Here is a 72,089-nt window from a genome sequence, read left to right on the forward strand (position 1 = left end):
ATTCAATTACTAAAATTGAAAAGTACCCATATTTTCTGTTTACTTTTGGGTCACTTCTCAAATTTTATCTTTTAACTAACTATTCTATTTTATCTAAGTTTTTGACTATATTGGTTTAACATTCCTCATAATCTTCCCTTATTAATATGTTGATATCTGGAGAATCACCAGATGGATTGTAGCTAGACATATTGTGGTGATGATTTTACCATGTATAAAAATATAAAATCATTTTGTTGTACACTTGAAAGTAATAAATACTGTATATCAATTATAATTCAGTAAAAATGGCTTCCCCCCTATACCGATATTATGAAATATCTGGGAAAATCACTTAAAGAAGTAAAAGGAATGACTTGATCATGGTAGGGTCTCATTAAAGAATTGTGAGTGAAATATTTTGTTTCTCATAAAGCAATATTCAATAATTAGTTGTTTAGTATAAGAATGGAAGGGGAAATTAAAGATTAAATGGTTCTGAGATCAATCTGCTTGGTTATAAGCTAAGAAGTTACAATATAGTTTCTTGGCTTTATGTAAATGATAAGATAGATGTGTATCCTTTCAGTTGATTTATCAACATGTTTATTTTACTTTCTTAAGAGAAATGCAGCTTTTTTCAGTGAGTCATTAAAGGCTTGTTTAACTTGCTTATTCCTCAAAGTATATATAAAAGGATTCAGCATTGGTGATATGGAAGAAATAAGCAGTGACACACCTTTGTTAATATTTCCCTCTTTTGCAGATGGTTTGACATAGATGAAGATGCAGCTGCCGTAAGAGATGGAAAGTACAATCATGTGGGAAGAACAGGTAGAAAAGGCTTTTTTTCTTTGCTGAAGAGAAGGGAATTTTAGAATTGTCCTTATGATGTATATATAGGAGAAAACTACACATATGAGAGTGATGATGAGGATCAGTACAGAACAGGCTATTACCATCTGCTCAATTAACCATGTGTCTGAGCATGAGATCTTCAGGAGAGGTGATGCATCACAGGCAAAATGATCAATGACATTAGAATCACAGAATTCCAGATGAAAACCTAAGCTGAGTGGTGGGAGGATAGTCATAAGTGCCACCATCCAGCAGCAGATGATCATTGTTTTGCACAGTTTGTTGCTCATGATTGTCATATAATGCAAGGGTTTGCAGATGGCCACATAGCGATCATATGACATGGTCGCCAAGAGAAAAAATTCAGTTACTCCAAAAAGATATGTAAAAAATAATTGAATCGCACATGCATTATAAGTAATGGTTCTGTCCCCAGTTGATATATTGTATAGGAATCTTGGAATACAGGAGGTTGTAAATGAGATTTCTAAGAAAGAGAAATTTTGGAGGAAAAAATACATGGGTGTTTTAAGGTGAGGATCTACCAATGTTAGGGTAATGATGGTCAGATTACCAGTTATACTCAAAATGTAGGTGAGAAATAGAAAAATAAAAAGCAAAACTTGCAACTGAGGATCTTCTGTCAGTCCTAGAAGAATGAATACTGTTACAGTGGTGTGGTTTCCCATTATTGACTCCTGGATTTTGCCAAACCTACTTGTAAATGTCAGAAATGTTTGAACTGCAGAATTCAATGACATCAGCCAATAATGAACACTCTCTTGCTTATTTGGCTCATACAGCATCCATGGTTTTTACTTGTTGATTTGAATGATACATTTCCTATTTTACAGTGAGCTGAGCCACCCAGTCTATTTATACATTATGACCAAAGGAAATTATTTTATAAATGTGAATTTGGAGATCCAACCAGTCCATCCTAAAGGAGATCAGTCCTGAGTATTCATTGGAAAGGCCGATGTTGAAGCTGAAACTCCAATACTTTGGCCACCTGATGTGAAGAGCTGACTCATTTGAAAAGACCCTGATGCTGGGAAAGATTGAGGGCAGGAGGAGAAGGGGATGACAGAGGATGAGATGTTTGGATGGCATCACGGACTCAATGGACATGAGCTTGGGTAAACTCTGGGAGTTGGTGATGGACAGGGAGGCCTGGCATGCTGCGGTTCATGGGGTTGCAAAGAGTTGGACATGACTGAACGACTAAACTGAAGTCAACTTTTGAATTACAGTCCAATTTTATATTTTTAGAAGTTTTTTTTTTTCTTTTTTTTTAGATTCCACATATAGTTGACAGCATAGGATGTTTTTCTTTCTCTGTTTAACTTATTTCACAAAGCTTTGAACAATGTCTTTCCCACTTTTTTCTCAGCAAGTAAATCCTGTCTTCTGCTACTATTGATCTAGTCGACTGGGTGAAGTGTCCACAGCTGACAGACCCCCATCGCAGACAGGAATATTAATTAAGGCTCAGGGTAGATAAAACTTGATGGAAGACTGATACCCTCTTGGGCAGTGCATTGTCATCTGTTGGTGACCATAACTCACAATGCGAATCTCTGTCTTTTTAAAGTCCTTTTTCACCACCAGTAGTTCCCTTTATTGGAGAAGACAATGGCACCCCACTCCAGTACCCTTGCCTGGAAAATCCCATGGACAGAGGAGCCTGGTAGTCTGCAGTCCATGGGGTCGCTAGGAGTCAGACACAACAGAGCGACTTCACTTTCACTTTTCACTTTCATGCATTGGAGAAGGAAATGGCAACCCACTCCAGTGTTCTTGCCTGGAGAATCCCAGGGACAGGGAAGCCTGGTGGGCTGCCGTCTATGGGGTTGCACAGAGTCAGACATGACTGAAGTGACTTAGCAGCAGCAGCAGCAGTTCCCTTCATATTTGATTCAGTTTTGCTTGGGTCTTAAAACAATTTCATCTTTAAAAATCAATCTTTTGCTTTTATCTGCATTCAGTCTAACGTAAGTATTAAATGTTTATTAATGATCACATATTCAAATTGACTAAAATCTGCCTTAAGAATTTAACTTTCACAAAATATTTTAATTTTGCAAAAGATCAAAAATGAATAAAATCTCTGCTATTGATGTGTGCAGGTGTGCAATGGATTTTATTTTTGTGTTTCTTTGGGGATTTTATTTCTGAATATTCAGCAAAAATCCTATTAATGGTTTCTAAGAGCCATCATTCTAGTAAAATGACTGTGGGTTATTCCTGTCAAATTCTAACATTGGTATTCATTGCAGTGTTTGGCTATTTAAATATTACATGGAAGAGAAGGATAAATTGGAAGATTGGGACTGACATAAATGCACCACTATATATGAAATAGATAATGAGCTTCTGCTTAGTTGTGTCCAACTCTTTGCGACCCTATGGACTGTAGCCTGCCAGGGTCCTCTGTCTATGGGGATTATCCAGGCAAGAATACTGGTGTGGGTTGCAATGACCTCCTCCAGGGGATCTTCCCAATCCAGGGGTCAAATCCAGATCTCCCACATTGCAGGCAGATTCTTTACCAACTGAGCCACTAGGGAAGCCCAAAAATACTGGAGTTATACTGGAGTTGGTAGACTATCTCTTCTCCAGGTTATCTTACTGATCCAAGAATTGAACTGGGGTCTTTTTCATTGCAGGAGGATTCTTTACCAGCTGAGCTACCAGGGAAGCCCAGATAAGTAGTAAGGATTTATTGTATAGCACAGGGAACTCTTCTAAATACTCTGCAATGGCCTATATGAGAAAAGGATCTTAAAAAGTGTGGATATATGTATATGTTTAGTTGATTCATTTTGCTGTACAGCAGAAACTAACACAACAATGTAAATAAACTGTACTCCAATAAAAATTTTTTTAAAAGTGAATTAAAAATTCTAACACTTTGCTTAGAGAAATCTATCATAACATTCCTCACCCACCTCCCACTTTCTGCTAGAATACACATGTACATACTGTGTATATAACTGAAGCAGCAAACATTTTCATACTTACCCTTTAAGCAGTAAATTATTTCTTGGCACCTGTTGATAGTTTATTTGAAGATACACACGCTGAACAGGAATATGCTAGAGGAAACGTGTGACTGCTAGGTTTTCTTAGGGAACCACACTCAGCTAGAAAATCCCTGAAAATGCTCAGAGCTCTCCTATACCATACAGAGCTTCCTCTGTGAGAGGTCCTGTGCCATTTTACTCTGAGAATATACGTTCTTCTCTTGCTAGCTAAAAGGAAGGAATGTCTTGTCTAAAGGGCTAGGTGTACCATGGGTGACTAAAGAATTAGAGATAATTGATCTGCTGAACTTGTTGATCAGGAAAACGTATTTGGGACCAAATATTATGGTTAGTTAATTTATGTATCCCATTCATAACAATAGTCAATAGAATCAACAAACAAAAGAGTCCTTAGAGACCCAGGTTTAAAAGTCACTAAGGGATAAAAAGTTTTGGCATCCAACCTCACACAGGTAGCAGTGAGGACAGTGCCTTTGAGAACAAAAAAATGCAACAATTGCATTAGACACACCAAGATGGTGCAAGATAATAGAAGTCAAGTGATATAATATTTGATGTTTTCCTTGCAGTAGTAGTAAGGCAATGCAATTGGCATAAGAAGACTTCTGCCACTTTCTTCAGTATCTCATGGATACTATGAAAAATATGAAGGTAGAAAGGAAAAAAGAATGACATAGAGATTGCCATCACAGATTATTTTACAAAAGTAATGTCAGAGATTTTCCAACTCAAGCAAAAGTACATAAGTAAATTTGTAAAAACTATTGTGATCTACCATTTACATGCAATCTATCTTTAATTATCCTCATACAGATATTTTATACTAATTTTTCATGACAGAATTTATGTGGTTTTAATGTTTTTAATAATAAGTACCATGAGTTTGGAAACTTCTATTGTTTATATTTCTTCTTTTTATAATAAAAATGTTGCTCTAAGTTTTTATATATCTTTATACATGTGATTGCTTATGTACACAAGACCAAAGGAGGCAGTCTTAGTTTTAGGTAGAAAAGTTTTTATATTTGCATAGTTTTTAATATATATTTCACACTAGATGTATTAAAAATATATTTGGTCTCAATCTCAGAGAAGAAATTACTAGAATGAATGTGATTGGATAGATGATCTTCATAGTTTTTTTAAAAAGTCTTAGCATCTTTGTACCAGAAAGAGTTATCTTCAACTACACAAAAATAGATGATTAATAGAGAGTTCAGTTCATAATTTTGTTTTCCTTAGTCTAATTAGACTTCCTTAGTCTAATATCTATAGAGGACCCTGGGAAGAATTGCTTCCAATAATGATTATAGGAATCAGAGAATCAAAAACTAATACTGCTATAGCAACAGACTATTGAGAGGGTGTGTGACTTTAAGAAAAAAGCCAGCAATGTGCACTTACCTCATTGAATGCTTTCTTATTTGTATACTCCAGCTACTATCACTTCTTTGCTTTTTTTTTTTTACATTTTATAAAACACACTGTTAATTTACTGTCAATATTTATTGAGAACCTACTCTATATTCTGTGCCCTGTATCTCTTCAGGTTGAGGTGACTTTGGCTGAAAATGAAAGCCTACTTTTATGCAAATTCAGGGCATATGGCATTGTGATGACTCAGCTAAATGGCATCAGAGAGACATTGTCCAGCTTTGGGGACAACAGCTTGCATTTATGGCACATGAAAAAATTTAGTCAAATGATGGGCAGATCATTCAGGTGCCTTGACTAGGAATAGTAGACATAGGGTGTATACTCCTGTGACTTGACTTTGAATTATGCATATACAACCATGGGAGTTGTAAATAAATCCATTTTTCTCAGGAAAGGTTGAAGTGAAATTCAATATTTACAGAAGTTTGTGTGCTAAACAAAATTTTCTATTAAGTGGCAAAGGAACTTAGTTCCCCATATGTGATAAAACATTGAACTGGTTCTAACGTTAGTTGTCAGGGAAGTGTGTAATTTCCTCAGTTCTGTCTCATCACAACAAAAATTTGAAGTGATGGGCCAGCATTACAGCCCTTGGACAGACCATGTCGCAATTCTAGGACAGATCAATGTTACAGCTCCGTGTTACAGCTCAGTTTAATTTAGAAAATAAAGGAAAATACATCCTTGAGGCGTTAGGGCATGCCAACCCAAAAGACATGAAGAAGAGAGAGAGAGAGAGCATGTGCATGCAAGAGAGCGAGACTGACCCAAAAGACTTGAAGAATAGAAAGAGAGTGCGTGAGAGAGAGAGAGCGCCCACGAGGGAGAGAGCGAAGGGAGAAGGAGAGAAACCTCTGGCCCTTTAGCTTCTCTTTTCATGTTTTTTTCTCCTCCCCTGGGCCTGCCCTATGTAAATTGGGCTAGCCAGGAGTGCTGTTTGTTCTACCTGATGTCCTCACTCCAGTCCTTTGGTCTTCCTTTGTTCTATTTTCGCAGGCTTTTCCCTTCCTTGTCTTTTAGCCACTGCCATTCTGGACTCTTTTTTCCTATTCTAACTACATAACATTCCCCTCTCAAGAGGTGAGAGGCCCAATTCTTTGGGATTAGGGGTGTCAAGGTCTTTCTGGTTACTTCCTGCTGAACTGGGATGGCGAGGGGCATTGGGCCTCCCCTTCTTGCTAGTCTCAGGCCTCAGAGTCCTTGTAGCGGTGTCCTTCTAAGGGTGAGTGATATTTTCTGTGGTCAGCTGTAATTCTGCATATCCTTGTTGAACTGGCATTGCATGTTGTAGCTTGTTGACTTGGGCAGAAACAAAACCGGTTAGACAATTGATAGTACATGGAGCAATCATTAGCAGCATCAATATGATGATAACAAGCACTAGTAGGGGCATTAGCCAACTCCAAATTTCTGTCACCAGGAGGATTCCCCCAAAGAGAGATTGTAGCCACCCCGAGAACTCTCCAGCTCGTTCTTTGAGGTCCAGAAGGTCTGAATGATTTTCTTGAGGACTGTGAGACTTTCTTTAACTTAGCTGGAGGTATTTACCCAGAAACAACATGTCTCATTCAAGATGGCTCAAGTTCCTCCTTGTTCAGGGATCAGAAGATTTATCTCCTGTCTGTTTTGGAGTGCAACCCCTGCCAAGCTGTGTTGGCTCTTTAGAGCTGTCCTGAGAAGTCTTATCCCCAGAACTTGATTTTGGGGGTGTTCATTAAAATGGCACTCATCTGTAGTTCTGAATAGGTATCTGAGATCTCCCAGGGCCTCATAGGTGTATTGAGTGTCCTCTTCTGTTTTCTTCCACAGCTTGACTTGTGAGTAGTGAATCCAGGAGTCATGTCCTGGTACCTTGACTGCTGTGGGGGTAGAAAGTATTACAGGGTAGGGGCCCTTCCATTGGGCTGGAGTTGAGCCTTTGGGGACCCATCTTTCCAGACTTTAATTAGGACTTGGGTACCTAGAACATATAGCAGTGACTCTTTAGAATCTTTTGAGTCCTGGTTGACACCCCACAAGCGTATATCTTGTTGGAATTGCCCAATGGCCATGGTATAAGACCAGAGGGTCTGAGCCTCTGGATCTAGGAAGAGGTCATTGACATAAACAAAAGGTCTCCCATATAGCATCTATAAGGATGAAGACCAACCTGTTTCTTAGTGGCTATATGGGTGTGGAGGACATTGGTAAAGCCTCCTTCCATCCCAGGGAAGTCTCTGGGTTATCTTTTTTGTTGCTGATTTTAAGAATTGGTTGGCTCTTTCTACTTTTCCTAAAGACAGAGGCCTCTAGCACAATGGAGATAATAAGTAATGCCTAATGCTTTAGAGACCCCTTGGGTGACCTTAGAAGTAAATGATATCCCGTTGTCACTATGTAATGACCTGGGCAGACCAAATCTCAGAATGATTTCTTGGAGCAGTTTTTTTTTTTTTTTTTTACCATCTCAGCTTTTTCAGTCCAGGTGGGAAAGTCTTCAATCCATCCTGTGAATGTATCTATCATGACTAATAGGTCATGACTTATACCTGGGTGAAGTACATCTGCCAGTCTTGTCCTGGGTAGGTCCCACATCGTTGGATAGGCTGGGCCAGCTGGGGTCTTCGAGCTCCTTTGGGGTTGTTTAATTGGGAAGTGGGACAAGAGGAGACCACTTGCCTTATAGTCATTTGGAGGCCTGTTCCTCTGAAGGACCTTTTTAGTAATCTTTGGAGGGCCTCTTCCCCTAAAAGAGTGGTGGCATGTAAAGAGTTAACCAAATTCCACTGGAGGTTCTCAGGTAGAAAAAAGAGTCCCTCCTTTTGGAACAACCCTGTATGATCTTCTTGAAAGCTCTCACTCTTAGCTTTGAGTCTCACCTTCAGTATATGAAGGAGTTTCTGGCAAATTAGTCTGTGGAACTAGGGTGTCAATCCTTATTAGGTCATTGTTCTGTAATGCTCGTCTCTTAGCTGCCTAATCAACTGCTTGGTTCCCTTGTGCCACTTCCGTGATCTCTTTTTGTTGTCCTTTACAGTGGGAGACTGAAACCTCAGTGGGTAGATGAACTGCCTCCAAGAGTCTAAGGATTTGATCACCATATTTGATTGGGGACCCTCGGGTTGTCAAGTGGCCTCTTTCTTTCCAAATAGCAGCATGTGCATGTAGCACCAGAAAGGCATACTTGAAATCAATGTAATTGGCTACTCTTTTTCCTTTTTCCAGCTCTAAAGTTCAAGTCAGGGCTATGAGCTCAGCTAATTGGGCTGAAGTACCTGGTGGCAAATGTTTAGCCTCTATGGTCTCAAAATTGGAGACTACTGTATATTTGTCTCTTCTTTTTTCCATCCAAGACAAAGCTGCTTTCATCAGTGTACCATATTTCCTCAGGATTGGTCAGAGGATCTTCCGACAATCCCTCTCAGGGTTTTGTTCAGTGGCCCAAGGTTTTTAGGCAAGAGTGAAAGGGGAGAGAGCCCTTGGGGGTAGGCAGGAGGGTGGCTGGGTTAAGAATCTCAAAAGGGTATATAGTGAGGCCTGGATTTTCCATCAGCACTAGATATCTGAGGATTTTTTGATCAGACATCCATAAATGGCCTCTCCAGTTTAGGAGTTGTTTCACTTGGTGACTAGTAAAAATAGTCAGTTTGCCTTTAAAAGAGAGTTTTAAAAGATCTTCCATCAGGACTGCAATAGCTGCAAGATTTCGAAGGCAGGGAGTGATTTCTTCCCAATAAGGGAGGACAGTCAGGGACCGCTAGAAACTGGTGGGAAAATATTTGTCCATCCCAGCAACAAGTGTTCAGGTGAATCTTTTTGTAAATGTTTTTTCCTGTAGCACCCCAAATTGTATAGGTTTGGGAGGAGAAGGCTCTGGAGTAGGAGGTCAGGACAGAGTAGGTAGCCTGTGTGTCTACCAAGAAATTCTTGGACCTACCTGCCACATCCAGTTGCACCCTTCACTCCAGTCCCATGATGGTTATCTGTGACAGGCGGGTTGGCTGGAGCAGGCCGCTTCAGTCCTGTTGAACCATCGTGAGGGAAAGCTTGGCACTTGACCTTGAGGCTCTTGGGTCCCAAGGGCAGAGTGCCACCCAGTGTCCCAGTTGTGGTATTTGTAACAAGCCATTTTAGGAGACTTGTCACAGGTGTGGAAACTCTTTGACTCAATGCCCCGCATGTCTACAGATTAGGCATTTGCTTCGTGCTTTGTCCTTCAAGGACTTGGGGTTTGCCATAGCACTTCCCTGGAGGGCTGCCAGTATCTGGCCATGCCTTGTCTCTTTCTTTTTCTCCCTCTCCTGGGCCTCCCTCTCCTGTTCTCTGTTACAAAAGTTATTGGTGGCTGGCTGGACCATCTCATCTAAAGAGGCAGCAGGGTCCTGCTGCTGTAGCTGTTATAATTTTATCTTGATGTCTGATGCACATTGGGACAGGAATTTGTCCTTTAAAGTCACCTGTCCCTTGTAGGAGTCTAAGTCCAGATTAGCAAAGTTTTGGAAGGCCTCTTTTAGCCTTTCTAGAAAGGCCATGGGTTTCTCATTGGGCTCCTGAGTTATTGCTGAGATTGGGCACAGTCCCACAAGTAACAGGCTTCCTTCTATTTCCATGGGTGGACTTCTTTAGGGGTGAGTCTTTCTGAAGCTTATCCTACCCAGTACTGTTGCAACCTGAGAGCAGGGCATCCCTGGGTCAGGGTGCAGATCCTCAGGCAAGCTGAGGCATGGCAGCCTCCTGGAGACTAAATCCTTGGGCAGGTCGAGGCATATTGACTTCCTGGGACTCCTGGACTGGCAGACCTCTAAGCAGGTTGAGGCGTGACAACCTTTCGAGGACCAGATACCTAGGCAGATCAAAGCATTTTGACCTTCTGGGGCCCAGCTCCTGCCCACCCCCTCCCTCCCCCGGACTGGTGGATCCCTGAGCACGTTGAGGCATGACAACCTCTCATAGACAAGATCCCTAGGAAGTTTGAGGCAGGTCAACTTCCTGGGATCCTGGGCTGATGGACCTCCAAGTAGGCTGAGGTGTGACAACCTCCTGGGGACTGAATCCCTAGGCAGATCGACCTCCTGGAACCCCTGGGCTGGAGTTGGGCATCCCCAAGGTCTCCAGCATGACCAGTGCTGGGTAGGATTAAGGGGTTGCAATTTTAACTTATTGCCAGTTTGTTCACCACAGATGCGAATAGATATCATGATGAAAGCAATCCAAGCCTGTGCCCAGGGACTGGGAACCTGGTGAAACAGTCATAAGCCTTATCCTCTTACTACTATAAAGGATTGTAAGTTTCTGATTTCCTCCCATAGTCCTCTATAAGAGCAGTTTAGGGTGTCTCCAATGGTAAACATTCCATTGTCATAGACCCACTTTAGGTAATAACAGAAGTAAAAACAAAGGAGTGGGTTATCTGGCCCTGTTAGGGGGATTAATGTGTTTTAATAATAAGCAGGGTGAAGCAATGTTGCCCACAAGGGGGCAGGGTCCTGGTTGTAGGAGTTAGTAATTGGCTTAAGAACAAATTGATAAGAGGCAATAAACCAGATGTTCCATAAAAGTGGAGTGGAGATGCTGGGAGGGATTGGGGGCAAGAGAAGAAGGGGACGACAGAGGATGAGATGGCTTGATGGCATCACTGACTCGATGGACGTGAGTCTGAGTGAACTCCGGGAGTTGGTGATGGACAGGGAGGCCTGGCGTGCTGCAATTCATGGAGTCGCAAAGAGTCGGACACGACTGAGCGACTGATCTGATCTGATCTGACGCTTGTAACATTAGGAGAAGGATGGTAAGGTTTTGGGCCTGAACAGCCTGCAGGGCTAACCCCCAAAGTGGCAAACATTATCCCTGGAAGCCCAATTGCCTTTGAAGGGATGCCAACAGACAGACTTCTAGCAAGCATTGTGTGCCTGTCTCCCACCCTAGCAGGTTCACTGAGAGATGCTGATGTTGCACATGTTGTAGGAAACATGGAAGATGAAGGCCTGATTATCTAGAGGGATTGGATATTATACAGTATTTCCCTCCCAAGGGCCAGCTATTTTCTGGTTGTCCCTCCAGAAGATTGTAGAGGCAACATTGTGAGCCTGGATGGGCTCAGGAAAAGAGCATGAAACAGGAGGGAAGGAGGCAGGGCACAACTTTTGAAAGAATGACATAGCACAAGGGCATGAATTTTTGCAATGAGACATCAGAGCCTGAGATTCATTAGGTCCTGAAGCTAGGCATCATGGGTTTTGGCAGGGCTCAAGTCCCGGGAGAGAGGAGCTGGAGGATGGGAGGAAAAATTAGTGGGAAAAACTTGCCAAGGAATCCCCTTCATAACCTGCCAAAAAATCTGCTAAATCCCTGACCTGTGCTCACAGTTTTCATTGGCCTGATCCTTGGCACAAAGAAGATTAAGGATAGGAGAACCCCCACTGGCTTGGGTAACAGCTATCGGGGCTCAGCAGATAATGGAGCCTTTGGGACATACTGAGAAGTAGCCTCTCCAGCGTCCCTCAATTGTATCCACTTACACTTGCCTGTTCACAGGGTAGTTCAAGGAAAGAAGAAACAAGAGGTTGTAAAGGAATTAAGATTTTGCTAGATATATGTCCTTCCAGCCACAGGAGCAAGGACTGCCTACCTTAACCGGAGGTCTTCTGGAATGTGAGACAGCTGTGTGAGCTTTCTGCTGAGTTCGCTTTTCCCTGTCCTGGTTTTCAGCATGCTGGGCTTCTTGTCACTTCCCCTGCACTGGGTTTTCTTTGCATTCAGCTTCCAATGTGGGAGCTTTTGTGGAGTTGGTCTCCTGCTGTGCTTGGCCTCCTCCTTGCAGGGGCATGCCAAGGTTGTTTCAGCCAGGTTACATCGGAGTCAGGGCACCATAGATGTCAGAGGAACATATAATTTCCTCGGTTCTGTCTCATCACAGCAAAAATTTGAAGTGACGGACCAGGATTACAGCCCCCAGACAGATCGTGTCACAGCTCTCAGACAAATCAGTGTTACAGCTCCGTTTAATTCAGAAAATAAAGGAAAATACATCCTCAAGGTGTGAGAGCATGCCGACCCAAAAGACGTGAACAGAAGAGAGAGAGAGAGTGAGAGAGAGAGAGAGAGAGAGCGAGCAGAAAGAGTGGGAGAGAGCGGGAGACAACAGGAGAGAGACCCCCGTCACTTTGGCTCCCTTTTTATATGTTTTTTCCTCCTCCCCCTGGGCCTGCCCTATGTAAATTGGGCTAGCAAGGAGTGCTTTTTGTTCTACCTGAGGTCCTCACTCCAGTCCTCGGATCTTCCTTTTTTTCTATTTTTGTAGGCTTTTCCCTTCCTTGTCTTTTAGCCACCGCCATTCTAGAATCCTTTTTCCTATTCTAACTATCTAACACAGTTATTCTGAGAAGGCAATGGCACCCAACTCCAGTACTCTTGTCTGGAAAATCACATGGGTGGAAGAGCCTGGTGGGCTGCAGTCCACGGGGTCGCTAGGAGTTGGACACGACTGATCGACTTCACTTTCACTTTTCACTTTCATTCACTGGAGAAGGAAATGGCAATCCACTCCAGTGTTCTTGCCTGGAGAATCCCAGGGATGGGGGAGCCTGGTGGGTTGCCATCTGTGAGGTCGCACAGAGCTGGACACGACTGAAGTGACTTAGCAGCAGCAGCAGCAACATAGTTGTTAGTGTGAGCTCTAGGTGGACAGAATATATAGTCTTTCCCAAATTCTCACCCTTCAAAGTGTTCAGGAGCAAAGGGGAAGATTATAGAGGGATGAGCTAATTGGATTCTTTTAGGTGGTCCATAAGTTTAGTTGGTAAAGAATCCACCTGCAATTCAGGAGATACAGGAGACACCAGGAGTTTGATTCCTGGGTCAGGAAGATCCCCTAAAGGAGGGTATGGCAACAACTGAGCAAAGCAATGAAAAAAAAGTGTAAGAGCTAACTCCCAGGAAAAATCTGGGGAGATGAAGAGAACATGAGCTGCTTAGAAAACTATCTCTCATTATTTCTTCCCAAATAATACAAAATACAAAAGTAAATTCTATACTGTTTGCATGAGAAGTCACTTCAGTCATGTCTGACTTTGTGCGGCCCTATGGACTGTAGCCTGCCAGACTCTTCATTCCATGGGATTCTCCAGGCAAGAATACTTGAGTAGGCTGCCATGACCTCCTCCAGGAGATCTTCCCAACCCAGGGATCAAACTAATCTCCTGCATTGCAGGTGGAATCTTAACTGATGAGCCACTAGGGAAGTCCCTATTTCCACACCAGAGGTGGGCAAACATTTTCTGTAAAAAGCCAGAAAGTAAACAGTTTTGGCCTTTGGGACCATGAGGTCTCTGTTAAAATTTCTCAACTTTATTGTTAAAAGCAGTCTTAGATATTAAGCAAATGAGTTGGAGTGAACATGATCCAATAAAACTTTGTTTATGAGAAGAACTGTGGATTGATTTTACCCTCAGGCTTTAATATTTTTGACACTTGCCCAGAATGTAGTCCTGACTCTTAAGTGGCTCTCCCAGTGTTCAACTGGAAGCCTGTGGTTGAGAAGATATTCATTCATAAGTTGTCTTTACTTTGGCTGGGCCAAAACTCCAAGCCCACTGACTGTTTGGCCCCTACTATCTCTGTCAAACTTTCAGCCTTACCACTGGTGAACACGGACTACACTTGCTCTGCATGTGTTCAGTTAGCCAAAGATACCGGGGGAACTTCTGTTCAGATTCCAGCTGTCCTTATTTAGATTCTAGCAGCTCTAACTGGAGGATACTAACCACTTCAGCTGGATCCTTTTTTTTTTTTTTTTTTAATGTTTTTTTAATATCAAGTATAATTGCTTTAAAATGTTGTGTTAGTTTCTACTGTACAACAGTTTGCATCAGCTATCCCCTTCCTCTTAAGCCTCTTTCCAAAACCCCTTTCCTAGCCTACTGTTCAACAGAGTACTGAGTTGAGCTCCCTGTGCTGTATAGCAGCTTCCCACGAGCTACCTATTTTACACATAGTAGGGGATACATGTTAATGCTACTGTCTCAATTTGTTCCACCACCTCTTTCCTTCATTGTGTCCACATGTTCATTCGTCACATCTGTGTCTCTAGTTCTGTCCTGCAAATAGATTCATCAGTACCATTTTTCTAGATTCCACATATGTATTAATGTGTGATATTTGTTTTTCTCCTCCTGACTTGTTTCACTCAGTGACAGAGTCTAGGTTCTTCCACACCACTAAATGACCCAATTTCATTCTTTTCCATGGTTGAGTAATATTTCATTGTATATATGTACACACGATGGTGTAATCACTGACCTAGAGCCAGACATCCTGGAACGTAAAGTCAAGTAGGCCTTAGAAAGCATCACTATGAATAAAGCTAGTGGAGGTGATGGAATTCCAGTTGAGCTATTCCAAATCCTGAAAGATGATGCTGTGAAAGTGCTGCACTCAATATGCCAGCACATTTGGAAAACTCAACAGTGGCCACAGGACTGGAAAAAGTCAGTTTTCATTCCAATCCTAAATAAAGCCAATGCCAAAGAATGCTCAAACTACCGCACAATTGCACTCATCTCACACGCTAGTAAAGTAATGCTCAAAATTCTCCAAGCCAGGCTTCAGCAATATATGAACCGTGAACTTCCTGATGTTCAAGCTGGTTTTAGAAAAGGCAGAGGAACCAGAGATCAAATTGCCAACATCCACTGGATCATAGAAAAAGCAAGAGAATTCCAGAAAAACATCTATTTCTGCTTTATTGACTATGCTAAAGCCTCTGACTGTGTGGATCACAATAAACTGTAGAAAATTCTTCAAGAGATGGGAATACCAGACCACCTGATCTGCCTCTTGAGAAATTTGTATGCAGGCCAGGAAGCAACAGTTAGAACCGGACATGGAACAACAGACTGGTTCCAAATAGGAAAAGGAGTTCGTCAACGCTGTATACTGTCACCCTGTTTATTTAACTTATATGCAGAGTAAATCATGAGAAATGCTGGACTGGAAGAAACACAAACTGGAATCAAGATTGCCGGGAGAAATATCAATAACCTCAGATATGCAAATGACACCACCCTTATGGCAGAAAGTGAAGAGGAACTCAAAAGCCTCTTGATGAAAGTGAAAGTGGAGAGTGAAAAGGTTGGCTTAAAGCTCAACATTCAAAAAACGAAGATCATGGCATCCGGTCCCACCACTTCATGGGAAATAGATGGGGAAACAGTGGAAACACTGTCAGACTTTATTTTTCTGGGCTCCAAAATCACTACAGATGGTGACTGCAGCCATGAAATTAAAAGATGCTTACTCCTTGGAAGGAAAGTTATGACCAACCTGGATAGCATATTCAAAAGCAGAGACATTACTTTGCCAACAAAGGTTCCTCTAGTCAAGGCTATGGTTTTTCCTGTGGTCATGTATGGATGTGAGAGTTGGACTGTGAAGAAGGCTGAGGGCTGAAGAATTGATGCTTTTGAACTGTGGTGTTGGAGAAGACTCTTGAGAGTCCCTTGGACTGCAAGGAGATCCAACCAGTGCATTCTGAAGGAGATCAGCCCTGGGATTTCTTTGGAAGGAATGATGCTAAAGCTGAAACTCCAGTACTTTGGCCACCTCATGCGAAGAGTTGACTCATTGGAAAAAATTCTGATGCTTGGAGGGATTGGGGGCAGGAGGAGAAGGGGACGACAGAGGATGAGATGGCTTGATGGCATCACTTACTCGATGGACGTGAGTCTCAGTGAACTCCAGGAGTTGGTGATGGACAGGGAGGCCTGGCATGCTGCGGTTCATGGGGTCGCAAGGAGTCGGACATGACTGAGCGACTGATCTGAGCTGGTCTGATCTGAACTTCTTTATTCATTCATCTTTTAATGGACATATATGTTGCCATCATGTCCTGGCTATTGTGAATAGTATGGCAATGAATAGCAGTGTACGAGTGTCTTTTTGAATTACGGTTTTCTTAGGGTATAAGCCTAGTCATGGGATTTGTTGGTAACATGGTAGTTTTGTTCATAGTTTCTTAAGAAGCATCCACACTATTCTCCACAATGGTTGTATCAACTTATATTCCCATGAACAAAGCAAAAGTTTTCCCTTTTCTCTACATTCTCTCCAGCATTTATTGCTTGTAGACTTTTTTTGATGATGACGATTTGACTGGTGTGATGTGACACCTCACTGTGGTTTCGATTTGCATTTCTCTCATAATGAGTGATGTTAAGCATCTTTTCATGCATTTGTTGGCCATCTGTGTGTTGTCTTTGAAGAAATGTCTGTCTAGGTCTTCTCTCATTTTTTGGTTGGGTTGTTTGTGTTTTGATATTGAACTGCATAAACTGCTTATGTATTTTGGAGGTCAGTACTTTGTGATGGTTCATTTGCAAATATTTTCTCCCATTCTGAGGGTTGTCTTTTCTTACTTGTGGTTTTCTTTTCTGGGCAAACACTCTAAGTTTAATTAGGTCCCGTTTGTTTGTTTTTGTTTTTGTTTTAATTACTCTAGGAGACAGGTTTAAAAGATCTTGTTGTGATTTATGTCAGAGTATTCTGCCTAAATTTTCCTCTAGGAGTTTTATAGTATCCAGTTTTACCCTTAGGTGTTTAATGCATTTAAATACTACTTTTGTGTGTGGTTGCCAATAGCCACCACGGGAGATCCCACCCATGACAAAGGTCATGCGGAAGAGACCTGACAGGCAAAGGCAGATCAGGCCTCGAGGGACCTCCTGAATCTGGTCGAGCATCTATCCCCAAACCAAAATCTGTCTACTGTTTATTATATTATGCCTTCCACCAACTCTTCTGTCATTAACAGGGGGCTATCCCCAATCACCTTTCTCTGGAAAAAAATCAACTTAGGGCTTTAGTTAATAAGTCTCCTGGGCACCCCTCTGATGGCTTTCTAGCTTGCCTGACAGGCTTATCTAGACTCTTGCAGCTACGCATGTGACTGTTCACAGCCTCCCAACCATGAGAGACACGGGAAGCCTAAAACATTCTAGAAATATAGAGACTTTCAAAGAAATATAGAGTAGTGCTTGTGTAGGATTTCATTGCTAAGCCAATGCTTGCTGCCAAGTTCCCATATCCCTTATCCATTGTGCACCTGGCAGTGCATTAGTTAACATAGTTGGAATGTAAGAAAAACAAGTAGCAGCCTTGGAATTAACCACATCAGACCTTTGAGCTAATTGGTTCTTTCTTTGTTGTAACTTACTGCACCTTAGCTCTGTTAGAATGTAACTCTGTTTAGCATTTTCTGAGGCTGACATAGATTAGAAATATAAATAAAAAGCACTTCAAGGGAAAATAAGTTTTATGGGTGAGCAGCCTTTATCAAAAGAGGGTCATAAAATGTCCACAGGCCCCCAAGGCCAGAAGATATTGTACACAACATTGTTTATGGGAAAGGTGTGCAGAAAAAATCCTGGTTTTGATAAACAGATTTAATATTTGGGCTGACTCTGTATGACTTTGCATCTTTCATTTCCCTCTTTGTATAAGTCAAGGTATAAAAGTTCCTTTTGAAAATAAAGTTGTGGGCCTTGCTCACCCATAACTTGGTCTCCCCATGTCGTTCTTTTTTTTCCTTTTCCCTCCTTTTCTCTCTCTGTTCTTCCTTCAGGATGACTCCTTGGGGCACAAGGGCTCTCTGAGTTCACTTTTTTGCCTGGGCTTCTAAGACCCGATCGAGAAGGTGCCCTGCATCTTCACTAGGGAGGGGGCGTCTTGCATCCTCACCCCACCGAGAGGGCGCCTGTGGCCTCCATGAACAGAACAAGTTCCGTGCCAGATACTTTATTGGCTTTCTGTGCTTATCAAGGGAGATCAAGCCCTGCTCTCTGCTTTGCTATCCTTTCGCCTAGGTCGTCATCCTGAGGGTACCCCTGGATCCTGCTGGCGCTAGACCCCAGCATGTGGTATTAGAGAATGTTATAATTTCATTCTTTACATGCAGTTGTTTCTCTGTTGTATATTTTGCCTCCTTTGTCCTAGATTAACATCAATATGTACATGGGCTAATGTGACATTTCTTACTTGAATTCTTTAAATATTTTCACAAATTTTTGAAATATTTTCAAAAATTCTTTAAATATTTTCACAGCATCAGTTTGATTTACTCCCACACCAAATTTATTTTTCTTCTTTCAGTTTAACTCTGGATCAATACATTGGATTGAAGTGGATGTGAAAAGAATCTAGAATTCAGCACAGGATGCAGTTTTAAACTTCTTGAGTTTATTAAATTATTTTTTAAATGATGGAAGCTTATCAAAAAGACAGAGCACAAGCTTAAAGGGTTTCTTGTTGAACACATCTAGAACAAAATGAGAATCATATGAGAAACAAAGCTATGCTTTATAACTCATAGAATAAGATAAAAATATGATGTGAAATGAATAAATATATAAAAACTACAAAAACTTTTCTTATAGTCACATGTGAACCAACAAACATAGATGTAATGATGGAATTAGAAAATCTCTATAGGTGAAAACCAATATAAAAATAATTTGATGAGGAACAACTTATTCTTCATTCTCAAATTATTGCTTACATTTAAAATAAGAAGAACCCATAGCAATACCTGGAACACCTCCTAGGTTTCAGGATGACTAATCTTCAAAAAAGTCCCAAAATGATGAATATTGGCAAGGATGTATAGAAATACAAACTTAAAAACGTTTCAAACTTGTGTTTCCAGATGGCAAAGTTGGAGGACATGGAACTCACCTCCTCAACTAGGATCACATTGAAAACACAACATATAGAATGATTCTCATTCTGAAGGTTAACTGGAGACAGGCAGGAGTCATGTACAACCAAGGTTGCAAAACAGATCCATGCAGAACTGGGTAGGAATGGAAAAGAAGCAAGACCAAACTTATAGGGAATGAGCCAGCTAAGACCCAACCCTTGGGCCTTTTGCGTCAGGAACTTGGGACCTGACCCAACTCCCAATAGGCAATGATGGCCTCTGAGCAGAAGAGAAACCCTATCTCATACCTGGCTCCAGCCCTAGCTCCTCTTCTCCAGCTCTACCTTCTACCAAGTTAAGATGAGGTTGTTAGGCTGGGCTCTGTTCCAGTATCACAAGCGGTCTTATTAAAAGGGTAAATTTTGATGCAAGACAGACACACATAATGAGAAGATGATATAAAGACAGAAACATGAAGGAAGAAGATGGCCAGGTGATAATGGAGGCAGAAACTAGAGATATGTGGTGAGGGAACACGAAAGACACCGATTGCACCAATAGCTCAGAGAGAGGCACGGAAGAGCCACTTCCTCAGCTTCCTCTTCTTCAGTAGAAACTGATATCTTGATTTGTGAATTCTAGCATCCAGAACTGTTAGACAATGTATTTCTGTTGTCTTATTCTACCATTGTGTTATATTGCTATGAAAGCAAACTAATGAGTGTGAAGGTGCCAAGTCTCTCCAGTCGTATCTGACTCTGTGTGACCCCATCGACTGTAGCCCACTAGGGTTCTTTGTCTATGGGATTCTCCAGGCAAGAATACTGGAGTGGGTTGCCATGCCTTCCTCCAGGGAGCAACCTAATAAAGCATCTAAAAAGAGAACTTCAAAGTACATGTAGCAAAAAAAAAATAACATAATAAGTGAAAAATTAAAAAAAAATCTACATTTACAGTTGGAAAATTAAGTACTACTCACTCAGTAGCAGATAGAAATACTAGACAGATAGTCAATAAGGATATAAAATGTCCCAATAACCCATCAACCAACTGAAACTAAATGTCATTAGCAGAATGTGCTATATAATAACAGGATACATGGTAAGGTCTCTGGGCAGGTCTGACATGAATGCAGGAATTCATGAGAGAGTTAGAGAAGAGCAGACCTTAATAACATATATAAGCATATGCATATTTCAAGATGAACCCTGAACCAGAGACCCATGGCTCAAACAACAACAGCAACAAAGAAAAACCGTTTTAGCAAAGGTTTAAATTACTAAACTGAATGTTCAGCCATACAACATAAGACAAGACTAAGCTTGTAGTTTGAGTCTCAAATAATTTATTGCTAGCTTAAAAAAAATCATTCACATTTTCCAGGTGAATAAAATAGAATTCAGAGTTTATGTAGTATAATATTCAAAACATGAGGATAGAATCCAAAACCACAGACTATATAAAGAATGGGTAAAATGTGACCTATTCAAAAAAAAAAAATCATTTACTGAAGTGACATCTTGCAGGTGCCAAGTCCTGAGGACTCAGATATTGATAGAATTACACAGAGATTTTAAATCAATCTATACAACTGTGCTATGAGATAAAGGAAGATCAGGAAAATCAAAGATTTCTCAGAATAGAAAGAGAAAACATGTAGTATTAAAAGGAAAATGTTAGAAATGAAAAAATGCTGTATGTTTCTGAAGAAAGTCACACTTTGGGCTTAATTATTGGATAAAGATTTCAGAAGAAAAAGGTGATACATTGAAAATTACAACAATAGAAACTGTATAATCCTTATAAAAGGGCGAAGTGAACTTTTTAATTTACAAAGATACTGGGGCCAATGGTCAGTGTTGAAGTCTATCATATGTGTAACTTGGATACAAGAGGAAGAGAAGGTGAGAATGGGACAGAAAAAAGGTAAGAATAATTTATGGCTGGAAATTTTCCAAAATGTTAGGATAGAAGTAAATTTATATATTTAAGAAGTTTAATCAACTCATAAAAGTGATGTTCAAAGAAAATTACACACAGACATATTAAAATCAAAGCACTAGGGACTTCCCTGGTGGTTCAATGGTTAAGACTCTGAGCTGTCAGGGCAGGGGCCATGGGCTTGATCCCTGGTCAGGGAACTAAGATCTCACATGCCCTGGAGTGTGACCAAATGATTAAAATTTAGCTTTTCCCAGGTGGCGCTAGTGGTAAAAAACCCACCTGCCTATGCAGGAGACATAAGAGATGTGGGTTCTATCCCTGGGTCAGGAAGATCCCCTGGAGAAGGAAATGGCAATCCACTCCAATATTCTTGCCTGGAGAGTCCCCATGGACAGTGGAGCCTGGTGGGCTACCGTCTAAATAGAGTTGAAAAGAGTCGGACACAACTGAAGCGACTTAGCATGCACATACAGAGGCTATTAACCAGATTTAGAACATTGGGCTTCCCTGGTGGCTCAGATGGTAAAGAATCTGCCCACAATGTGGGAGACCTGGGTTCGATCCCTGGGTTAGGAAGATCCCCTGGAGAAGGGAACAGCTACCCACTCTGGTATTCTTGCCTGGAGAATTTCATGGACAGAGGAGCCTGGCAGGCTACAGTCCATGGGGTTGCAAAGAGTAGGACACAACTGAGTGACTTTCACTTTTCATAGAGAAAGCATTTAAAAATGTTTCTATAAAACAAACTGAAATAAAAATACATGAACATGAATAAATATAAAATATATGTAAACATAAATATAAAAATGTGTATTAAAATGTAAATGAAATAGAATAAGATCATAAATAAATATAGAACTAAAAAGGCCCACGAGAAACAACCTAAATGTCCACTAACAGATGAATGGATAAAGAAGATGTAGCATATATATCCAATTAGATTTTAGTCATAAAAAATGAAATAATGCCATATGCAGCAACACGGATGTAGATGGAGATTATCATACTAAGTGAAGTAAGTCAGAAAGAGAAAGACAAATACCATATGATAGCACTTATATGTGGAATTAAAAATATAACACCTATGAACTTATCTCCCATATAAAAACAGACATACACAGAGAGCAGACATGGTTTTCAAGTGGGGAGAAGAGTGGGAGAAGGATAGTACAAGAGTCTGGGATTAGCAGACACAAACTAGTATATACATAGAATGGATAAACAACAAGGTCCTATTTATAGCACAGGGAACTATATCCTATGATAAACCATAATGGAAAAAAAATATGAAAAAGTTTGCATATGTGTGTATAACTGAACCACTTTACAGCAGAAATTAATACAACAGTAAATCACCTATACTTCAGTTTTTTAAAAAGGCCCATGAAATGTATAAACAGAAGAATCATAAAGATCTGGAAGGTATATCTGAAAACTATCAACAGTACATTTTCACTTTGCCTTTTCTTTGGATAAAATATTTTTTCTCTATTATTATGTGAATTGTTTACACTGACATTTAATTGTGCTTCCCTGATAGTTCAGTTGGTAGAGAATTCGCCTGCAATTCAGGAGACCCCAGTTCGATTCCTGGGTAGGGAAGATCCGCTGGAGAAGGGATAGGCTACCCACTCCAGTATTCTTGGGCTTCCCCTGAGGCTCAGTTATCTCAGCTGGTAAAGAATCCGCCTGCAATGCAGGAGACCTGGGCTTGATCCCTGGGTTGGGAAGATACCCTGGAGAAGGGAAAGGCTACCCGCTCCAGCATTCTGGCCTGGAGAATTCTCTGGACTGTATAGTCCATGGGGAGCAAAGAGTCTGATACAACTGAGTGACTTTGACTTTCACTTTCAACCATTGGTGATAGTTTAGTTGCTAAGTCGTGTCTGACTCTTGCAACACTATGGACAGAGGAGCCTGGCAGGCTATAGTCCTTGGGATTCTGTAGGCAAGAATACTTGTGTGGGTTGCCATTTCCTTCTCCAGGGGATTCACCCAGCCCAGGAATCGAATCTGGGTCTCCTGCATTGTAGGCGGATTCTTTACCAAATGAGCTTTAAGGGAAGCCCACATTCAACCATTAATTACAAATATTACAAGTTTAATAAACTGGAAACATTGTCATTATCATCTTAAGATGCTTCACAAAATTTTAAAATAAAATAACAGATGTTTACCTTTTGTCTTATAATCTGATACTAATTATTGCATACCTGGCCTCCTCTGATGCTAATGTTATTTACAGGCACCTCTCTGAGGACATTTTCCCCAGGCCTGTGTTCTCTTATCTGTCACCGAAGTCTATTACACAAGAGACTCATTAGTAACATTTAAGACACGTTTGCTTTGTTTCACTTAATTGAAAATTGGGTCAATTTTTTTAAAGGGTAATTCTGTCAGTTTAGAAATATGTTCCTCTGCCAGAAATATCAGAATATCAACTTTCCCAAGAACAGAGAGAGATCCCTACCTAGCCATTTAAACTACTGTTAGCTCTGCAGTTCCAGAGTAAAGACTTCAGGGATTCAGTGGGAGGCAGGCCTTCTGTTGAGAAAAATCTTCATCTTGTGTGGGTGGAGGACAACTTACTGAAAACTCATCAGCAGCAGAGCCCTCTGTGAGTAGGAGTCTCTGCTCCTAAGAATGGGCAGAGACCACCCTCCTCTCTGTCCACCATAAGACCTTCCTGGGTGACTTCTTTTTTCACCCTTTGCAACTTTGGGGTTCAGGGAACATCAGAGGTTATGACTATCAAAGAAATATTTTAAAATCATTTCCTGTCCCTTTTCTGAATTCTAGAATGATGCTTTCCTCTGAGGTAAGTATCTCTACCGAAATAACTCATATGATTTGTCATTTTAATATTTTATGAAAGGTTTCAACAACTACTTATAAAGTGCGGCCTCTTAATATGTTTGGCAAATATAGGGCAACCATTGATAAGCTATTTTTATGTATCAATATGGTGAAGTTCATCTAAATACAAAGGAAGTTTAGAGAAATGCACCTACATGTTCTCTGCCATAAGCTCTCCCTCATTTTAAACAAAATCTGTGTGTAATATACGTGAATTGAGTGACTTATTTGCTTACAAGTCAGTGACTCCATCCCCTAATAGTCTTTCATATTGTAATGAAAATTCAGTATTTTAACATCTATATCAGTATAAGTGTCAATTAGTTTCGTTGAAGTGTTAAGAAGGTGAAATACCAAGGACTGAAAAAAATAGTGATAAATTTGGAATAAAAGATTAGTCTCTTTCCTCAGGACACACAGGTTAGCTCCTTGAGAGAGTCAGATAGCTGGAGTTGGGGTAATAGCACTAAGTGGAGGCATCTAGACTGCAGAGAGAATTCATTCTTTTCCAACCACTGGAAATGCTGTGTTGTTTCTGTATGACCTTTAAGCTCCTGTTGAGGTGGGGAGGCTAACTTTTAGGCAAAACTTTTTCTTTTTTTTTCTGTTTTTCTATAAACACTTTAGGCTAAATGGGAGTAGGTACCAAGCAAGAGCTTAAATTTACCTTTATTAATGATAAGAACGGGAATTCTGTAAGGCAACCAAGTGAAACTCCAGGTAACCATTTAAGTGAAGCCTCTGTGTCAAATGCCTTTTGATTCAGTAACATAGGAAAGTGATGAGGTATCTAGATAACAACTGAAGGATAGAAAACATTTCATTTAGCTGTTATGGAAGTAATCAGAGTGTGTGTGTCTGTGGGTGTGTGTGTGCATGTGCGTGTGTTATGTGCTCAGTCTTGTTGGACTTTTTGTTACCCCATAGAATGTAGCTGCCAGATTCTTCTATCAGTGGAATTTTCCAGGCAAGAATACTGGAGTGGTTGCCATTTCCTACCCCAGGAAATCTTCCTGACCCAGGGATCACACCTGCTTCTCTTGAGTCTCTTTCATTGGAGGCAGATTCTTTACCAATGAGCCACCTGGGAAGCCCTGAGTAATCAGAGAATGCAACATATATAATATTTTTTGATCAAAAAAAATTTTAAATAACCTTTTTTTGGTCTAGGACTAGGTATATCAGGTAGCATTTTGTGTACTGCCAGAAAGTAAATAATTATTTTATTTATTTTATTATTATTTTTTTTAATTTAATAAGTTTATTAATTAATTATTAATAATTATTTTAATATCTTAAAGATCTCATTTTTAAAATGAAGTGGAATTGACAACAGAGATTATATATGGCATATATAATGACTGTACATTTTAATATCATTTATACTTCAATGAAGCTAAAACACAGAAGAATTCAATTGACTGTTTTTAGGAAAAAATTGGGGAACCATCTTGGGATTACATACTTCTGTTAAAAAATGGACCAAAAAGAGAACGGAAATTTCACTAACTGATAAACTGCTTATTCTGAGTCACAACTGTACATATAAAATTTATTAATTTTACAACAAATATATTTATTGAGCTCTTGACAAACTTTAAATAGGGCTTGTGTCCGACTCTGTGAGACCCCACAGACAGCAGCCCACCAGGTTCCTCCGTCCCTGGGATTTTGCAGGCAAGAACACTAGAGTGGGTTGCCATTTTCTTCTTCAATGCATGAAACTGAAAAGTGAAAGTGAAGTTGCTCAGTCGTGTCGGACTCTTTGCGACCCCATGGACTGCAGCCTACCAGGCTCCTCCATCCATGGGATTTTCCGGGCAAGAATACTGGAGTGGGGTGCCATTGCTGCTGCTGCTGCTGCTGCTGCTGCTAAGTCACTTCAGTTGTGTCCGACTCTGTGTGACCCCATAGAGAGCAGCCCACCAGGCTCCGCCATCCCTGGGATTCTCCAGGCAATAACAGTGGAGTGGATTGCCATTTCCTTCTCCAGTGCGTGAAACTGAAAAGTGAAAGTGAAGTCGCTCAGTCGTGTCCAACTCACAGCGACTACACGACTGCAGCCCACCAGGCTCCTCCGTCCATGGGATTTTCCAGGCAAGAGTACTGGAGTAGGGTGCCATTGCCTTTTCCTAAATAGGGCTAGCTGCTGTGGATTCTCAATGAACAAGACATAATCCAATATCAATAAAGTTACAGTCACATATTTAGTGGTAACAAAGACTTAAGCATAGTGATCTAGAGGGGCAAAAAAGAGAGTCAAATAACTTACACAATGAATTTTCAAGATTTTTTTTTTTTTTCTTGCAGGAAGTGATTCTAAGCCAAAAGTTGAAAAACCTACAAGTTCCATATCAGTCTAGTGAAGGAAAGAGTAGGGGTGGGAAGCTGGTAATGAACAGAGTCATATCATGAAACAGACTCCACTCAAACTTGTAGATGCTCTTTTGGTGTGTAAAGTGAATGTTCCCCTGTGGTGAAAGCACTTTGAAGATCTGTTTCATAGGTAACATTTCTTTCTAAAGGAGGACTTCCTCATCACAAGAGTGTACTATTAGGGGGTCAAAATCTCCAATTTTGGAGTCTTATTAGTTGGGTCTTATTAGTTGACATTATAAGTTTGGCTTTTAGGTATAGACAGGATCCATGCAATTCAGATATTGCTGATTAATATTAATCCACAGCTTTAACTGTCAAAATTCATTTCAAATGATATCCTATATACTTATAGATAGAATAAAATGGACATCAGCCAAAATACAGCTAAAGAAGAACAAACGATTGGAAGAGAGGATGTATTATTCCAGACAAATAATCCATGTAAAGACTTGCCTCAGCCTACTGCCTGGCATATGGAAAGTGCTCAATGATTGCTGGTGCTTTACCCATTTTCTTTCTTTTTTATTCCTGTTTTGTCAGTTTTTCATTATGAAATAACTTTTTACTTACAGAAGAACTGAAAATATAGCACAGACAGTTCCCAGATATCCTTCACCCATCTCTCCCTAATAGTAGCAGTTTGCATAATCTTAATGGAATTATTAATACTGAGGAATTAACACTGTATACAAATACTAATAACTAATAACTTACAGATGTAAGGATGGGTCCAGGTCGTGGGCAGACAGCAAAGATTCCACCATCTCCACAGCAAGTCCCTCACTCTCTAGGTGCCCAGACCAGGGCTGTAGCAATGGAGCCACATGCTAGATCCCTATCGGAGAAACTGATGCCTGGGGACTGAGCATGTACAACCTGCTGGCCAACCTCATTGCTCACTGAGAGTCCCTAGAGGCATTGGAAAGAGAAGCTTTGTGGCTCTGGCTTGAAGGGTCTGAGTGGAGAGGAGGATTAATTGAAAAAATAAAATAATAATATTAAAATAATTAAATCAAATATAAATTTGATTTGGATTTTCCCACTTTATCCACTAATGTCAATTTTCTGTTGCACGATTCAAGTTACTACTTGAAACAGAGTTGTCATGTGTCCTTGGTCTCCTCCAACCTGTGTTTCATCCTGTCTCCCATGTCTTTCATGACTTTGGAAGTACAATCAATTGAGGTTAAATTCTTCAGGGTTTTTTCACTGATACTAATTTACTCAATATTGAGGCAGGTAATTTGTTTATGTAGTACTTATCAAACATTGTGTTCTATTACAGTGAAATGCAGGGAAAGTCAGACACTGATGTAGAAGCTTCAAGATAAATAGCAAAACTGGAAAGCAATGTGGGTTATTTGCATGATAATCCTGATATCAAAAATAAAATGAAATAACTCTTTTTTCATTAGATTAACAACAAACATTCAAATACTGCACACTTGGCCTCCAGGCTCTGTATAAAATATCAGTCTCAGCCATTGATTTGCATTTAACAGGGACCCACACTTTAAGCAGCTTGCAAGCTCACTTGAACCTGTGAGTAGTGAAGAATTATTTGGAGCAAAAGGTCATTAGAAAACCCACAAAATCATATCATATGGATGATCCTTTCTAATTATATAGCTAAATACATTTCAGACAATAGAGCACAGAGTTTAGATTAATTGAAAAATAGAGATTAGAGAGCATATGGGGGGGGTATGAAAATATGGACTCTAGTGCAAACTTATTCCAGAAAAACATGATCTGGAGGATTTCTGTAATGCACATCAAAAAAACCTGAAAATTCCAAAGTTTTGGCAGGTCACTGACACATCAAAGAGGAAAATGACTATTCATTGACTTGATTGGATTTTATTTTAACCAGTGGCCATGGCCTCATGATTTCATATAGGTTTTCTCAGTTCAATGTCACTTGAATTTCTGAGGAGTTTGAGGAGAAGCACAAGTCAGCAGTGAGAAACTGTACATTATCTACATTCATACTCCTGGGACTGACAGATGATCCTCCAATGCAGGTTCTGATTTTTATGTTTCTGTTTGTTTCCTATACATTGAGTATACTGGGAACCTGACCATCCTTATACTCACTTTAGTAGATTCTCGCCTTAAAACTGCCATGTAGTTTTTCCTTAAATGCTTATTCTTTTTCAAAATCTTATTAATTACAGCCTCATTCCCAGATTCTTATACAGCTTATCAACTGGGGACAAGACTATTTCCTATAATGCTTGTGCTGCTCAATTACTTTTTGTCATTCTTTTCGAAGCAAAAATATTTTTTCTCCTGGCAATCATATCCTATGATGGCTATGTGGCCATCTGCAAACCCTTACATTATGCAGCCATCATGGGCAGCAGAGTCTGTGGAAGATTTGTTTGTTGCTGTTGGATAGCAGGTTGTCTGGTTATATTCCCACCACTTTGCCTGAGCTTAAATCTGGAATTCTGTGACTATCATGTCATTGATCATTTTGTCTGTGATGCTTCTCCTGTGCTAAAGATGTCTTGTTCAGACACATGGTTCATAGAACAGAAGGCTGTTGTCCTTGCTGTGTTGACTGACATCTTGACATTTCTGTGTGTAGTTATATCTTATATGCACATCACCAGGACCATCATAAACCTCCCTTCTACCCAGCAAAAGATGAAGGCCTTTTCTACCCGTTCTTCTCACATGATTGTGGTTTATATCACCTGTGGCAGTTGTATTTTCATCTATGTCAAACCTTCAGCAAAGGATGAAGTGACAATTAATAAGTGTGTGTCAGTGATTACTACTTCAGTTGCCCCCATGTTAAACCCATTCATTTATACACTGAGGAACAAGCAAGTGAAACAAGCTTTTACAGATTTAATCAACAGAATTTCATTGATGTCAAAGAAGTAAAGCAATGTTGAAGAAAAGCATAAATATATAAACTTAAAAAGAGCAGTGGGCCTTAAGGTCACAATCTTCATTTCTTAACTATACTCTGGTCTATTGTCTAGAAATAGTAACATGCTTTTATAGTTATTGCTGAATCTTGGACCCCAAATAATCTTTTCAAAGCTTGCTGAAATAAGCATGGTAGGTCATTTCAACCCTTGTTGAAAATAACCTTTCTTCAAGATGATGAATCATATCAAGAGAACATGAAAATAGATTTTTAGGAATATGGGCTGTCCTAAACTCTATCTTGGTTCTGATCAACTATTAAATCTTATGTGAAAAAAATACTGAATTCTTGAATTGATAGGAAAATAATAGAGTGATAGTATTCATTGTTTTTTTCTAGTACAGACATTCAAAAGACGTAAATATGATTTCAATCACTCTTAAGCAGGAATTAATTATTGAAAACAATAATGAGTTAATTTGAGCAAAAAGGAATGGGTTTTAACACAGAAGGGGAAAATATATGAGTTTAGAAACCTGGAGATTCACATATACCCTGTAAAAGAAACATGAAAGCCCGAAGATTTAAAGTTTAGATTCACTAAATTCTCTCTAAAGTGAAAAGCACTGCCTCTACATTAATTCATTATCAAGGTAGCAATGATCTGATAAACTCTGCTGAGGCAATAAAGTAATCTTTATGTTGATAAAGAAAGTCTAATGCTGAATACATAATACAATGCAAGTCATAAATATGGCTAAATTAAACCAACAAGAGCCAATAAATCTCAGCAAAATACAGTTCTAGACTTAAAGAGAATTAAACAAGCAAAATACAAGGAAGCCTTGGGCTATACAAGAAATCCAATATGAAGGCATATTGTCCTCTCAAAGATCATCTTTAACATTGAAAAAACAGAAGGTATAATCTTCACTATTTCTCAAAGATCATCTTTAACATTGAAAAAATGGAAGGTATAATCTTCACTATTTCTCAAAGAAAGATGTCCTACATTTGGTTATTTTTTACCTTACTAAATTTTGCATTTCTCACCAAAAACTTCAATCGTCCAGACTGGAATGTTTTTGACTTTCATTTATAGACCTGTGTTCTAGGTGTCTCCTCTTACAAAGATTTCCTTCCCTGCACCCTTTCCTAGCTGTCTGTTTGGAGTCCCTCACATGTGCACCTATCACATTCTGCAGTTATTTACTATGAAATAACAAATCATTCCCAGATCAGTGGTTTTAAACTTGAGTTTCTGTGTCACTGGGTGTTTCTGCCAATTTTAGCAGACATCAGCTGATCTAGGCTGGGTTCATAGGATTGTCGTTAAGGATGCCCAAGTCTTCTTATCTAGTTAGGCTTCATTCACAATTTTAGTAGTTTAATGACTCCTTACTAAGATAACTGAGATCTCTTCTAGATGGTGCTTTATTCTCTAGATAGTATTTTGGGAAGATCATGGGGCTCCAAGGAAGAGAATAGAATCATGCAACAATCCAGAGTCTTAGACTCAATGTCTCTACCACATTCTATTCACCAGACTAGTCACAGGACCAAACAAGATTCAAGGGAGAGAAATGGAATGCACAAGTTTAAAAGGGTTCCAGTTGAATACATCTAGGAATGAATACATAAAATCCAGTTGAATTGACAATCACATGATAAATAAAGCAGTGTTTTATTTTTCATAGAATAAGATAAAAATGCTTGATGTAAAAGTGAATGAATATATAAAGGAAAACTAGTTCATAGTCATGTATGAACTAAAAAGCATAGACATAACGATAGAGTTAGAAAATCTCAATAGATGTGAAAGCTAACAGGTAAATGCTTGATGAGGAACAAGATAGTTATATATGTATATATTCTTATATATATTCACTATCAAATTACTACTGTAACATTAATCCTATCAATCAATCTCTTTTGGCCTCATAATAAAATTTAAGTGTATGAGAATCTTTCTGATATTTCCAGTAGCAAATCATACAATTTACCTAATTTCTTGCCCTATCCCACCAGTATAATGATTCTGGACACTATCAAGATATAATACACCGTAATGATAAACAGGTCAGTCTACAGCATCAGGCAACTAATTTATGTCTCCTTTTTTTCTTTTCATCAAACTTATCTAGTTGTACGTTTCACAAAAGGCTATGCTTAAATTCCCTGTGGAAATTCCCATGTGCTAGTCCTTCTCTCCTTAATGATGTCTCTATTTGAACTCTCTCCAGTCTCCTCTTTCTTTTTTCCTGAATTTTTATTTGGAGACCATTTCTACCAGCAATCCATGTCTAATACTTCAAAATGGAGTTAATCTTTCCTGTAACTCTTCCCACTGTAACCTATGATTATCTTCAGTTCAGTTCAGTCGCTCAGTCATGTCCAACTCTTCGCGACCCCATGAATAACAGCACACCAGGCCTCCCTGTCCATCACCAGCTCGCGGAGTTCACTCAGACTCACGTCCATCGAGTCAGTGATGCCATCAAGCCATCTCATCCTCTGTCGTCCCCTTCTCCTCCTGCCCCCAATCCCTCCAGCATTAGAGTCTTTTCCAATGAGTCAACTCTTCACATGAGGTGGCCAAAGTACTGGAGTTTCAGCTTTCCCATCATTCCTTCCAAAGAAATCCCAGGGCTGATCTCCTTCAGAATGCACTGGTTGGATCTCCTTGCAGTCCAAGGGACTCTCAAGAGTCTTCCTTGCAGTCCAAGGGACTCTCAAGAGTCTTCTCCAAAACCATAGTTCAAAAGCATCAATTCTTCGGTGCTCAGCCTTCTTCACAGTCCAACTCTCACATCCATACATGACCACAGGAAAAACCATAGCCTTGACTAGACGGACCTTTGTTGGCAAAGTAATGTCTCTGCTTTTCAATATGTTATCTAGGTTGGTCATAATTTTCCTTCCCAAGGAGTAAGTGTCTTTTAATTTCATGGGTGCAGTCACCATCTGCAGTGATTTTGGAGCCCCAAAAAATAAAGTCTGACACTGTTTCCACTGTTTCCCCATCTATTTCCCATGAAGTGATGGGACCGGATGCCATGATCTTTATTTTCTGAATGTTGAGCTTTAAGCCAAGTTTTTCATTCTCCACTTTCACTTTCATCAAGAGGCTTTTTAGTTCCTCTTCACTTTCTGCCCTAAGGGTGGTGTCATCTGCATATCTGAGGTTATTGATATTTCTCCTGGCAATCTAGATTCCAGCTTGTGTTTCTTTACATTCTAGGAATCAGTGAACTAAAATGGACTGAAATGGGTGAATTTAACTCAGATGCCCATTATATCTACTACTGTGGGCAGGAATCCCTCAGAAGAAATGGAGTAGCCATCATTGTCAACAGAAGAGTCTGTAATGCAGTACTTGGATGCAATCTCAAAAACGACAGAATGATCTCTGTTCATTTCCAAGGCAAACCATTCAATATCACAGTAATCCAAGTCTATGCCCCAACCAGTAACACTGAAGAAGCTGAAGTTGAATGGTTCTATGAAGACCTACAAGACCCTTTAGAAGATGTCCTTTTCATTACAGGTGACTGGAATGCAAAAGTAGGAAGTCAAGAAACACCTGGAGTAACAGGCAAATTTGGCCTTGGAATATGGAATAAAGCAGGGCAAAGACTAATAGAGTTTTGCCAAGAAAATGCACTGGTCATAGCAAACATCCTCTTTCAACAACACAAGAGATGACTGTACACATGGACATCCCCAGATGCTCAACACCGAAATCAGATTGATTATATTCTTTGCAGCCAAAGATGGAGAAGCTCTATACAGTCAACAAAACAAGACCAGGAGCTGACTGTGGCTCAGATCATGAACTCCTTATTATCAAATTCAGACTTAAATTGAAGAAAGTAGGGAAAACCACTAGACCATTCAGGTATGACCTAAATCAAATCCCTTATGATTACACAGTGAAAGTGAGAAACAGATTTAAGGGCCTAGATCTGATAGAGAGAGTGCCTGATGAACTATAGATGGAGATTCATGACATTGTACAGGAGACAGGGATCAAGACCATCCCCACAGAAAATAAATGCAAAAAAGCAAAATGGCTGTCTGGGGAGGCCTTACAAATAGCTGTGAAAAGAAGAGAAGCAAAAAGCAAAGGAGAAAAGGAAAGATATAAGCACCTGAATGCAGAGTCACAAAGAATAGCAAGAATAGATAAGAAAGCCTTCCTCAGTGATCAATGCAAAGAAAGAGGAAAACAACAAAATGGGAAGCACTAGAGATCTCTTCAAGAAAATCAGAGATACCAAGGGGACATTTCATGCAAAGATGGGCTCGATAAAGGACAGAAATGTTATGGACCTAACAGAAGCAGAAGATATTAAGAAGAGGTGGCAAGAATACACAGAAGAACTGTACAAAAAAGATCTTCACTACCCAGATAATCACGATGGTGTGATCACTGACCTAGAGGCAGACATCCTGGAATGTGAAGTCAAGTGGGCCTTAGAAAGCATCACTATGAACAAAGCTAGTGGAAGTGATGGAATTCCAGTTGAGCTATTTCAAATCCTGAAAGATGATGCTCTGAAAGTGCTGCACTCAATATGCCAGCAAATTTGGAAAACTCAGCAGTGGCCACAGGACTGGAAAAGGTCAGTTTTCATTCCAATCCCAAAGAAAGGTAATGCCAAAGAATGCTCAAACTACCGCACAATTGCATTCATCTCACATGCTAGTAAAGTAATGCTCAAAATTCTCCAAGCCAAGCTTCAGCAATAAGCGAACCGTGAACTGCTTGATGTTCAAGCTGGTTTTAGAAAAGGCAGAAGAACCAGAGATAAAATTGCCAACATCTGCTGGATCATGGAAAAAGCAAGAGAGTTCCAGAAAAACATCTATTACTGCTTTATTGACTATGCCAAAGCCTTTCATTGTGTGGATCACAATAAAATGGAAAATTCTGAAAGAGATGGGAATACCAGACCACCTGACCTGCCTCTTGAGAAATCCTTATGCAGGTCAGGAAGCAACAGTTAGAACAGAACACGGAACAACAGACTTGTTCCAAATAGGAAAAGGAGTATGTCAAGGCTGTATATTATCACCCTGCTTATTTAACTTATATATGATTATCTTACAGCAGCTTATATGACTAGATTTCCAGCCTTGTTGGTAAATTTAATTTTAAGCATTATGTCCTCATCAGCATCTTATTGCCAAGGGCACAGTCACTGTTCATCCAAAGTTTATAGAAATAATCAAAGAGTGAATTTTATTTTTGCCTTTATAGACCAAGAACAAGTTATAATTTTAAAACTATTTTAAATAATGTAAGTCAACATAACTTTAATAATTAAATAACAAAACTGTTTTAAATAGCATTTAGAAAGAAGATTTTTTTTTCTATTAAAGTTAGTCAGGAAAAAAAAAAAAAACTGCACTGACATTTGAGACTAAATTTAATGTTATGGAAACATGACCCCAAATCCCCGTATTGCTTTCCTATGGACTAAAAAGTAAAAGTTTACTTTTTAAAAGTAAACTTCCTGTGCTTTTTGCAGTTTCTAGAATTAGACTGCCTGAATTCTTATTCCACTTTGCTCCTTTTAGTCTCAGTTTACTAAATAACCTCTAGTTCAAAAAAATGTTTTAAGCATTCATTCTATAATCCACACAGAGACTTTGGCAGAAAGCAAATTAAAGCCTCAACCTCTAACTCTTTCTCTTTTTAATGTTCCTCTCTGTTCTCATATTCTTTTATTTGACCCCCAAATTACTCAGAAGTTATGTTAATGCATCTGAGTGCTAAGCAATGGCCACTGTGACAAATGGATTTTCTTTTCTGCATTCTCCATGAAGCAGGAGAATTTTGGTGACTGGGTATGTGCAATGTTCTGTTAACAGGTAATTAATGCCAGAGTTACCAACTCTGCAGTTCTGCATAGAATGTACTAGGTGTTCAACATTTCTTTCTCAGCCACAATTTATTTATTAATAGCATGGGAAGATATTTCCATTTGTAAATATCACAAGCTTTCTTACTTTCCTCCATGCTGAGGTAGAAAAGGATTTCCCATGGAGAACATCATTAGTTATATAAATGGCTTTCACTTATTTGCTATAAATTACACCCATAAAAAAACTGAATGTGTTTTTTTTTGTGTGTGTGTGTTTTGTTAATTTAGGTAAGTTTTTCCATTGAGACCAAAACAACTGACAGCATCTATCTTCTACATTTAGGAAAGTACCTATAGGTGTATTGGTACCATCAAAAGAAAGAAGTACTGGTCCAGGCTCGGGAGAAATACTCATCTGATATTCTGACACCCTTTTAGATAAGATCCCATAGAAAGTGACACTTCTGAAACAAAGCTAGAAAATTCATAAGCCCTTGAGATTTCACTGTGGCAACGAAACTCAAAGCAGTATCCAATTTTTAAAACTCTCCCATTCTAATTAACTCATCACATCCACAATTCTCTTCTGTCATATCTAGATGTTAATGAATGTTGATGAAGTGTTTTAATTCAGGTGTATTTCCTATTTAACAGAAAATTGATATTTCCTGTTTACTTCCATGATTACTTACATGTAATAGCTCAGTAATCACTGATGACAACATTGCAGATATCTGGTATTCTAATGAAGAATAAAATAGTTATATCTTGGTATAAATATTGATTAGTGACAGTGACACTATCAAACACATCACTTCTGATTGTCCCTTCAATTATTCTGTTCGAGTGAGTACACATTAATTATTCAAGACAGATTTCTTGAAAACTTATTATGTGATTGGTACAAATCTACTCCTGAACTTAAAAATACTAAACAGGAATGAACCCATGTCTCAATTGATGGGTGTAATAAATACCTCCAGTGAGTCTAATCCCTTCACATGTTAATTTTCTAGAAAAAAATAATATCAGACAGGATTATTTTCTTTTCTTGAGATATCCAAATTAATTATTGCTTTATCTTTAAACATAAATCTGATATTTTATAGATATGAAGTAAATAGAATGGGAAGGAAGAGAAAAACTGATATTACCAAAAAAGAAAATACTTACTCTTATGAAAGACAATCATACCTTTAGTTGAATATGAAATTCTTCTAGTCCCAAGATGAAACTGAATGTATAAGTGAAGTCAGTACATTCATAAGTAACTCTTTCATGAACCCATCCACATTCTCACAACATTTTGGGGAACAGAGATGATTATCTGAGTTTTCAGTTGATTTAGCAGACATGGATGCTCTTTAGGCTTCCCTGGTGGCTCAGACAGTAAAGCATCTGCCTGCAATGCAGGAGATCCCGGTTCAGTACCTGGATTGGGAAGAGCCTCTGGAAAAGGGAATATCTACCCACTCCAATATTCTTGCCTAGAGAATTCTAGGACAGAGGAGCCTGATAGGCTTCAGTCCATGGGGTCACAAAGCATCAGACACGACTGAGTCACTAACACTGACTAACACTGGACACTCTTCAGAGATCCTATTCCAATTTAAGTCTAGGAAAAAAACTTACATCACAATCCTGAAAGAAAAACACATTTATTTTAAATTTCTGAGAAATGTAAGATTATTTTTAGAAGATTTTGAAAGAGATAATTTCTGAATTCTCTGGACAAAGAAAGATTTTTCACAATGAAGTAAAACGAATGTTTTATTGTCCCAATATCTTATAGATGAGCAGAGGTCCTCTGTGTAAATAAATAAAGGGCCCTTGTGACCAAAGTTTTAACATGACTAATGAATATAATATGAACTGAATATTGGCAGAAGCTAACAGTGGCATCACTGGAAACCATGTCCTTGGAGATAATAAGATGCAACAACCTTACTGGACATATTCCAAGAGCATAACAATTGTCTGATGGAAAGACATAATTCTGGCTCCTCTTCAACTCTTAGAAAAATGTGTAAGTATACATGAAAGTAATATACATAGTTACAAGTCAAAAAAGTGACTATTTTCCATGTTAATGAGTACAGACTTGCATTGTAATTTTTCTTCATAGTATAGTATTCGCACTAAAGGGAAAAGATAAGGTTTAAAAAGGTTAGAAATACTACACAAATTAAATATTGAGAAAAACATTTTATAATCTTGGAACTGAAGCAGGAGAATCAATGCATGTCCTCACAATGTTGGACTCAACAAGTTGAAGAAGTACTTAATTAAATTGGAAAGTATACTTCCATTTGACTTTGCTTTTCACTATTTGCTTAGTTTTGAAACCAGATTACATGTTATCTTGTAGATTTTTGTCCCAAGAAAAGATCATACAAAGATTACTCTGTTATAGCTCTATGTGACTTAACCAGTTTAGTATCCATTAGAAAAAAATTTCAGGAGTCACAAGCCTTTATCTTATGAATGCTTCTTTGAAGCAGCTTTACCATTCTACTGGTTCCATTGTCCAGTTGATTACAAACTTTTGTTTGTGTTCATTTACTAATTGTATGAGTCAAATTTCTTAATTTTTTGAAAATTATACATGAATAAGCTGTACCTCCTCATGGAAGAGTATCAGGAGTAGAGGATAGCTATTTTTATAGTAATCACCAGATACCCTAGCTTAACCAAACAGGCTTAAGCATTCTAAAGTTAATGATGGGTGTGGCTCTCATGTTCAAGGGAGAATATTTTCTTCTATAAGAGAGAACTGTTTTCACCTTCCCAGTTTTAGCTTCTGAGTAGCATACCTTTTGAATATCTTTCTGGTACTTATGTAGAGCATTTTAGAATTTCCTTCAAATTAGAATATTTGCCTGGGTTTATGCCATAGGGTTGCAAAGAGTTGGACATGATTGAGCAACTAACACTTTGACTTTTCACTTTTTTTAAACCATGAAGAACAAGCAACTGAAACAAGCTTTTACAGCCTTATTTAAAGGAATTTTATTGATCTCAGAGAAGTAAAGGAATGTCAAAACTGAGAATTAAGTTTATCATGATACAGCAGGCCTTATGTGTTTAATCTTACATTATTAATTCTTTTATCTCTTCCTTGAACTCAGTGTATTCCTACTATAATACTTATTGCATCATTATTAATGAATAAAGAATACAATTTTATCATTCATTTCTTTGTCATTGCAAGTAAACTTTTTCCAAAGTGACATTTCTCCAAATTGAGACTTTGCCTCAACTCAGACTAGTCTCACAAGAGTGTAAAAACTATTTTAGATTAAAAACAGAACAACAACAACAAAAAAAATTGAATTATTGGCTTTACATGAAAACAAAGTGCTATACCTCAAACCTTCTTGCAATTCAAATATCCAAATGACAACATGAAAAAAGCATAAATATTAGTCTTATTGTCAATCAGAAGCAAGATAATTTTTAAAAATTAAGAAAGCCAGAATCTGTTCAGTTCAGTTCAGTTCAGTCACTCAGTCGTATCCGACTTTTTGTGACCCCATGAATCGCAGCAGGCCAGACCTCCCTGTCTATCACCAACTCCCAGAGTTCATTCAAACTCATGTCCATCGAGTCAGTGATGCCATCCAGCCATCTCATCCTCTGTCATCCCCTTTTCCTCCTGCCCCCAATCCCTTCCAGCATCAGAGTCTTTTCCAATGAGTCAACTCTTCGCATGAGGTGGCCAAAGTACCAGAGTTTCAGCTTTAGCATCATTCCCTCCAAAGAACACTCAGGACTGATCTCCTTTAGAATGGACTGGCTGGATCTCCTTGCAGTCCAAGGGACTCTCAAGGGTCTTCTCCAACACCACAGTTCAAAAGTATCAATTCTTCAGCTCTCAGCTTTCTTCATAGTCCAACTCTCACATCCCTAAATGACCACTGGAAAAACCACAGCCTTGACTAGACAGACCTGTGTTGGCAAAGTAATGTCTCTGCTTTTGAATATGCTATCTAGGTTGGTCATAAGTTTCCTTCCAAGGAGTAAGTATCTTTTAATTTCATGGCTGCAGTCACCATCTGCAGTGATTTTGGAGCCCCCCAAAATAAAGTCTGACACTGTTTCCACTGTTTCCCCATCTATTTCCCATGAAGTGATGGGACCAGATGCCATGATCTTAGTTTTCTGAATGCTGACCTTTAAGCCAACTTTTTCACTCTCCTCTTTCACTTTCATCAAGAGGCTTTTTAGTTCCTCTTCACTTTCTGCCATAAGGATAATCTAGTACAAAAAATAAGTGTATTTTAACACTGAAGAGGAAAACATACAAGCTTTGAAACCTGGAAAAAACTAGCTTGGAAAAGAAAACTTTAAATTCCCCAAATTCAGAATTTAGATTCACTAGATTTTCTCCAAAATGAAAGAACACAATCTTTCACAAACTGACAATCTAGACTGCATTGATCTGAGAAACTGTCAAGACAACAAAGTGATCTTTAGGATGACAAATCAGGACAATTACTGAAATATACAATAAAATCCAATTCCATAATGTAGCTAAATTAAGCCAACAAGGAGTGAGAAAATCTCAGCTAAATATAAACACACATCAACAAAACAACCAGCAAAGTATACAGAAGTTTCTGTTTATAGAAGAGGAGCCCATTAGAAATTTTCAATGAGATTATTAGGGGAAAAAAAAATCTTCAAAATTAAGGAATGAAATGTGTAACCTTCACAGATATTTCTTAAAGTTTTTTTTTTTTTTTTTTTTTACATTTGGTTAATTTTGTTTTATAATCTTTCACATTTCTCCCTCTAGACCCCAGTCCTCAATGGTGCAGACTGGAATATTCTCAACTTTTATATCTTTCATTTTGACATCTATGCTCATGGTGTCAGTTCTTAAAAGCATTCTCTTCCTTGTGTGCTTCTCTAGACTTCTTATGTACTCTAGGACTGTGTTTGGAACCTCTCATGTATGCCTCTGTTATCTAGCATGAGATAATAAATCTCTCCAAAAACCAGTGGTTCAACTGACCATTTTCTGTGTAAGCTGAGTGTCTCTGCTGCTCTGGGGAGAGATTAGTTGATCTTGGTTGGATTTATTCATAGGATTCTCATTATGCATGACTGGGTTTTGCCAGACAGGTTAGGCTTCATTCACAACTTTAGTACTTTAATGAGTCATTACTAAGATAACTGAGCTCTCTTCCAGATGGTGCTTTATCCTCTAGACAATGTTTGATCACATGGTAAGGTCATGGGCCTCCAAGGAAGAGAATGGAAGCATCCAAAGCTCCAAAGGCTTAGACTCAATATCCCTTCTACCACATTCTATTCATCAGACTAGTCACAGGACCAGCCAGGACCTAAGGGAAAGAAATTGAATCACTTATTGATGAAACGAGCTAAAGAGACATAGTGCAGTGACTAGACAGAGGCAGGATCAGTCGTTTTTGCTATCTCCTTTTCATAGACATGATATATTCCAGTCAACTGATGTTATGTTTTACAATACCTTGTCTATTTTGTCTGCAATATGCTATTTTGTCCCTAGTATGCAGGTGGATCCTAGGTAGAAATGGCACCTGGGGCTGCTCTTCAAATTGGTTTTCAATAAGTTATGGTTGAATAAATTCCCTAGAAAACAATAAAGAACAGACTTTAGAAGAAGAAAAGACTACAGTGACTCTAACTTTGATCAGTGATGATACATAAGTCAATAATCTGGGTGTTATTTACTTGAATTTAAAACTTGAATTGATTCATAACTAAAGTGCTGTGCAAACCTTTCTTAGAAAGAAATAAAATGCTTTAATTCTAAATATTTGTAATGTTTTGAGATTCAGTTTAAAAATTACTTTTATTATTCTTTCATTTTTTATATTTTATTATAGCAATAAAGTCATTTTAATCTTTTGACAAATTTTTCAAACTAACAATATAGATTTATTACCACACAGCTCCATTTTCAATATTTATTCCAATTTTAGATACTTTGATATTATTTTGTTTGAAATAACTTGCATAAAAGCCCAATATAAAAATCTTTATTTATTTATTTGCTTATTGGGATACAAAACACATAACATAAAATTTGCCGCCCTGACCATTTATAAGTTTATGGTTTGGTACTGTTAAGTATTATCACACTGTTATGAGACATCTCCAGAAATTTACATTCTTCAAATTTGAAACTCTGTTCTCATTAAACTCCTGAGGGTCCCTTGGACTGCAAGGAGATCAAACCAGTCAATCCTACAGGACTTCAACCCTGAATATTCATTGGAAGGACTGATGCTAAAGCTGAAGGTCCAAAACTTTGGCCACCTTATTCAAAAAGCCAATTCATTGGAAAAGATCCTGATGCTGAGAAAGACTGAGGGCAGGGGCAGAAGAGGTCAACAGAGGATGAGATGGTTGGATGGCATCACTGATTCAATAGACATGAGTTTGAGCAAACTCCCGGAGATAGTGAAGGACAGGGAAGCCTGGTGTACTGCAGTTCATGGGGTTGCAAAGAGTAGGGCATGACTTAGCAACTGAACAACAACTCTCATTAAATAACTGTCCTTTACTCCCTTCCATCAGGCCCTGGTAAACATCATTCTGCTTTTCTGTTGCTATGAATTTGAGTCCTTTAGATACGTCATATAAGTGGAATCATACAGTTGCTGTGGTTCTGAGGCTCACTTATTTCACTAAGCATAAGGTACTCAAGGTTTTTTCACACTGTAACATGACACAGGATTTCCTCACTTTTTAAGTGTGAATAATAATCCACTGTATGTATTAATATATACCCCATTTTGTTTATCCATTCATTGATGAACATTTTGGTTGTTCCCACCTTTGGGTTATTGAATATGTAAGCATGGTGTACAAATATCTCTTTGAGACATTGCTTCCAATTCTTTTGGATACCTGTCCAGAAGTAGGACTATTCATTTGGTAGTTCTGTTTTTTTTTTTTTTTTTTTTTTGAGTTTAATTACTACAAATTAGTTACACAAGCTCAATTTATAAAATATTTAAAAAAATTAAACTTAATACCCAGTCCCTCAGGCCCAATGCCCAAGGATATGGACAAACTGCCAGGGATGGAAAGCAGATCCAGAGGAGGAAGGATAGAGGAAACTGAGGGGTCTCCATGGCATCGTGACGGTCACCCACTCCACAGCACCTTGCCTCTCACCTGCCACGCATTGTCAGAAGGGAGTCCTGCGGTGGCCAGTATGTCACCAGGTCCTTAAAGCCCTGGGCTTTATGAGCTAGCTGCCTTGCTCTGCTGCCTATTTCCTACTTTAGTTTGTTTGTTCTCTGTTTACTGGGGAGTGGGGCAGATGGAAACAGCAAACCCAGTATGGGCAACATCTAGGCCATGTCCAAGGTTGGCCAAAGTAGAAAGACTGGCCTCCCAGCAGGGCAGAAAGTTGAGCAGTGGTTCCAAGTCTATATCTTCCTTGCTTGTTGCTTTTTAAAATTCTGAAATTGTTTTAAGCAATACAGTTTTTTAGACCAACCTGTTATTAGACTTTAAATTTTTCTTTACTGATTTTTTGAAGTTAAACAAACAAACAAAAAAAGAAAATTAAACAAAAAACCTACCACTCTTATTTTCCCCAACTTGATCCATGAGAGTCCCCTTGCACTCCCCTTTGCTTTTGCATTTGATCATTCCCCCCTTTTCCTTCAGCTTGGAGCATCTATGTCTAGTGTCTGTGAAGTGATGTCTTATCAGTGTCTCAGGATAAGAAATGGCAATCATTCCATCAGGTGCTGGAAACTGGTTAGCCTCGAGACAAGGGTTTCTAGGGCCACAGGTCAGGATGTGTATTTAGTTACAGGGTCCCAGAAACCCTTCTCCTGGCTACCACAAGCAATGGCTTCTTTTCTGGGCTAAGGAGCCAGACCTGGACTGTTTCCTCAGAGGCAGGGGCCCTGCAGACTCTGCTGGGGCTTCCTCTTTGACCAGAGCTGGGCTCCCTTGAGACTTGAAGACTTCAGGCTGCCCTGTAAGATGAGCCACCATGATCCTGCCTCTACCGACTCACATGATGCCTGGTCCCTCTGCCTAATCCAGTACCACATCTGGCCTCTCTTCTCTGGGCCTGCACCCCTCAATGGGCTACAGCCTGCTCAGGGATCAGTTGCAGGCTTAAAGGGAAGCTATGAATCAGGCCAGAGCTTGCTTCAAGTCCAATAAAAAAGTTGTCTTACTGGTGGAGGTTAGTCTTCCAAATCCTGGAGCCAGCCCTGCCAGCCAAAGGATTATTTTTGTCCTTTGGTGACCATTGTTTTCTTTCTCTGAAATGTCTTAGTGATAATGTTGTTGACTCAGATTTACATGAAAAAACAAAAACAAAACACACACACACACACACACACACAACAAAAACTATCTCTTGAGTGACAGACCTCCTGGTCTATTCCTTTCTGAGGAATCTTGTGGGAAAAGAATATTGTAGCTCCTGCTCTGTTTACATGTCTCTGTGGAGAAAGAAATCCTGCCTGCCCTGGGGTGTTGGGTGTTTTTGTCTGTGTTGCCATCCCAGGCCTGTGATAGGGGGTTGTGGCTACATTGTAATGTCTGGGTCGTGTCTGGGGAGTCCTTCCTGCCTGCCCAGCCATGGACTAGCCACGCTCTTAAAGAGGCTGACATTTCCATCCTATGATGCAGGGCACAGGGAGCATCACCTCCCATGACACCATCTTCAGGAGCTCTGGTGACATGCACATCCATGGGCCTCCCCCTGGGCTACCTACCTGAGGCCCACCTCTACCCACAGTCCTGCACAGGAGTTGAGTAAACAAGATGTCTCTGAGCCCATGTCCCCAAAGGGTTGGCCAAGGGCTGCCGGCCAACCTGACTGCATCAGTCCTGCATGACCAAGTGATAGTTGGCGGCTCTGCTACCCAGGACTTCTACTACATCCCACCCTGCCATCTGGCAAGGAATGGGCCCTTTTTTGTGAATTTACTACCTGTGGAAATGTGACCAATTAGTGTGAAATGCATGTTTAGGAAATGTTAGATACTGTATTTGAACCAATAAATGTGAATCCTTCTGCAAATAAATAAATAAACTTAATTTCTATTTCTTTCTTGCTTTGTGGTGGTGATTTAGTCATTAAGTTGTGTCCAACTCTTGCAAACCTATACCTGTAGCCCACCAGACTCTTCATCTATGGGATTTCTCATGCAAGAATGCTGGAATGGGCTTCCATTTCCTTTTCCAGGGGATTTCCTCACCCAGGGAATGAACATGACTCTCCTGAACTGCAAGTGAAATGAAGTGAAAGTCGCTCAGCCACGTCCCACTCTTTGTGACCACCTGAACAATACAGTCCATGGAATTCTCCAGGCAAGAATACTGGAGTGGGTAGTCATTCCCTTCTCCAGGGGATCTTCCCAACAAAGGGATTGATTCCAGGTCTCCTGCATTTCCGGCAGATTCTTTACCAGCTAAGCCACCAGGGAAGCCCCTCCTGTACTGCAGGGAGATTCTTAACTGACTGAACCATCAGGGGATGTGTTATTGAAATTCATTATAGGGCGTCATCTCAGTATATCTGTGTTGCTGTTCTCTGTCCAAATTTGTATTAATTCTATGGCACTTGTAGCTTTGATGTGATTGGAGTAGAGGGATGTCTGTATCCATTAGATACAGAGACATCCATCATATTTCTGGTTCTCAGTTACCTATTTGCATGCATCACTCTGTGATGCCTCTTGTTCCTCTTGTTCATTTTCCTCTTCAAGTTCAGTTGTTCTCTGTGTAAGTTTTAAGACACTTTCATATTCCTGTGACATACTGTGAAAAATTGTGAGATATCTGAGATTCTTTACCTCCATGTCACTGCTTCAGTTCAGTTCAGTTCAGTCACACAGTCATGTCCAACTCTGCAGCTCCATGAACTGCAGCACGCCAGGCCTCCCTGTCTATTACCAATTCCCAGAGTTTACTCAAACGCATCTCCATTGAGTCAGTGATGCCATCCAACCATCTCATCCTCTGTCGTCCCCTTCTTCTCCTGCCTTCATTCTTTCCCAGTATCAGGGTCTTTTTAAATGAGTCACCTCTTTGAATCAGGTGGCCAAAATACTGGAATTTCAGGTTCAACATCAGTCCCTCCAATGAACACCCATGACTGATCTCCCTTAGAATGGACTGTTGGATTTCCTTGTAGTCCAAGAGATTTTCAAGAGCCTTCTCCAAAACCACAATTCAAAAGCATCAATTCTTCTGTGCTGGGCATTAAAAAAGTCATTTATGTCAAATGGGACCTAATTAAAATTAAAAGCTTCTGCACAACAAAAGAAACTATAAGCAAGGTGAAAAGGCAGCCTTCAGAATGGGAGAAAATAATAGCAAATGAAGAAACTGACAAACAACTAATCTCAAAAATATACAAGCAACTCCTACAGCTCAATTCCAGAAAAATAAATGACCCAATAAAAAAATGGGTCAAAGAACTAAATAGACGTTTCTCTAAAGAAGACATACAGATGGCTAACAAACAGATGCTCAACATCACTCATAATCAGATAAATGCAAATCAAAACCACAATGAGGTACCATTTCATGCCAGTCAGAATGGCTGTGATCCAAAAGTCTACAAGCAATAAATGCTGGAGAGGGTGTGGAGAAAAGGGAACCCTCTTACACTGTTGGTGGGAATGCAAACTAGAACAGCCACTATGGAGAACAGTGTGGAGATTCCTTAAAAAACTGGAAATAGAACTGCCTTATGATCCAGCAATCCCACTGCTGGGCATACACACTGAGGAAACCAGAAGGGAAAGAGACACGTGTACCCCAATGTTCATTGCAGCACTGTTCATAGTAGCCAGGACATGGAAGCAACCTAGATGTCCATCAGCAGATGAATGGATAAGAAAGCAGTGGTACATATACACAATGGAGTATTACTCAGCCATTAAAAGGAATACATTTGAATCAGTTCTAATGAGGTGGATGAAACTGGAGCAAATTATACAGAGTGAACTAAGCCAGAAAGAAAAACACCAATACAGTATACTAAAGCATATATATGGAATTTAGAAAGATGGTAATGATAACCCTGTATGCAAGACAGCAAAAGAGACACAGATGTATAGAACAGTCTTTTGGACTCTGTGGGAGAGGGAGAGGGTGGGATGATTTGAGAGAATGGCATTGAAATATGTATAATATCATATAAGAAATGAATCATCAGTCCTTGTTCGATGCAGGATACAGGATGCTTGGGGCTGGTGCACTGGGATGACCCAGAGGGATGGTATGGGGAGGGACGTGGGAGGGGTTTTCAGAATTGGGAACACGTGTACACCTGTGGCGGATTCATGTTGATGTATGGCAAAACCAATACATTGTAAAGTAATTAGCTTCCAACTAAAATAAATAAATTAAAAAAATACATATATCTATGTCAATCTTAGAGCTTCCCAGGTGGTGCTAGTGGTAAAGAACCTGCCTCCTCATGCAGGAAATGTAAGAGATGCTGATTCAGTTCCTGGGTCTGGAAGATCCCCTGGAGAAAGAAATGACAAGCCACTGCAGCATTCCTACCTGGATAATTCCATGTACAGAGGAGCCTGGCAGGCTAGTCAACGGAGTCACAAAGAGCTGGACATGACTGAAGCGACTTAGCACATGCACATGTGAATCTTAAGAGCAGGAAAGTGTGATTAGGCTTTCCAAGTTTTTTTTAATCTATGTTCAAGAAACAGCTAAGTATTGCCTATTGATATTCTACTTATATATCCATATGGGAAAGAAATCCAGAAATCTGTCAAGTTTCCTTCTTTGCTTGTGTTAATATCTGTGGAGGCTGGCACAGAACCTCCAACCTTATTTAGAACCACTAAAATCTCACAATTATTCTCCAGTTCTCTTGTCCTCTGTTAAAGAGATTTAATAAAATCTCTGAGGATGAATAAGCATTCTGCCCACAGAATAAAATGCATATTGATCAAAAATATTTCATTAATCTTACAGTTTTATACCCTTGAAATACAAATCCCAAGAGTGTGCTCTATCATCACAGCTCTTGATTAAAGCTGAAATTTAGCTGTGTCTAAATAAGAGATGATATAAATGGTTCAAGGAAAGATCTAGCATGGAAAGGTCATTTACAAGTACTTTAAAATCTTTGTGCTCCAAGAAAACATTGGGATGTATTCATCATATCTGGGCTTTCTTGAAAATAATTTTGTTTGTATTGGTTTAAAAAGACTGGATAGGGGTCCAAAAATATATATTTTGAGTATGTGAGTATGTGTTTGAAATATTTCAACACTGATATAAGGCAACCTAAGTGAATTAATGTTGTGAGATAAGAAAAGGAATAAATGAGGAAGGTATTAAGGGCACACATATAATAAGACCAGGTGAAAAACTAAAGGGGAGGAGAAAAAAAAAAAGAAATATAGAATGCTACTCTAAGAAATTTAGGACTTACAGGGAAGGAGTGAAAACAGTGAGTATCACATTTAAAATCTTGAAATATGCATTATGAGCACAACATAAAATTCATTGGTTTTGTCGCCAGAAATCCATCTCAAAAGAATATTTTTCCCTCTTCTGAGTTTCTTCTCTCTCAGATTTCCACACAGTTTGTGAGGAAGTGTGGAGCTAGGAATGAGAAACCATACAACAGTCACCACATTCATCCTCTGGGGACTGATAGATGACCCACAGCTGCAGATTCTGACTTTCATATTTCTACTCAACACCTACATGTTGAGTGTAATTGGAAACCTGGCCATCCACATCCTCATATTGGTCGATTCCCACCTTAAAACTGTGATGTATTTTTTTTCTCCAAAATTTTTCCTTCTTAATAATCTCATTCACTTCTACCTGCACTCCTAGATTCTTGTACAGTATATCATCAGGTGATAGGACCATTACCTATAATGCTTGTATGCCAACTATTTTTTAAAGACCTGTTTGGAATAACAGACTTTTTTCTCTTGGCTGCCATGCCTTACGGTTGTTATGCAGCCATCTGCAGACCCCTGCATTACATGACCATCATGAACCACAGGGTCTGCAAAACACTCATCTTCTGCCGTTGGATGACCACTGTGTTGATCATGATCCCACCATTTAGCTTGGAACTGAGCTTGGAATTCTATGACTCTAATGTTCTTGACCACTTTTTATGTGATGCTAAACCTGTCCTGAATATCACATGCTCAGATACATGGTTCATGGAGAAGATTGTTATCATCTGTTCTGCATTAATCCTTATAATGACTCTCATGTTTGTGGTTTGGTCCTATGTTAAGTATTATCCAAACAATTCTAAAATTTCCCTCTGCCCAGCAATGGAAAAAGGCATTTTCCACCTGTTCTTCCCACATGATTGTGTTTCCATTACTTATGGAGGCTGTATATTTATCTATATCAAAAATTCAGGAAAAGATGAAATGGAAATTAATAAGGGTGTGTCAATATTAACAACTTCCATCTCCCCCATGCTAAATCCATTTATCTATACCCCGAGAAACAAACAAGTGAAACAAGACTTTAATGAATTAGTCAGAAAAAATACATTCTTTTAAAGGAGTTATGAGGAAGCAACAGTTAGAACTGTACATGGAACAACAGACTGGTTCCAAATAGGAAAAGGAGTATGTCAAGGCTGTATACTGTCACCCTGCTTATTTAACTTGTATGCAGAGTACATCATGAGAAATGCTGGGCTGGAAGGAGCACAAGCTGGAATCAAGATTGCTGGGAGAAATATCAATAACCTCAGACAAACAGATGACACCACCCTTATGGCAGAAAGTGAAGAAGAACTAAAGGGCCTCTTGATGAATGTGAAAGAGAAGAGCTTAAAACTCAACATTCAGAAAACTAAGATCATGGCATCTTGTTCCATCACTTCATGGCAGTTAGGGAAACAGTGGAAACAGTGATTGACCTTATTTTTCTGGGCTCCAAAATCACTGCAGATGGTGATTACAGCCATGAAATTAAAAGACACTTAGTCCTTGGAAGGAAAGTTGTGACCAACCTAGACAGCATATTAAAAAGCAGAGACATTACTTTGTCAACAAAGGTCCGTTTAGTCAAGGCTGTGGTTTTTCCAGTGGTCATGTATGGATGTGAGAGTTGGCCTATAAAGAAAGCTGAGCACTGAAGAATTGATGCTTTTGAACTATGGTGTTGGAGAAGACTCTTGACAGTCCCTTGGACTGCAAAGAGATCCAACCAGTCCATCATAAAGAGATCAGTCCTGGGTGTTCATCAGAAGGATTGATGTTGAAGCTGAAACTGCAATACTTTGGCCACCTGATGCAAAGAGTTGACTCATTTGAAAAGACCTTGATGTTGGGAAAGATTGAGGGCAGGAGGAGAAGGGGATGACAGAGGATAAGATGGTTGGATGGCATCACTGACTCAATGGACATGGGTTTGGTTGGACTCCGGGTGTTGGTGATGTACAGGGAGGCCTGGCGTGCTGCAGTTCATGGGGTCGCAAAGAGTCAGACACAACTCAGTGACTAAACTGAACTGAAGGGCCTGAAGCAGTTTTGAGCTACTTCTTTTCTTGTGTTAGACTTTGTATATTAAAACAATCTTTCAGTTCAGTTCAGTTCAGTAGCTCAGTTGTGTCTGACCCTTTGTGACCCCATGAACTGCAGCATGCCAGGCCTCTCTGTCCATCACCAACTCCTGGAGTCCACCCAAACCCATGTCCATTGAGTCGGTGATTTCATCCAACCATCTTATCCTCTGTCATCCCCTTCTCCTCCTGCCCAAAAACTCAATTTTTTAATAAATTAATAATTTAGCAATAATACCAGAGAAGGCAATGGCAACCCACTCCAGTACTCTTGCCTGGCAAATCCCATGGATGGAGGAGCCTAGTAGGCTGCAGTCCATGTGGTCACTAGGAGTTGGACACGACTGAGTGATTTCACTTTCACTTTTCACTTTCACACACTGGAGAAGGAAACGGCAACCCACTCCAGTGTTCTTGCCTGGAGAATGCCAGGGATGGGGATCCTGGTGGGCTGCCGTCTCTGGGGTCGCACAGAGTTGGACATGACTGAAGCAACTTAGCAGCAGCAGCAGCAACAATAATAACATATTATTAAATTAATAGCCAATATTAATAAAACAAGGTGTAGCTTAATATTTATTAGGGAGTTATGCCCTTGGATTATAACATTTAGGAGACTTGCACTGGTACAAAAAAATAAGAAAGTAAGACAATTTGATATTAGTAATTTTAAGGTCTCTCTATCATATAAGTTGTAACAAATAAAAAAGAAGGTGTCATAGTTTCCTGTGTCAGCTTTACAGAACTAATGGACACCCATATAGCTGATAAAATATTTCAGAGTGTGTCCATAAGGGTGTTCTGGGAAGGATTAGCATTTGAATCTATAGACTGGTTAAAGAAAATAGCCCTCAAAAAAGCAGGTGGGCATCCTCCAATTTGTTGAAGGCCTGACTAGAAGAAAAAGGCAGAGGAAAGGTGAATATGGTCTCCACTTGAAACTGGGCAGCATCTTATCTTGCTTTGGTGTTGTCAGTTCTGGTTCATGGGGCTTCAATCTTGGACCAGGATTTCTAAGATTGGCACCTTGGTTTTGTTTATTTGTATTTTTTGCCTTGCTGTGTGTCATAGATGGATTGAACCTTCACCCCCTGTAGTGGCAGTGCAGAATCTTAACCATTGGAACACCAGAGATGTCCAGGCCCCCAGGTTTTAAAGCCTTCAAACTTGTTTTCCTTGTGGCTTAGCTGGTAAAGAATCCATATGCAATGCAGGAAACCTGGGTTTGATCCCTGTGTTGGGAAGATCTCCTGGAGAAGGGAAAGAGTACCCACTCCAGTATTCTTGCCTGGAGATTCCATGGACTATATAGTCCATGGGGTCACAAGAGTTGGACACGACTGAGTGATGTTCACATTTACTTTTTCAAACTTGAAATAGAACTTAAATCATGAATTTTCCTGGTTCTCCAGTTTGCAGATGGCAGCTTGTTGGATTTCTCAGACTCCATGATCATGTGTTTCAATTACTGTGATAAATCTCACCCTATATCTATCAATTCAGTTCAGTTACTCAGTCGTGTCTGACTCTTTGAGACTCAGTGGACTGCAGCACGCCAGGCTTCCCTGTCCATCACTTACTGTTGGAACTTGCTCAAACTCAAGTCCATTGAGTCGGTGATGCCATCCAACCATCTCAACCTCTGTCATCTCCTTCTCCTCCCACCTTCAATCATTCCCAGTATCAGGGTCTTTTCCAGTGAGTCAACTCTTTGCATCATATGGCCAAAGTATTGCAGTTTCAGCTTCAACATCAGTCCTTCCAGTGGATATTCAGGAGTGATTTCCATTAGTATGGACTGTTGCATCTCTTTGCAGTCCAAAAAACTCTCAAGAGTCTTCTCCAACATCACAGTTCAAAAGCATCAATTATTTGGTGTTCAGCTTTCTTTATAAGTCAACTCTCACATCCATACATGACTACTGAAAAATCATAGCTTTGACTAGACGGACCTTTGTTGGCAGAGTAATGTCTCTGCTTTTTTTTTTTTTTTTTAAGTTTTAATAAAAAAAAATAAAAGTTGTCTCTGATTTTTAATATGCTGTCTAGGTTAGTCATAACTTCCCTTCCAAGGAGTAAGCATCTAATTTCATGGCTGCAATCACCATCTGCAGTGATTTTGGAGCCCTCCCAAATACAGTCTGTCACAGTTTCCATTGTTTCCCCATCTATTTATCATGAAGTGATGGGATCAGATGCCATGATCTTAGTTTTTTGAATGTTGAGTTTTAAGCCAACTTTTCCACTCTCCTCTTTCACTTTCACCAAGAGGCTCTTCAGTTCTTCTTTGCTTTCTGCCATTAGGCCATTGTCATCTGCATATCTGAGGTTATTGATATATCTCCTGGCAATCTTGATTCCAGCTGTGCTTCCTCTATCCCAGCATTCCTCATGATGTAGTCTGCATATAATTTAAATAAGCAGGGTGACAATATACAGCCTTGATGTATCCTTTCCTGATTTTGAACCAGTCTGTTGTTCCATATCCAGTTCCAACTGTTGCTTCTTGACCTGCATACAGATTTCTCAGGAGACAGGTCCGGTGGTCTGGTAGTCCCATCTCTTTCAGAATTTTCCACAGTTTGTTGCGATCCACACAGTCAAAGGCTTTTGCATAGTCAATAAAGCAGAAGTATATGTTTTTTCTGGAACTCACCTGCTTTTTTGATGATCCAACGGATGTTGGCAACTTGATCTCTGGTTCCTCTGCTTTTTCTAAATCCAGCTTGAACATCTGGAAGTTCACGGTTCATGTACTGTTGAAGCTTGGCATGGAGAATTTTGAGCATTACTTTACTAGCATGTGAGATGAGTGCAATTGTGCAGTAGTTTGAGCATTCTTTGGCATTGCCTTTCTTTGGGATTGGAGTGAAAACTGACCTTTTCCAGTCCTGTGGCCACTGCTGAGTTTTCCAAATTTGTTGGCATATTGCGTGCAGCACTTTTACAGCACCATCTTTTAGGATTTGAAAGAGCTCAACTGGAATTCTATCACCGCCACTATCCTTTTTTGTAGTGATGTTTCCTAAGGCCCACTTGACTTCACATTCCAGGATGTCTGTCTCTAGGTGAGTGATCACACCATCATGATTATCTGGGTCATGAAGATTTTTTTTGTACAGTTCTTCTGTGTATTCTTGCCACCTTTTCTTAACATCTTCTGATTCTGTTAAATCCATATCATTTCTGTTCTTTGTTGTGCCCATCTTTGCATGAAATGTTTCCTTGGTATCTCTAATTTTCTTGAAAAGATCTCTAGTCTTTCCCATTCTATGTTTTCCTCTATTTCTTTGCATTGATTGCAAAGGAAGGCTTTCTGATCTCTCCTTGCTATTCTTTGGAACTCTGCCTTCAGATGGATATATCTTTCCTTCTTTTGCTTTCACTTCTCTTCTTTTCACAGCTATTTGTAAGGCCTCCTCAGACTACTATTTTTTCTTTTTGCATTTCTTCTTCTTGGGGACAGTCTTGATCACTGCTTCCTGTACAATGTCATGAACCTCCATCCATAGTTCTCAGGCCCTGTGTCTATCAGATATAATCACTTGAATCTATTTGCCACTTCTAGTGTATAATCATTAGGGATTTGATTTAGGTCATACCTGAATGATCTAGTGGTTTCCCCCACTTTCTTCAATTCAAGTCTGAATTTGGCAATAAGGATTTCATGACCTGAGCTACAGTCAGCTCCTAGTCTTGTCTTTGCTTACTGTGTAGAGCTTCTCCATCTTTGGCTGCAAAGATTATAATCATCTGGTGAGGTCCATGTGTAGAGTCTTATTTTGTGTTTTCAGAGATCGTGTTTGCTATGACCAGTGCATTCTCTTGGGAAAACTCTGTAAGCCTTTGCCCTGCTTCATTCATTTGCTATGACCAGTGCATTCTCTTAGAAAAACTCTATTAGCATTTTCCCTGCTTCATTTTGTACTTCAAGGCCCAATTTACTTGTTACTCCAGGTGTTTCTCGACTTCCTACTTTTGCATTCCAGTCCCTATAATGAAAAGGACATCTGTTTTGGGTGTTAGTTCTAAGAGATCTTGTAGGTCTTCATAGAACCATTCAACTTCAACTTCCTCAGCATTATTGTCTTGGACATAGACTTGGATTACTGTGATATTGAATGGTTTGCCTTGGAAATGAACAGAGATCATGTATACCTATATCTATACCTATATATAATTTATATCTCCTATTTGTTATGGTTATGTACAGTTTACTGTTTATTCAGATTACATATATCCTATTGGTTCATTTTCTCCAGAAAACTGATTAATACAAATATTGTTACCAAGAAAATTCCAGATGAACAGAATTTTAAGGATGAGGTTGGTGAATTTATTCTGGGGTTTCTGGAATGGTTCTCCAAGCTGATTAGATTTAAAGATGCTAATAACTTTATTTCCCATAATAAAGAGAGCCCTGATAGTCTATGGCATGCACTATCACGTAATATATCTATATGGGCTACTCTATAATAAATCTCATCCTGTAACTATACCTATTTCTAATTTGTATCTCCTATTTGTTATGCCTATGTGCAGTTTACTCTTCAGGAGATAATTGGAAACTTCAAGGGAGCATTCCACCCAAAGATGGGCACAGTAAACGATTCAAATGATAGAGACCAGTAAATGCTGAATGGATCAAGAAGAGATGGAAAGAATACATGGAAGAACTGTATAAAAAAGATATTAATGAACCAGGTTATGATGATGGTGTGGTTAGTCACCCAGAGCCCCAGGCATTCTGGAGTGTGAATCCAAGTGGGCCTTAAGAAGCATAACTGTTAATAAAGCTAGTGGATGCAATGAAATTCCATCAGAACTGTTCAAATTCCTAAAGGAGGATGCTATCAAGGTTCTGCATTCAGTATGCCAGCAAATCTGGAAGACCCAGCAGTGGCACAGGACTGGAAAAGGTCAATCCTTATCCCAATTCCCAAGAAGGGTAGTACCAAGTAATGTGCTAATCATAGAACAATTGCACTCATCCCCCATGCTAGTAAGATCATGCTTAAAATCTTACATGCTGGGCTTCAGCATCATGTGAACCAATAACTTCCAGATGTCCTAGCTGCGTTTAGAAAAGAAAGACGACCTAGAGATCAAGTTGTCAACATTTGCTGGATAATAGAGAAAGAAAGGGAATTTCAGAATTTCTATCTCTGTTTCATTGACTATGCTAAAGCTTCTGACTGTGTGGATCATGAAAAACTGTGGAAAACTCTTAGAGAGATGGGACTACCAGGCCATCTTACCTGTATCCTGAGAAACCTGTATGCAAGTCAAGAAAAAACAGTTAGAACCCTGTGTGGAACAACTGATTGGTTCAAGATGAAGAAAGGAATAGGGCAGGGCTGTCTGCTCTCACCTTGTTTGTTTATATGCTGAGCACATCATGAGAAATGCCCCGCTGGATGAGTTATAAGCCTAAATCAAGATAGGCAGGAGAAACATCAACAATCTCAGATATGCAGATAATACCACTGTAATGGCAGAACGTGAAGCGGAATTGAAGAACCTCTTGATGACAGTGAAGGAGGAGAGTGAAAGAGCCAGCTTAGGGCTAAATATTAAAAAAAAAACAAAAACAAACTAAGATCATGGCATTCAGCCCCAATGCTGCATTGCAAATGGAAGGGGAAAAGGTGGAAGTAGTGACAGACTTACTCTTCTTGGGCTCCAAAATCACCGTGAATGGTGACTGCAGCCTTGAAATCAGAAGACGATTGCTTCTTGGCAGTATAAGTGATGACAAATGTAGACAGTGTGTTGAAAAGCAGAGACATTACTCTGCTGACAAAGATCTATTTAGTCAAGGCTACAGTCTTCCCACTGATCATGTATGGTTGTGAGACCTGGACGGTAAAGATGGAAGAATGCCAAAGAATTTATGCTTTTGAACTGTAGTGCTGGAGAAGACTCCTGAAAGTCCCTTGGACAGCAAGGAGATCAAATCTGTCAATCCTAAGGGAGATTAACCCTGAATACTCACTGAAAGGACTGATGCTGAAGCTGAAGCTTAAGCTCCAGTATTTTGGTCATCTGATGTGCACAGATGACTCATTGGAAAAATTTCTGCTGCTGGTAAAGATTGGGGCAGAAGAAGAAGAGGGCAACAGAAGATTAGATGACTGGACAGCATCACTGATGAAATGAAGTGAACTTGGGCAAACTCCAAGAGGAAGATGGTGAGGGACAGGGAGGCCTGGCATGCTGCAGTCCATGGGGTCACAAAGAGTAAGACACGACTGGGTGACTGAACAACAACAACTCTTAATAAACCACTAAAAAGAAACAAGAAGCCAAGTGACTCTGTGTTTGATATTTTTGAACATGTTTTTAAAACTAAGGGATATAATGACTTTGAGTGGTTGTTCCTAAAGTCATTAATAAAAGTAGTGAGGGAAAGGATGAGTTACGGGATTCAAATTCCCAGCTTATGTACTGCATGTATGACCTAAGAGATTTCATTTTGCTCTATAGCTTCAGGGCTGAAATTGATGAAGGTTAACTGCAGAATCTGATCCAACAAAAGTTGCCTCTCTACCCTCAGTGGCAGTGGCATCTGCAGCCCCAGAGGTAGTGGCCTCTCTACTCACTTTCATCTGAGGTCATAAAACAAGTCTCAACAAACTTAATAAATTGACATCACATAAAGTATCTTCTCTGACTACAATGAGGTGAAGCTAGATATTAATGAAAATGAAAATGAAAAATTTACAAATATGTGAATATTTTAAACAACACAAAATAGAAACCAATAAGCCACAGAAGAATCAGCCACCCACTACTGATTTTTTTTAACTTTGCCCTTTCTAAGTCTAGAATTTATAGGTTGTGCTTGGGGAAAACATAATCTTCAAATTAATGTATATATTTCTTCAATCAATTTTTAGCTCATTCCAATTTGACATAAAACTTGAGTGTCACTTAAGTTATGAGACCTTCTGAGAAAAACCCCACCCATGTGCTATGTCTACATTTTGTCTGTAGAAAAAATTAATCAAAGAACAAATTGAATCCGAGCAGTGAATAAATGAGAATGAAAGAAAAACAGTCAACAAGATGAAATAATGATACTTTACCCATTAAATAAAGTCAAGGACCTTTAGTTCTTCCTGAAGGACTATAGATAATAGTCTTGAACCATGTCCTTTGACCTGTTGTTCAGATACTGAAACCCCCACCATGTGGAAGAATTTAACTGTGTGCTGCTCACAAGCACATTGACTTCACGTGACTCCTTAGAACCAGAAGGTTGACAATGCTAATTCCCCATTACTCCACCACCATCCAATCAGAAGAAAGTCCACAAGCTGATCATTCATTGTTCTTTGAAATTTTACTATAAAACTCCTTACTACCCTCTTCAGGTGGGGACACACACTTTTGAGAATAGTAAGCCAGCAACAGTTAGAACTGGACATGGAACAGACTGGTTCAAAATAGGAAAAGGAGTACATCAAGGCTGAATTTTGTCACCCTGCTTATTTAACATATATGCAGAGTACATCATGTGAAACGCTGGGCTGGAAGAAGCACAAGCTGGAATCAAGATTGCCAGGAGAAATCTCAATAACCTCAGATATGCAGATGACACCACCCTTATGGCAGAAAGTGAGGAGGAACTAAAAAGCCTCTTGATGAAAGTGAAAGAGGAGAGTGAAAAAGTTGGCTTAATGCTCAACATTCAGAAAACTAAGATCATGGCATCTGGTCCCATCACTTCATGGGAAATAGATGGGGAAACAGTGTCAGACTTTATTTTTGGGGTCTCCAAAATCAGTGCAGATAGTGATTGCAGCCATGAAATTAAAAGATGCTTACTCCTTGGAAGAAAAGTTATGACCAACTTAGATAGCATATTAAAAACAAAGACATTACTTTGCCAACAAAGGTCCTTCTAACCAAGGCTATGGTTTTTCCAGTGGTCATGTATGGATGCGAGAGTTGGACTGTGAAGAAAGCTGACAGCTGAAGAATTGATGCTGTTAAACTGTGGTGTTGGAGAAGACTCTTGAGAGTCCCTTGGACTGCAAGGAGATCCAACCAGTCCATTCTAAAGGAGATCAGTCCTGGGTGTTCTTTGGAAGGACTGATGCTAAGGCTGAAATTCCAATACTTTGGCCACCTCATGCAAAGAGTTGAGTCATTGGAAAAACTCTGATGCTTGGAAGGATTGGGGGCAGGAGGAGAAGGGGACGACAGAGGATGAGATGGCTGGATGGCATCACCGACTCGATGGACATTATTTTGGGTGAACTCCGGAAATTGGTGATCAACAGGGAGGCCTGGTATGCTGCAGTTCATGGGGTCACAAAGAGTGGGACATGACTTAGCAACTGAACTGAACTGAATCCCCTTTACCTGAAAAAGCAATGAGCTATTTCTACTTCATCCAAAACTCTGTCTCTAAATATTTTTTTAAAGCCATCTTCACACTAATGCTTTTTTTTAAATTTATTTTTTAATTGAAGGATAACTGGTTTACAAAATTTTGTTATTTCTTTAAAACCTCAATGTGAGTCAGCCATAGGTATACATATATCCCCTCCCACCAGTGTACAGAGGACAAATTTTGGTGTTAAGAGAGTGGTGATATACGACTGTCTTAACTCTCTCCTCTCTCAATTTGTATTGCTTTATTTCTATTATGAAGCATTATTTTGCATTTTGAAATTTCATATCTTCAAAAGTGTGAAGTGTGTATGTTCACACTGTAATCACATTGCTAAATAATACATTTGTATGTGATTGTGTGCATGGATGTGCTTGTGTGTGTGTGCACTCAGTCATGTTCAATTCTTTGTGACCCTATGGACTGAAGCCTGCCAGGCTCCTCTGTCCATGGAATTTTTCAGGCAAGAATATTGGAGCAGGCTGCCATTTTCTACTCCAGGGGATTTACCAGATTCAGGGATTGAACATGCATTTCTTGTGTCTCCTGCATTGGCAAGCAGATTCTTTACCACTGCTTCCTGGTTAGCCCAAATAATACCTTTACATTTTTTTTTTTTTAGAATAGCCATCATTTTGTTTTATTTTATTTATTTATTTTTAATATAAATTTATTTATTTTAATTGGAGGCTAATTACTTTAAATGTTGTATTGGTTTTGTCATACATTGGCATGAATCCAGCATGGGTGTACATGTGTTCCCCATCCTGAACTCCCCTCCTGCTTCCGTCCCCATCCAATCCCTCTGGATCATCCCAGTGCACCAGCCCTGCACACCCTGTATCATGCATTGAACCTGGACTGGTGATTCGTTTCACATACGATAATATACATGTTTCAATGCCATTCTCCCAAATCATCCCACCCTCGACCTCTCCCACAGAGTCCAAAAGACTGTTCTATATATCTGTGTCTCTTTTGCTGTCTCACATACAGGGTTATTATTACCATCTTTCTAAATTCCATATATACGCATTATTATACTGTGTTGGTGTTTTTCTTTCTGGCTTACTTCACTCTGTATAATCGGCTCCAGATTCATCCACCTCATTAGAACTGATTCAAATGTATTTTTTCAATTAAAACACCCCACTATATTTTTATAGTTATGTTGTCATTGTAGACTATTTTATGCATTAGAGTCTTAAGTGATGTTTTTTAAAAATTATACATGTATACTTTTTTCCCCCACTAGCACTTATTTTATTTTATTTCTTTTAAAGAGTTTGCTTAAATCAATAAACAGAAATCCCTTGCATTCCTATACACTAATAATGAGAAAATAGAAAGAGAAATTAAGGAAACAATTCCATTCACCATTGCAATGAAAAGAATAAAATGCTTAGGAATATATCTACCTAAATAAACTAAAGACCTATATATAGAAAACTATAAAACACTGATGAAAGAAATCAAAGAGGACACTAATAGATGGAGAAATATACCATCTTCATGGATCAGAAGAATCAATATAGTGAAAATGAGTATACTACCCAAAGCAATCTATAGATTCAATTCCATCCCTATCAAGCTACCAACGGTATTCTTCACAGAGCCAGAATAAATAATTTCACAATTTGTATGGAAATACAAAAAACCTCAAATAGCCAAAGCAATCTTGAGAAAGAAGAATGGAACTGGAGGAATCAACCTGCCTGACTTCAGGCTCTACTACAAAGCCACAGTCATCAAGACAGTATGGTACTGGCACAAAGACAGACATATAGATCAATGGAACAAAATAGAAAGCCCAGAGATAAACCCACGCACCTATGGACGCCTTATCTTTGACAAAGGAGGCAAGAATATACAACGGCTTAAAGACAATCTCTTTAACAAGTGGTGCTGGGAAAACTGGTCAACCACTTGTAAAAGAATGAAACTAGAACGCTTTCTAACACCATACACAAAAATAAACTCAAAATGGATTAAAGATCTAAACATAAGACCAAAAACTATAAAACTCTTAGAGGAGAACATAGGCAAACACTCTCTGACATACATCACAGCAGGATCCTCTGTGACCCACCTCCAAGAATATTGGAAATAAGAGCAAAAATAAACAAATGGGACCTAATTAAACTTAAAAGCTTCTGCACAACAAAGGAAACTATAAGCAAGGTGAAAAGACAGCCTTCAGAATGGGAGAAAATAATAGCAAATGAAGCAACTGACATACAACTAATCTCAAAAAATACACAAGCAGTTTCATCCACCTCAGAAACATGTAAAATATCATGTATGAAACGAGATGCCAGTCCAGGTTCAATGCACGATACTGGATGCTTGGGGCTGGTGCACTGGGACGACCCAGAGGGATGGTGTGGGGAGGGAGGAGGGAGGGGGGGTTCAGGATGGGGAACACATGTATACCCGTGGTGGATTCATTTTGATGTTTGGCAGAACTAATACAATTATGTAAAGTTTGAGAATAGAATAAAATTAATTAAAAAAAAATACACAAGCAACTCGTACAGCTCAATTCCAGAAAAAATAAATGACCCAATCAAAAAATGGGCCAAAGAACTAAATAGACATTTCTCCAAAGAAGACATACAGATGGCTAACAAACACATGAAAAGATGCTCAACATCACTCATTATCAGAGAAATGCAAATCAAAACCACAATGAGGTACCATTTCATGCCAGTCAGAATTGCTGCGATCCAAAAGTCTACAAGCAATAAATGCTGAAGAGGATGTGGAGAAAAGGGAACACTCTTACTGTTGGTGGGAATGCAAACTAGTACAGCCACTATGGAGAGCAGTGTGGAGATTCCTTAAAAAATTGGATATAGAACTGCCATATGACCTAGCAATTCCACTGCTGGGCATACACACTGAGGAAACCAGAAGGGAAAGAGACACGTGTACCCCAATGTTGATCGCAGCACAGTTTATAATAGCCAGGGCATGGAAGCAACCTAGATGTCCATCAGCAGATGAATGGATAAGAAAGCTGTGGTACATATACACAATGTAGTATTACTCAGCCATTAAAAACAATACATTTGAATCAGTTCTAATGAGGTGGATGAAACTGGAGCCGATTATACAGAGTGAAGTAAGCCAGAAAGAAAAACACCAACACAGTATACTAACGCATATATATGGAATTTAGAAAGATGGTAATGACAACCCTGTATGTGAGACAGCAAAAGAGACACTGATGTATAGAACAGTTTTTTGGATTCTGTGGGAGAGGGGGGGAGTTATTTGGGAGAATGGCATTAAAATATGTATAATATCATATGTGAAACGAATCACCAGTCCAGGTTCTAAGCAGAATACAGGAAGCTTGGGGCTGGTGCACTGGGATGACCCAGAGGGATGGTATGGGGAGGGAGTTGGGAGGGGGGTTCAGGATTGGGAACACGTGTACACCTGTGGCACATGCATGTTGATGTATGGCAAAACCAATACAATATTGTAAAGTAAAATGATAATAATAATAATAAAAAATTTAAAAAAAGGAAGAATACAAAAATAAAATAGTTTCCTTGAAATTACACTTCTATTATACTGGAAGGGCTGTGCCATATAGTGGAATAGCCATATATATTGGAGGTTAATGCTACTGGGTGCAAATAATATTCTCCACTAATTACTAGCAATACATAGCTTTCCTAGATCTATTCAAACATATTTTGTAGAAAAACACATGTAAATAAAAATTAAACTTTAAAAAAAATAAAGATGGTTGCCAGTGAAGGAATGGGAATGAGAAATGGACCTACAAGAGAAAAATTAAAAAAAAAAAAAGGGAATGGAAATACCTAAAGATAATTATTATACAGAAAGGCCCAAGAGAAATGACTTTCAACTGTTTACACAGAAGAAAGAAATGGGAGTCATTAAACTTCAGTTTTGCCATTCGTCAAAAATTTACCTAGGAGACATGGTTTGAGAATTAGCAAACACATCTTATGTGAAAAAGTTTATTACTCTCATTGTCTGACTAGCATTGCTTTCAGTGAATAATGTGAAATGATTTTAAAATTAAAAGATATTGTGGAACACTGTGTTATGAATAACTTTTTTTATTTCACAAAATTACACTCATTCTCTCTTTATGATTCTTATTCAAAGTTAGAATTTGTATAGATGTTGTCTCTCTGAAAGTTTAGTCCTTCATGTTTTATATAGGATTTATTCAACTAATATTTCTTTAAAAAACAATACTGATCATATTGGTCTTCACAGGGATTCATATGCACACTAAATAATAGTTATACTTGAGACAAAATAGATTGGAAATTCATGACATTTAGCAGAAGCATAGTGTCTGTGGAAATTAGATAGCAAAGATGGCTTGCTCTCTCTGTATCTGCACCCTCTGCAGTGTGTGTCCCAGCTCCTTCATGCACAAGTGATTCTGTATTTCTCCCTTGAATGTTGCTTGGTCCTGTGACTTTCTTGACTAACAGAATGTGTGATGTAGAAGGGATATGTGCCTAGGACTCCAGAGGCCTTGTCTGCTTCTACTCTCTCCCTGGAGCCTCAAGATCTTACCATGTGAACATTTGTTAGCTGGAAGATAAAGCATCATCTGGAAGAGGGTTCATTTATCTTAGTAAGGAGTCATTCAACTTCTAATATTGTGAGTGAGGCTCTACCTGACAACAAGACCTAGTCATCCTTAGTGACATTCATATAAAGAAACCCTGTGCTGAAGATCTCTTGTTCAGACACATGGTTCATAGAACAGATGGTTGTTGCCCTTGATGTGCTGACTGATATTGGAACATTTCTGTGTGTAGTTCTGTCATATATATACATCATCAAGACCATCATAAAGTTCCCTTCTGCCCAGCAAAAGATGAAGGCCTGTTCTACCTGTTCTTCTCACATGAGATATCAGATCAGATCAGTCGCTCAGTCATGTCCAACTCTTTGCGACCCCATGAACTGCAGCACGCCAGGCCTCCCTGTCCATCACCAACTCCCGGAGTTCACTGAGACTCAGGTCCATCGAGTCAGTGATGCCATCCAGCCATCTCATCCTCTGTCGTCCCCTTCTCCTCCCGCCTCCAATCCCTCCCAGCATCAGACTCTTTTCCAATGAGTCAACTCTTCGCATGAGGTGGCCAAAGTACTGGAGTTTCAGCTTTAGCATCATTCCTTCCAAAGAAATCCCAGGGCTGATCTCCTTCAGAATGCACTGGTTGGATCTCCTTGCAGTCCAAGAGACTCTCAAGAGTCTTCTCCAACACCACAGTTCAAAAGCATCAATTCTTTGGCGCTCAGCCTTCTTCGCAGTCCAACTCTCACATCCATACATGACCACAGGAAAAACCGTAGCCTTGACTAGATGAACCTTTGTTGGCAAAGTAATGTCTCTGCTTTTGAATATGCTATCTAGGTTGGTCATAACTTTCCTTTCAAGGAGTAAGCGTCTTTTAATTTCATGGCTGCAGTCACCATCTGTAGTGATTTTGGAGCCCAGAAAAATAAAGTCTGACAGTGTTTCCACTGTTTCCCCATCTATTTCCCATGAAGTGGTGGGACCAGATGCCATGATCTTCATTTTCTGAATGTTGAGTTTTAAGCCAACTTTTTCACTCTCCACTTTCACTTTCATCAAGAAGCTTTTGAGTTCCTCTTCACTTTCTGCTTTTTGGATGTTTACATTTAAAGCAAGACAATGGATACTATGATTCCATTAATATTCCCATCAGTTCAAGAATTCAATTTTTTTTCCACACAAGATTTAATAGTTATTTTATTGATCGTAGCCAGACTAGAGTTTAGGCAAATCCCTTCTCCTAGAAATCTAATTTCATATTCTTTTGATATGAGATGTCATCTTGCAGACAGTTTATTTTCAACAGGAGTTGAAATGGTTTATTTCAACTGTTTATTTCAACAGGCATTGAAAAGATGGTTTTGGATCAGAGATTAAATAATAACAGTGGTATAAGAAAGTTAATATAAACAGACAACAGACCAGGGTACATAAGTTAAGTAATGAGATTATGACATTAAGGACAAATGCTCTTTTTAAATTCATATTTTATGCTTAATTTCAACATTCTTTCACTTCTTTGAAATCATTGAAATTCTTTTGATTAAGTCAGTAAAAGCTTCTTTCACTTGCTTGTTCCTCAGGCTATATATAAAGGGGTTTAACATGGGGGCAACTGAAGTAGTAAGTAGTAACACACCCTTATTAATTGCCACTTCATCTTTTGCTGAAGGTTTGATGTAGATAAAGATACAACTGCCATAGGTGATAGAAACCACAATCATGTGAGAAGAACAGGTAGAAAAGGCCTTCATCTTTTGCTGGGCAGAAGGGAACTTTATGATGGTCTTGATGATGTATATATATGACAGAACTACACACAGAAATGTCCCAATATCAGTCAGCACAGCAAGGGCAACAACCATCTGTTCTATGAACCATGTGTCTGAACAAGAGATCTTCAGCATAGGAGAGGCATCACAGAGAAAATGATCAATGACATGATAGTCACAGAATTCCAGATTTAAGCCCAGGCAAAGTGGTGGAAATATAACCAGCCCACCTGCTATCCAACAGCAAATAACAAGTCTTCCACAGATTCTACTGTTCATGATGGTTGCATAATGTAAAGGTTTACAAATGGCCACATAGCGGTCATAGGACATGATGGCCAGGAGAAAAAATTCTGTTGCTGCAAAAAGGAAGATGAAAAATAGTTGACTGACACAGGCATTATAGGAAATAGTTTTGTCCCCAGTTGATCAGCTGTATAAGAATCTGGGAATGCAGACTGAGGTGAATAAGGTTTCTAAAAAGGAGAAGTGTTTGAGGAAAAAGTACATGGCAGTTTTAAGGCCAGAGTCTAGTAAAGTGAGTATAATGATGGTCAGATTCCCAGTTACACTTAATAAGTAGGAGACAAGCAGAAATATAAAAATCAGAACCTGCATTGGAGGGTCATCTGTCAGTCCCAGGAGTATGAATGTAGGTAATGATGTATGGTTTCTCATTGCTGACTTGTACTTCTTCTTAAGCTCCTCACAAAGTCAAGTGACATTGGACTGTGTTCTCAGTCCAGTGTATGAAATTAACTTGTATGAAATTAAGAGCCCGTGGACATTGGGTAAAAAAGAAAATCCAATCAATTCAATGAATATTCATTTTATTCTTTTAGTTGACAATGACTGACCATAACTCTGGGATTATCAGGTCTTTCAATGTGTGTTATAAGTCTCCTCACTATCATGGTTTTCTGAAATAAGATGGTTCTACTGTCCATATTTTTAGATCTCCTTGCACGCACTTGAATGTCTATTTTTCAATTCACCTAAACTCTGTCTTCTACTGCCTGAAATGTATTTAGTTATAGAAATAGAAAGGATCATCTATGTGACATGATTTTTTTGTTTATTATAGTGTTATTTTTCTCCTATTGATTCTTTACTACTCCCATGTGAATGAACTCATAAGCTGCTTAAAATTTTGGTTCCTGTTAAATGTAAATAAATGGCTGAGTTTAACATTTTATACAGAGTCTATATGCCACATGTGCAGTACTTGAATGTTTTCTGTTACTGCAATGACCAAATAAATTATTTCATTTTATATATTTTACTTTTGGTATCAGAATTGTCATCCAAATAACACTGATACTTTTCCATTTTGCTATTTATCTTTAAGTTTCTATATCAATACCCAATTTTCCCTCCATTGTAACTCTGGTAGAAAGAATTTTTAATGAGTACTACATAAACAATTAGTCATATACATATACAGTCAACAAAAACAAGACCGGGAGCTGACTGTGGCTTAGATCATGAAGTCCTTATTGCCATGAAAGTGATAGTGAAGTGAAAGTGAAGTCGCTCAGTTGTGTCCGACTCTTTGCGACCCCATGGACTGTAGCCTACCAGGCTCCTCTGTCCATGGGATCTTCCAAGGCAAAAGTACTGGAGTAGATTGCCATTTCCTTCTCCAGGGGATCTTCCTGACCCAGGGATTGAACCCGGGTCTCCCACAATGTAGACAAAGGCTTTAACATCTGAGCCATCAGGGAAGTCCTTCTTATTGCCATATTCAGACTTAAATTGAAGAAAGTGGGGAAAACCACTAGACCATTCAGGTATGACCAAAATCAAATCCCTTATGACTATACAGTGGAAGTGAGAAATAGATTTAAGGAACTAGATCTGATAGACAGAATGCCTGATGAACTATGGATGGAGGTTCATGACATTGTACAGGAGACAGGGATCAACATCATCCCCAAGAAAAAGAAATGTAAAAAAGGAAAATAGCTGTCTGAGGAGGCCTTACAAATAGCTGTGATAAGAAGAGAATCAAAAAGCAAAGGAGAAAAGGAAAGATATATCCATTTGAATACAGAGTTCCAAAGAATAGCAAGGAGAGATAAAAAAGCCTTTCTTAGTGATCAGTGCAAAGAAATAGAGGAAAACAATAGAACGGGAAAGACTAGAGATCTCTTCAAAAAATTAGAGATACCAAGGCGACATTTCATGCAAAGATGGACACAATAAAGGACAGAAATGGTATGGACCTAACAGAAGCAGAAGATATTAAGAAGAGGTGGCAAGAATACACAGAAGAACTGTACAAAAAAGATCTTCATGACCCAGATAATCATGATGGTGCGATCACTCACCTAGAGCCAGACATCCTGGAATGTGAAGTCAAGTGGGCCTTAGAAAGCATCACTAAAAACAAAGCTAGTGGAGGTGATGGAATTCCAGTTGAGCTATTTCAAATCCTGATAGATGATGCTGTGAAAGAGCTGCACTCATTATGCCAGCAAATTTGGAAAACTCAGCAGTGGCCACAGGACTGGAAAAAGTCAGTTTTCGTTTCAATCCCAAAGAAAGGCGATGCCAAAAAAATGCTCAAACTACCACACAATTGCACTCATCTCACATGCTAGTAAAGTAATGCTCAAAATTCTCCAAGCCAGGCTTCAGCAATACACGAACTGTGAACTTCCTGATGTTCAAGCTGGTTTTAGAAAAGGCAGAGGCACAAGATATCAAAATGCCAACATCTGCTGGATTGTCAAAAAAACAAGAGAGTTCCAGAAAAACATCTATTTCTGCTTTATTGACTATACCAAAGCCTTTGACTGTGTGGAACACAATAAACTGTGGACAATTTTGAAGGAGATGGGAATACTAGACCACTCGACCTGCCTCCTGAGAAATCTGTATGCAGGTCAGGAAGCAACAGCTAGAACTGGACATGGAACAACAGACTGTTTCCAAATAGGAAAAGGAGTACTTCAAGGATGTATATTTTCACCCTGCTTATTTAACTTATATGAAGAGTACATCATGGGAAACGCAGGGCTGGATGAAGGACAAGCTGGAATCAAGATTGCTGGGAAAAGTATCAATAACCTCAGATATGCAGATGACACCACCGTTATGCCAGAAAGCAAAGAAGAACTAAAGAGACTCTTGATGAAAGTGAAAGAGAAGTGAAAAAGTTGGCTTAAAGCTCAACATTCAGAAAACGAAGATCATGGCATCTGGTCCCATCACTTCATGGGAAATAGATGGGGAAACAGTGGAAACAGTATCAGACTTTATTTTTTGGGGGCTCCAAAATCAATGCAGATGGTGATTGCAGTCATGAAATTAAAAGATGCTTTCTCCTTGGAAGGAAAGTTATAACCAACCTAGATAGCATATTCAAAAGCAGAGACATTACTCTGCCAACAAAGGTCAGTCTAGTCAAGGCTATGATTTTTCCAGTGGTCATGTATGGATGTGAGAGTTGCATAATCTCACATATGAAGAAAGCTATAAAGAAAGCTGAACGCTGAAGAATTGATGCTTTTGAACTGTGGTTTTGGAGAAGACTCTTGAGAGTCCCTTGGACTGCAAGGAGATCCAATCAGTCCATCCTAAAGGAGATCAGGCCTGGGTGTTCATTGGAAGGACTGATGTTGAAGCTGAAACTGCAATACTTTGGCCAACTAATGCGAAGAGTTGACTCATTTGAAAAAACCCTGATGTTGGGAAAGAATGAGGGCAGGAGGAGAAGGGGGTGACAGAGGATAAGATGGTTGGATGGCATCACTGACTCAGTGGACATGGGTTTGGGTAGACTCCGGGATTTGGTGATGAACAGAGAGGCCTGGCGAGCTGCGGTTCCTGGGGTCACAAAGAATCGGACCTGACTGAGTGATTGAACTGAACATAAACAAGTTACCTGCTGCTGTATGGTGTTAAAAAATTATTATAAGCAACTGAACAAACCCATCCTGAGGAATTTAACCTCAATTGTTTGTACTTTCATGGTCACGAAGGACAAGGGGAGACAGGATGAGACACGAGTTGGAGACCAAGGACAAATGACAATTCCTTTTCAATTATTTAACTTGAATTGGATCCTGCAACAGAGAAATGACATTAGAGGAAAAACTAGGAAACTCTGAATAAAATCTGTATTTAATTTATTTTAATTTTACTTAATTATCTTTTTCAGTGAATCTTTGTCTCTTCTGGGACTATCTCCTCTCTGTGCCTCTGTGGACTTGCCTACCACAGTGGGTCACCTGATGCTCCATGCGAGCTGAGGCCATGGGCACTGGGAACTCTTGGCAGGAGACGGTGTGCTGCTCTGTCACTGACTCGCTGGTGCGGGATGCACAGAGAGTGCACACAGACTCATGACAGTGATGGAGGAGGCGCCCTCACTGCCTGCCTGGCCTGGCCGTGACCGAGACCCATCCTTAAATCTGTATTTTAGTTATTAGTATTTTCCCACAGTATAAATTCTTTAGTGGTAATAATTATGCTGTGATTATGCAGGATGCTTCCAATAGGGAGAGCTGGGTGAAGGATATCTGGGAACTGGCTCCACTATTTTGTCAACACTTTTCTAAGTACAAAAGTTTTTCATAATTACAAAATTTACCAAATAGAAATAAAAAAGAAAACTGAAAAGTGAACAGCAGTTGCAGAGCACTTTTTTTCTTTCTGGCAGTATGTTGGGGACAGTACTTCACATGCATCATTTGTCTGGTACAATATCTACCAATCCTTTGTGCTTCTTCAACAATATTTTTGTGGTGATGTTCATTTTATGCCATCTATGACTATATAGGATATCCATTGAAATTAATGTTTATAGTTAAATTACAGCTTAATGTTAATCATAAATGTGTGGATTGCATGGATTTTGTCTATACCTTATAAGGCAAAATTATAATATTGACTAATAGGACCTGAAGTGCTTGCAGTTTTTGACCCATTGATAACACACTCCTGTGATGAGGATGTTCATGTTTAGAAAGGAATGTTACCTATGAAGCAACTCTTCAGAGTGCTTCCACCAAAGAAGGACCTTTGCTTTCCACCATCCAAAATGACACCTCTCTACAAGTTTAAGTGAAGTCTGTTTCCTGATACAGCTCTGTTCATTACCAGCTTTCCACCCCTGCTTTTCCCTTCACTAAACTGATACTGAAACCTGCAAGTTTAGCAAGTTTTGGCTAGTGTACTTCCTACAAAAACGTTTCTTGAAACTTCATTGTGTAAATTCTCCGTTTCTCTTTTTCCCCTCTAGCCCACTATACTTCTCTGTTACAACTAAATATGTGAATGTAATTTTATTGAGACTGGGTTCTGTCTTGTTCATCGAGATTTCACAGCAGTGAAATCTCATTCAGCGTTTATTGAAAGCTCAATAAATACATTATTGTAAAATTCATAAATTTTTATGTACTCTTCTGACTCAGACCAAGGAGTGTGTTTTTTCATATAGTGAAATTTCCATTCTCTTTTATGATACATTCTTTAAGTATGTAATTCCACTTGAGGTTCCCCCCCCCTTTTTTTTTCTAACAAGGGTTGATTGGATATTTTTATATTTTAGCTTGAGCTATAAATGATCTAAAAATGCACATACTTAATACACACCATATATAATCTCAGTTGTTGAATCTCTTTCATTTTAAAAATGAGGTCATTAAAATATAAAAATCATTCTTTGCTACTTGGCAGCATAATAAAAGACTTCTGTCCTATTTAGTCCTGGACTAAAAGAAAAAGCTATTCATAAATTTTTTGCTTTGACTAGAAAGTACTATATATTTGGCCTTCTCTCTGATAACTTACATAACAGCTAAGTCAAATATTTCCTATCCTTCAGTCATTGTCAGGATACCTTGTTACCTTCCTATGTTGCTGAATCAAAAGATAATATTTGGCTTAGAGGCTTCAATTAAATGGTTACTTGGAGTTTCACCTGGTTGTTTTAAAAAGTTCTTTTCTTATCACTAAGAAAGTTGGATATAAGCTCCTACTTGGTGCCTAGTCCCACAGTGCAGCCTAAACTAGGCTTCCATTACAAGGAAGTACTGGGCATGTTTTGCCTAAAAGTTAACCTCCTCACCTCAACACCAGGTTAAAGGTCATAAAGGGGCCACCAGAGCATTTCCGGTGGTGGGACAGGAATGAACTGTCTCTGCAGCCCAGGTACCTCCCCTCAGTCCTGTCAGCACAACTCCAGGTTATCTGACTCCGTACCAACCACCACAGTCAGCCTGTGTGTACTGAGGACAGAGACTAATCTTGTCTTCCAAAAATGCCACTATTTTCTTCTGCTACTCATAGTCAGCCTTTTAAACAACACCCTCATGAAATTAATTGGCACTGATATTGATACAGATATTAAAAAACTGGGTTTCCATTAATATGTCTAAGACTATTAGAGAATTTGGTCACCAACTGATGAAACATAAGCATACAAACCACTCAATGGGGATACAGTTCACATAATTTATACACAGTTTTTGTTTAAAATGAGGGTGAGTGTCCTTCTAAAATTCCCCTTCATTTAGATGAAATTCATCATATGATACATAAAAATAGCTAATCAATGACTCTCCTATAATTACTAGTCATATTGAAAAGCCACACTTCATAAGGGGTGGTTGAAACCTTTCATAAAATACTAAAATGACAAATCATATTGGTTATTTTTGTAGAAATACTTTCCTCAGAGGAAACTATTGTTCTAGTGTTCAGAAAAGGGAAAGAAAAGGATTTAAAAAAATACTTCTCTGATAGTTGTAACCTCAGATGTCCACTGAATCCGAAAGTTGCAAAGGGTGAAAAAAGTCATTGAGGAAGATCTTATGGTGGGGAGAGAGGCGGGGAGAGATGTGGGTGGTCTCTGACCATTCTTAGGAGCACAGACTCCTACTCACAGAGAGCTCTGAAGTTGGAGAGTTTTCACTAAGTCATCCTCCATCCACACAAGATGATTTTTTCAATAGAAAACCTACCTCCCAATGAGCTCTGGAAATCTACTCTGGAAGTGCAAAGCTAACAGTAGTTTAAATGGCTAGGTAGGGATCTCCTTCTGCTGTTGGGAAAGTTGATTTTCTGTTATTTCTGGCAGAGGGCATATTTCTAAACTGGCAGAATTTCTCTTTTAAAAAAATTGACCTAATCTTTAATTAAGTGAAACAAAGAAACATATCCTTGGTGGTCCTGTCTTAAACATTACTAATGAATCTCTTGTGTAATAGATTCTGGGGACTGGGCAGGAAACACAGACCTGGGCAAAATGTCCTCAGAGAGGTACCTGTAAATAACATTAGCATTGGAAGAGTCCAGGTATGCAATGATTAGTATCAGATTACAAGACAAAAGGCAGCCTTCTGTTATTTTATTTCAATATTATTCTAGGAATTTGTAAGATGATAAAGACAATTTTTTCCATTTGTTAATCCTGTAAAAATATGATTGGTGGTTAGCTTCAGTATAAGTAGAGAACAGCAACCCACTCCACTTTCTCATCTGGAAAATGCCATGGACAGAGGAGCCTGGTGGGCTACAGTCCATGGGGTCACGAAGAATCAGACATGACTGAGTGACTAACATTTTCATTTTCAAGTATTCCAATAATAATAATGAAAAAATCTTTTATCAAAAGAAAAGGAAATGTGATAACTTATTGTTGATAGTTTTAAAAATACTTCCCAGATCTTTATAATTCTTTTGTTTTTACATTTCATGGGACTTTTTGTTTTAAATTGAAGTAAAGTTGATTTACAATATTGTATTAATTTCTGCCTTATAGCAATTCAGTTTTACATACACATATATTCTTTTCTATTAGAGTTTATCACAGGAGATTGAGTATATTTCCTGCAATAT

At 39.1% G+C, this 72,089-nt stretch overlaps 1 protein-coding gene and 3 pseudogenes across 1 annotated transcript; 2 read left to right on the top strand and 2 right to left on the bottom strand.

The window, feature by feature from the left end:
- Window positions 1–280: 280 nt before the first annotated feature.
- On the bottom strand, window positions 281–1,613 carry LOC147372125 (olfactory receptor 6C68-like). The gene has a single exon (XM_086403605.1). The coding sequence runs from the start codon at window positions 1,596–1,598 to the stop codon at window positions 591–593; it is 1,008 nt and encodes a 335-aa protein (XP_086259731.1). The 5' UTR covers window positions 1,599–1,613; the 3' UTR covers window positions 281–590.
- A 26,559-nt stretch (window positions 1,614–28,172) lies between these two features.
- Window positions 28,173–29,088, top strand: LOC147372126 (olfactory receptor 6C2-like; annotated as a pseudogene).
- Window positions 29,089–47,518: 18,430 nt separating this feature from the next.
- Window positions 47,519–48,473, top strand: LOC147372127 (olfactory receptor 6C2-like; annotated as a pseudogene).
- A 15,507-nt stretch (window positions 48,474–63,980) lies between these two features.
- LOC147372128 (olfactory receptor 6C2-like) lies at window positions 63,981–64,919 on the bottom strand (annotated as a pseudogene).
- Window positions 64,920–72,089: the final 7,170 nt, after the last annotated feature.

Source organism: Bos grunniens, chromosome 5 (assembly GCF_055505025.1).
Source record: "Bos grunniens cultivar Pamir isolate PY7600 chromosome 5, Bosgru_T2T1.0, whole genome shotgun sequence".
Lineage (NCBI taxonomy): Eukaryota > Metazoa > Chordata > Mammalia > Artiodactyla > Bovidae > Bos > Bos grunniens.

Bases quoted from the DNA above. Each gene is read 5' to 3' on its own strand.
- LOC147372125 (XM_086403605.1), bottom strand. From the start codon at position 1,598: ATGTCATTGAATTCTGCAGTTCAAACATTTCTGACATTTACAAGTAGG.